Here is a 70,744-nt window from a genome sequence, read left to right as displayed (position 1 = left end):
TGCAAGGTGATTATTGGTCCCTGCTGCTCTTGCAGCATGGCCGGGACTTGTGGATCAGAGTGACCCCTAAAAAGGAGACCCAGACGACCATTCCGAGAGCGGAAGGACACAGAGACAGTAGGAAGGCCAAGCCCACACCTGTGACTGCTACCCTGCTTTTCCAGAAATGTCCCAGGGGAGGTCTAAGTACAGCGTTGAGCTGCGAAGCCCCACAGTGCCATCCACCAAGAGACCTGGGGTAAGTCCTTTCTGCCTCGGCAGAGCCTCGGTTTCTCCACCTGGAAAGCGAAGGAACAGGATGAGCTGACTTCTGAGACTCTCCCAGTTCCAAAGTCCTCCGCTATGTGTCGGAGAGGATCCAGGTCTCATTACTCCAGAAGCTGACAGAGCTGCCTTCCTTATTATTTTTTCACACCCAGTGACTTGGACGGTGACAGATTCTGCATTTATTCCCCTTTATGTGTTATTTTAAGGTGTGAGCTTATTTATCTCTGTCTTTGATCAAGGACACCTATTCCGAATTTATGGGACCTGAATTCAGCAATATAGCAAATGAATCCGAGAGCCAAACAGCTCCCCGACCCACCCCCAGCCTCGGCAGCATCCACCGCCCCTCGGCCCTGAGCGGGGTATATAAATCCTCCCCTTTGCAGGCTACCTTTTGTTTCTCCTCTGGAGGCTGTTCATGTGTATGAGCTAAAGGAGATGGAGCGTGAAGAAGCTGAAAGATCTAAGGGAGAGGAAAGGCCGGAAATTTACAGGGAAGATGGCTAATCCTTGCCAAGGGGGTGAAAAAGTCAGACATCTGGTTGCTGGTTGTGTTTCCTGCTGAAAATCAGGGCAAAAGGTCCCCTGCAAGTTTGGATCTGGGTGGGAGGAGAAGAAAAGGAGTAGGAGGGTAGATGGGAGACTGAAATCCTGTAGGCGGGGGAGGGGGAAGGGGCCCATCCTGTATTCTTTCAGGCTCCAATCTTCTAAGAGTGGGAAGGTTTGGCAAAAAATTCAAAGCAATCCAGCTTCTGGGGAGTGAGCAGTCAGTCTCTAAGAGACCCTGACAGGTTTGCCCTTGGCTCAACGACAGGTTTTCAGGAGGAGCCGCAGGGCTATGATCCAAAGTCCAGCCAGATAACAGAAGCCGGGAGGTAACCCGGAATTCTTCATTAACGGTGCAAATGAGCGAGAAGGAAAATAAACAGATACCCGGATGCTTTGTGTGTGCCCCTGACTGCAATAAGCCCTGGCTTTTAGACGGTACTTTGTACTTTGTATTTTTACAAAGGACAGTGCCCTACATCTGATTCCCATCATCCCACCTTGGTGAGCAATGAGGGGGTCAGGCCTGGGATACCAATCCCCATTTCACAGAAGAAGAAATCGATGAGAAAGGAAAACTAATTCGACCAACACCACAGAGCCTCAGGAGGCCTTGATGAGACCCCCCCCAGGCCCAGATATGTCCTTGTCCCCCAACACCCTGTGTCACCGGGAACTGTGAGGAAGGTGTCAGCCCTGTGTGTGGGGACCCACAGCTTTCTGTCCAAGGTGCTACTTCTGTAGAGCGGGTTCCTGACAACTGAAAACCCCCAGAGCACTTGGCAGTGAGTGCCAGTGAGTCTGATGCCTAGTGTGTTGTGTGTCGCAACCAAGCAACCCACCTTTAAATTCAGTTTTCCAGGAGCGCCTGGGTGGCTCAGTCAGTTAAGCATCTGCCCTCAGCTCAGGTCACGATCACTGGGGTCCTGGGATGGAGTCCCATGTCAGGCTCCCTGCTCAGTGGGAAGCCTGCTTCTCCCTCTGCCTCTGTTTCTGCCCCAGCTTGTGCTCCTCCTCCCCCTCCCCCTCTGGAGTAGAATAAGACCTTTAAAAAAAAATAAGTTCAGTTTTCCTTCACACGAACTTCAATCAGTAGCTCTTAATTTATGTTAACAATTGTTGAATTGTTAACATAATAACAATTCTTTCACCTTTGTCTCTGTTTTAACATTTTCGTGATAGAATATCAGGGCAAATAGTTTTAATTTTATGTTTGACCCTTCAAATAAAAGTGATGAGTTGGCCGGCCCGCCTTCCCTCCTTCATCATTCCACAAATACTTAATGAGCACCATGCCAGGGCTGAGAATGCAGCTGTGAACTGAGCAGGTATAGACTTTGACTTCATGGTGGGGAGGACTGCCAGTACACGAACTCACATGTTTGGAAATATGATATCTCTTCATATGTGCCTAGAAGAAAAGGAGGTGCTATGGTAGAGAAAAACGAACAGGAGGACCTGTATTTAAGGTGGGGAAGGAGGCAGAAGACCAGAAGGGAGAGCAGGATGGGCAAAGGGAGGGCAACAGCAAGGGGCCCCAGACAGGATGGAGCGTGAAGGGCCCAGGAGCTTGAGAAGAAACCCAGTATGGCCTGAGCCCCTGGGGGGCTCTGAAGGCAGCCACTCATCCAAGAAGTTCATTCAGCGACACATTGGGGAGGATATTTTCACTGGGAACCTCAGTTTTCTCATCTGTAAAGTATGGGGAGTGAGACAAGCCTCACTGGGTGTTTGAGACAGTGATGAAAATCCTAACGATGGAAATCCTAAACCGAGACATATAAATGTGTCTTTATCATATTACCAGATCTGCTTCATCATAACGTCTCATGAGTCTTCCTTGGTGGTGGTTGGAGCACTTTGCTTCGGCTTTCTCCTACCATTAGAGTATTAAATGATCTGTAAACACACACTTGAGAGTTTGGGACCACAAAAGGATGCTGCAGAGCTTGGTCCAGCACCCTTTCACCCTCCCATTGGTCATTCCAGTGCTAATGGCAGGGTCTAGCCTAAGTAATATACAAGGATGGCCTTTGCACATAGAAAAAAAAATCTTCCCATTCTTTTATCCCTGCCACATATTTGGGAGACTTTGCAAACTTAGGGGACAGATGGAAATAAACACAGATAACTGTTCTATTCACTGTAAAGCAGTGTTTCTTACCCTTTGGCCATCCAGATGTCCCCTTTGCTTGGAGGCACCCACCACATCTTTGAGAATCACAGAATCTTGGGTGGTTGGTATTAGAAATACATGGGTGCTTTCTTGTTTCCTAAGAATTATATTTTATATCATGTTTTAGAGTTTACAAAACCCTTTGATGAAACTTATTCGAAGGCCTGGCAACACTGGGAGACGGGTGACCTATCATGTTCAACCGTACCACCCTGCTTAACTGTCTTCGTAGCTCTTTCTGGTAACACTATTATCTGACTGAGGATATTAACTGGTGAATGCATTTTGTTTATCACCTCTTTTCCCACTTCTAGAATGTAAACTTGAGGATACCCGTCTTGTTCATGCTGTGTGCAGAGCATCTAGGAATATGCCTGTCCCACAGGAAGCCCTTGGTAACGAGGACTTTGGTGAATTAATTAATAGGTCTCATTTTACAGATGGAGCAACTGAGGCTTAGTTAGCAAGTAACTTTTCCAGGCTCACGCAGGTATTAAATGGTAAGGCCAGGACGAGAAATCATATCTTTGCATTTCCCATCTAGGACTCTTTCTGAGATACTACGTCTTTCTATGGTATAACCATAAGCTCAGAAATATATGAAAATTATTATCATGTATCTGAAATACCTGAGATCACAGTCCTAAAGAGCTCACTCTTGAAATCAACTTGGTGCTTTGTTTCCTCAACAAAGGAGATTAGAAACTCCAACTAACGTGGGAAGGAGCAGGAGGGAAGGCCACCGGCTGACATCAAGGGAGAGGCAGAAAGACTGAGGAGCAGGCCTGGAGCTCCAAGATGTTGGCCGGCTGGGGCCATTTAGTGTAAGGACAAAATGCACACGTTGTCATAGCTCTAGATGAGAGCATCCCAGCATCACAGCATTTAGTGAAACTTTCAGGGAAATTCCAAGTTGGGAAGGGCACACCATGAACTCTAAGAGTGGTTACCTGGAGAATTAGAGCACGCTGGGCAGATTTCTAGTTTTGACTTTATAGACCCCTGCACTGTTGATGTTTGTATAGTGACGCATATGAAGCATAACAAAATTCCCACAAAAGCAAAGGAATTCACTGCCTTTAGTATATCCTATTTAATAAGCCTGGAAAATACGCACTTCAATGTAGAACGTTGCCATAAAAAAATAATTGAAGTCTAAAGAAAAATAATTAAGATATAAAGGACGGGATCATTTTCACTGGCAGGCTGAGTTACCACTATGAAATACTAATGTTTAACAAATATTGAAAGCCTGAGACAGGACAGGCTCTGCTCTAAGCACTTTGCTTACTCATCCCATGTAGCTCTCATTACAACCCTTTTATTACCCCAAATTTGTGGGAGAGTTGGGCTCATAAGATTAAGAACCTTGCACAGAGGCAAGCTACAGAGCCCGGACTCAGATGCAGATCCTACTAACACCAAAGCTCAGGTTCTGAAACCAGTGCCCTGAGCTGCTTTGTTTTTTGTGCGAACCCTGTATTCAGGGGGTTGTGGCAGATTAGAGGTTCCTAGAAGTGTCTCCATTCTACAAAGCTGCATGCCTTCACCAATTCTTTCCCTGCTCCCTGCTGGTTACAGATGTGAATTAGCAAACCCTCTCTTCCAGCTGCTCACCGCCTACCCCCTTCCCCCAAACGTGAAGCCCCGAGCACCAGCTCACCCTGCCCGAGACCTCAGGGCTGTCTCCTTGCGAACAAAGGGCCGTCACCCCATGTTCATTGACTTAACTTAATAATTCCTATGTGTCCTATATCCTCGAAAAGGATTGTTTATCTTGCTATCTATTTGACATTTACGGAGGAGCATATGAAAGTGAAAAGGTATTTTCCTTTGGATCCAAAAAAGGATTTGGACACTTGAGCCATGAATTCCTCAAGGGCCCCAGTTTTGCTTTGTATCTTTATGATGGAAGGTGACATTTTGAAATATGGAGAGGTTTGTCATGGGTAAAAGTTGTACTTACTAAAACAAACAAACCAAAAAAAAAAAAAAAAAAAAAACAAAACCCGAAGGTGAATTTTTAGGATTTTCTAATAAAACCACTTGCTTTTTAGCTTTGAAATGTAACCTTGATCTGCTCCTGTCCAGCTCTGGTGCTGCCTGAGGCTCCCTGGAGGGAGGGGGAGAGAGAGAGGGAGCTTGGCTTCTGGATGATCCATCTGCATAAAAGAGAAGCCTGCAACTCTCAAAGGAGGGACAATAGCTAGCTAGGGGAGGCAGGTACCAGCCCCATCATGCAGGACCAGGTGTTAAACCTCTCTCAACTTCATCAGCCTCCTTCTCGATAAAACAAGCACAATTAGGGGTGCCTGGTGGCTCAGTGCGTTAAGGACCTTTGGGTCCTGGGATCCAGCCCGGCATGGGGCTCCCTGCTCAGTGGGGAGCCTACATCTCCCTCTCCCTCTGCCCCCACTCATGCTTCTCCCTCCCTCCCTCTCTCTCTCTCTCTCCCTCTCAAATAAATACATAAAATCTTAACACACACACACACACACACACAAAACAAAAAACAAGCACAATTAAAGAATCTATCTCATAAGGTTATTGGGAGGATGAAATGAAAAAAAACATGTAAAAGCACTTAAATATTTCATAGCACAAAGTAAATTCTCAATAGAAACTTCAGTTATCACTATAGTCTCAGTGAGGTGCCAAATACCGAATCAACAGATCGCACAAATTGTCACCCTATGGTTCAGATAAATGCCACAAAATAGAAGGTGTAATGGAAATGATAATGAGAGCCTGTAACCTAGCTTGGGGGTCAGAGAGAACTTCAAAGAAGTGGACATAAACGGAAACTCAAAGGGTAAGAAGAATCCTTCAAGTGGGAGAAAGCCAGTACTATTCCAACTAAGCTTTTCAAACCAACTACAGGGTATATGGTAACTTTCAAAGACTGCAAATGTGAAAAGCATTTATATGTTAGTACTGTTTATTTGCAGATCTTTGATTATTAATGAGATTGAATGTTTTCAAATATTTATTGGTCATTTGAGTCTTTTTTTAATGATCTTTGCCTAACTTTGTTATTGAAGGGGGACTGTTTTTTTCTTTTTGTCTTTAAAGGCTGTTTATATATATATATTTTTTTTTTTTTTTTAAAGATTTTATTTATTTATTTGAGAGAGAGAGAATGAGAGAGAGCATGAGAGGGAAGAGGGTCAGAGGGAGAAGCAGACTCCCCGCCCGCCGAGCAGGGAGCCCGATGCGGGACTCGATCCCGGGACTCCAGGATCATGACCCGAGCTGAAGGCAGTCGCTTAACCAACTGAGCCACCCAGGCGCCCTGGCTGTTTATATATTAAGTATATTAACTTCGTCATATTTATCATAGACAGTTTTCCAAATTTGTAATTTATCTCAATTTTGTGATGCTCTTCAAAGTATATATGCAAGTGCATTAATATTTTGAGAAATACGTTTGCTATTGTTGATGTGCTTTGTCTGTTAAGAGTTCTTGCCCCTCCTAACGTCAGATATGCACCTATATTTTCTTCATTTTTGATGGTTTTATTTTTTTTTTTAAGATTTTATTTATTTATTTGACAAAGAGAGAGAGTTAGTGAGAGCAGGAACACAAGCGGGGAGTGAGAGAGGGAGAAGCAGGCTTCCCGCCGAGCAGGGAGCCCGATGTGGGACTCGATCCCAGAACTCTGGGATCATGACCTGAGCCGAAGGCAGACGCTGAACGACTGAGCCACCCAGGCACTCCAGATGGTTTTATTTTTGATTTACACACTCATAAGATTTTTTAAATTCCCTACACTCACTTATTTTGATTCTTACTTGTTGGAATTAGTCTCTAATATTTATCCTCCATGTAGATCATCTCCTTTCTCATAATCTTCATTGCTTTTCCCATTTCCTCTGCGTTTTGTAAAGACTGATGAAGTTCAACCTCCATGTTAGTGACTTAATTTTCTGAACATTTAGTTATGAATAGCCTCCCATCCCGAAGATTTTGAACTTACCATTAATACATGAGTTTCCTTGCCTTCTTGAGATCCCTTTTCATCTTGTCTTGTGTTTTTTTTCTCATGATTTTCTACTTGTATTAATGGAGGCTGTATTAATCAATGAGGCCAAACAGATTTCAAAACTGTTCTTCTGGCTTTGCCATACATCATTTCCACAGTTACATTCTCCCTGTGAATTTGTGAGATGTTATTGGTACTCTGGCATTCTTCATGAGGGCTTTTGTTGTCCCTTGTCAGGTTCCTCTCTCTTGACTTGGTTCTGCACAGAGCGGGATCTAACTACAGGGCATGGGTGTATTGCCCAGCTCTACTTCTCGTTAATTCAGAAGTAGAACAGGTGGCCGTGACAGCTCATGACCCAATTCCCAACGTCCAATTGGAGTAACTATCATGGTTTTCAGCAGAAACTTTTTTCGGGAAAAAAATCTTACTTGGAACTCCAAGATAAACACCTCTAAAATCACAAAAAGCTTGATTGAAGCAAAGGATAAAGGCCCAGACTCTCACTCTGTCACATGCCTCTCTTGTCCTCAGATGGATTTTCTCCTCCTTCCCAGATCCTGGCTTTCTGACGCATTGAACTGACAGAATAAAGGAGAAAGGCAACCCCTCATCAGGTGCCATTATGAAGATTTCTTCTCTCTTCCTTATGGTCCAAGCATTGACCTTGGGTCCTCAGCTCTTTGAAAGGCTCCATACCTTCTCTTTCCCTCTTGCCCACCAAACTGCCTGCCCTCCTCCGTTCTGTGATTTGCAGTCTCTGGACGGATGTAGAACATGTGGGACCAGGGGCAGGTATGAAATTCTCTGGCACCTCTGGCCCAAGAGGTTGAAATGCCGCCCTCAGGCACTCCTTCATCCTTCCCTCTGGGCCCAGACCCCAGGAGACGGGGAGGAGGCCACCTGGGCAGCATGCCTTCTGCCCCAGATGCCCCCACCAGGCTCCTTCCTCACCCACGGCTCAGACGCAGGTGTGAAGGTCCCCTTTCTTTCCAGTTTGCTACAGCTATGACCTTGCTTTAGGATATTTCATTCTGTTCCAGAGCCCAACAAAGTCAGCATTTAGCTAATGAGCACCATATTACTGAGAATGTAAAAGACCCCATTGTTTCCCCTCCCCTTTATGGAGGGACGTGGCTTCCTGAGGTAAATTAATTTGCAGAAGGAGTCAGAATAGCCAAATGCTTTACAATGAGCAATGCTTTAAGCCACTCATGCACAGGGTGGGGCTCGAGGAAAATATTACACAGTGTATTTTTCCTCTATGAAAAAAGACTTCTTAAAGCTTTTATTAAGGTATTCAAGCTATGAATCTGAATGGCTCTAAAACACCCCCTTGCATTCTTCCTCATCTTCTTTGACTACCTTTAGAAGAGATCCAAGCGTTGGGTCACTGGAAAAAAAGGAACCAGCACAACGGGATGGTTGGATGTGGCTCCCTGCCCCAAAAGGGCAGGTAGTTCAGAGGGGGTCACAGAAGCACCTGGCGTGACAAGGGCCAACTCTTCCAAAGAATAGAAAGTCACTCAGGAGAGAGACTTGCCAGGGAGAACAACTGTGTGTGTGCATTGTGCACACGTATGTGTGTTTGAAATTTTTAATGAGCTAGTACTTTTTTATGTTCTAGAACTAATTCACCCTCAGGGTAGAAATTCAAACAGTGCCTAAGGGAATAGGTGATCCCGGTTTTATAACTGTCAGAAAACCAAGTATATGTATATATACACATGTTCATATGTAATGTTCATCTTTCAAGGAGTTCTTTTATGGAAAGAAATGGGGGAAAGCACTTCTGTAAGTTCTTCAAATTATTAACTCTAAGCAGTTTTCAAAGGCCACCCTGAATCCTACTTTTCTCATCTTCTTTGAGTGCTTTCGGAAGAGAAGTCATTTTTCAAGTAAAACACAACTGGGAAATACAACAGATGAAATTTTCAACAACAGGACAATGAAAAGCCCTACAGGCAGTAGACACTCACTAAATATTTATTGAAATAGCAGGTCATGAAATAAAACTGTAACACTCTTTTGCAATTTGATTTTTCCCCTCGATACATCTTGGGCGTCTTTCACGTGGGTCCGTGGAAGTGGGTAGCAGTATTGGTAAGTGCTGCTAAGTTTTGTGTTGTTGGGATGCACTCTCACTGGACCAAATGGACGTTGCAGTGGGATATGGGGTGGAATTTTAGCATAGAGCTTGAGTCCAACGACTCTTAGGTAAAAAGCAGGAAATGAGTCAGGACTCCTCAACCCCGTCCCTTCGTTCCAGATACACTTGGAGCGTTCTAGCCTTTATGGTTGAACCTAAAACCAATGACAAGAACGTGCCAGGCAGGAATATTGACATCCGTGTTCAATGTTAAGAAAGATGTGAAGAAGCAAAGTGAAGTTTAAATAGAGAAATATGAACAAAAGTTTCATTTGGGGCATTGCTGATTAGAGGAATAGAAGTTTACATTTCTTTGGAAAAAATTAAAAGTGAATACTATTGGAGTTAAATTCTTCTACCAAATGACTACCAGGGGGAAAAAAAAAAGCCTATAAAATATGTATATGTCTACGTTCATGTGTGTGGGTAACATTAACAGGTTACGCAGTAAAACGTTAACACTGCATCGATAGATTTATGAGTCACTTTTTTAATTTATAAAAATAATGCAACAATAAAATTCTGCATGTGGAGGCAGGACAAGTTTCATACCCCTCAGGTACTAGGGGTCCGTACTGGTCTGCGTGTAGCCCTCTGGGGAACAACCCGTCCCGAATTCCACACTCTCCTGTCTGATCCCCAGGCCAGCAGACGGTTTATCCTCCTGGCAATCAGCTCAGAAATGGCTGTATGATCCAAGGTGAGACTCAGACTTCAGATAACAGTCTAGCTCTTTTATCTGAGTCAGCTTTGCCTGTCCCAGAATGAAGCCAGATCAGAGTAAGTCAGTGAGAAGGAAAGAGAGAATAGAGAGAGCTGGAAAGATGGAGAGAGACAACAGATGACAAGTTTGAGCCTCTCCTCCCTGCCAGTTGACTCCTTATTGTTTGAATCAATACATTTCTCTTCCTCACCAAGCTAATTTGAGTTGGTTTCTGTCACTGATAACTACAAGAATCCTAAGGCAACATCTCAGTCGCTAAAAGTTCAGGACACGTTTACAGACATGGGCTGTTTGGGCCTACTTTAATCAAGAATGCTTTCCCTTGCTAGTATGATGTGATTTTAGCCCAGAATAAATTTTTCTATGAAGGCCATTGCCTCATGAATAAAGAGAGCTTTGGGGGCCTTCTCTTGCTATTATCAAGTGGTTTGTCTGCTCTGCCAAAGGGTATTGCTTTGGAGTATTTCCCCCACCCTCCCTATGCTCTAAATCCTCATCTGCACTAGCTAAATAGAGACCCTCATTCCTACAAAATTGGGCCCACCCCCAACATCCAGCCTCATCCCCTTTCAGCCTCCCCCCGTTCGCTAAACTCCAGACAAGATGTTTTTTCTTTCATGACCTCAAAAATGCCAGACTGTCACCCAGCCCCAGGCCCTTACCTATGCTGTCCCCTCCCGCCTGCAACTTTCTGCTGAGACCCTCTCCTTCCTTCACTTTGGCTGCCTCTTCCTGAGTCAGCTGGGATAGGACTTACTCCTTCTTCCTACTTCTTCGACAATCGAATCTAAGATCTGTTATCAGCTTCACTTTAGTCTTTGCTTTTCTTTCATGGCATTTATCACAAAACATAATTACACAGTTTGCTGTGTAATTTCTGTATTTGACACCTGGCTGTAATTTCTGCAGCCAGGTGTCAAATACGAAGGCAGTGTCTGGGTCCATTTTGTCCATGACTCCTTCCTCAGTATCTAGAAGAGTGCCTGACCCACGGTTGACCCTCCCTTGACAGTTGCTGAATGGGTGAGAGCAGGTTCACAACCAGCCTTGCATACCCTGGATGATTCCTTGAACACAGTCAGGAGGAGGCCTGCTTTTAGGAACAGGGCATCTATTTTTTTTTTAAGATTTTATTTATTTATTTGACACAGCGAGAGAGGGAACACCAGCAGGGGGAGTGGGAGAGGGAGAAGCAGGCTCCCCACCGAGCAGGGACCCCGATGCGGGACTTGATCCCAGGACCCTGGGATCATGACCTGAGCCGAAGGCAGACGCTTAATGACTGGGCCACCCAGGCGCCCCAGAACAGGGCATCTCTTAAGAGCCTTGCCCACGAGACACTGCACAGATTAATAGCCTTTGTATTGACTTTAGCAAAATTAAAAAAAAAAAAAAATCTGGAAGGAGAGTTTTCAGGAAGGCTCTGGAGTCTGGAGAGCAAATGGATGGCATGGAGCTCCATGTTTCTTTCCATTTGTCTCTTCCAGACATCAGTCAGGACTCACCTGAATCCTCTTTACAGGGTGTTTTGGGGCCACTGTTCAGTCAGATTAACTAGAGAACTCCTGGCACAATCAAATCTATTTCCACAGCATGAAAATGGTACCCATCAAATGCAAACACTTAAGCAACAAAGTTGAAGAAATTTGGCTGAGGAAGGTGTTGGACACTCAGACCAGAAGGGAGGAAAGTGCTTTTCATATTAGAATGTTTTTGAATTTTATGAGCATTTTTGTATTATTTTGTATTATTTCTCACAGTGTAGAGTAACGCCAGAGCAAAGGCTTTGGAGTCAGCAAGACCTGGGTTTTAATCGGGCTGTGTTACTTACTAGCTGTGTGACCCAAAGCAAGTTGCTTAACCTCTCTGGGCTTTGGAGGTTTTCCTTCTGAAAATGGAGGATAATAGCAGAACCTCCCACATAAGGTTATAGTGAGCGGGTGGGCACTGAAATAGCATAATCAGTGTAAAGCACTTAGCACCACGCCTGGTACCTCGAACTATTGTTAGCTGTTGTTGTGTGATCGATACTGTGATTGTTGTAGATGTAAGTAAAGCATCTGGAATAGGGGTGACTGGCACATAGCAAATACCAATGGACTATTTGCACATAGCAAATACCAATACTTATTCTTTTGGGTCCGGCATAGGTGATATTCAAACATTTGCCAACCTTGGCACGAGCCAATCAGAGAGAAGCAAGGCATTGACCTTTGGGTGGTTGGATTTCTGGCGAGGAGTGGAGACTATGGGACACAGGGATGAGTGAGAGATTGCAGGGACGGCTGTGATGGTGAAGAGTCATTTGGGGGGATCTAGGCAGTGACTCGTTACCAGCCAGTGTGGAAGTGGTTCCATCGTGAACCCTCAGCGTGGCCCCACCAGGGCAAACCAGCCCACGTCAGCCCTGGAACAGGTACTCAGTTGGAGCCCGTGGAGGATCTGAACCCAAGGGCACGGCTGATTCCCACCCAGCTAGAAAATCACCTCTCAGGGCTCTCACACACACCGCCAAGGCACTGTCAGGTCCCAGTCGCCTTTTCTGGACCCTTCTTCTTCAGCGACTTCCTGCACAGGAACCGTGAACTACGTCCACACCCAGAGACTTGCAGCCTCAACCTCCCCTGCGCTGCACTTTGCAAGGAGGGGTCTCAGCCCGGGTCCCCCTCCCTCCCCACCCCCACACCAGGCGGAGGTGGGAGCTGCCCCTCCCCCACCAGCAAGATAGCAGCCCTCTCACTGCCCTGTCACTCCCCATGCCAGCGCGAGAGCCTGAGGGGCCCTGAACTTTTGCCCCGTGTCCCACTTTCCAGCAGGGCTGCCAGACCCTCCAATGGGCTGAGGCTGAAGGGCTGGGTAGGCCTTCCCACCCCCAGCTGACTCCCACTCAGGAAATGGCCAGTCTCTATTTTGAGCCGAGGAACGTGTCACACCTCCCTGGGCCAGGACACCTCCTCCCTTGCCGAGAAACCACACTCCAACTGTGCTTAGCCAACGACATTTCAGTCCTGGTCTGCAAAGGCCTTTAGGACCTTTCAAGTTGCTTCAATCCTCCGAGCCTCCAAAAAGTAAATCTTATTTTCTCTTTCTTCCCCCCAAGTCGGCTATATATAGCTCCAGACACAACAGCTAACCTTGGAGGGCTGGACGCTTGGACAGGGCGGACCTATTGTTTCAACACCCACCCACGTGCAGCCAAAGGCCCCCACCCAACTGGGAGCTAGAGTGTGCAGGGAGGGGTGCACAGAGAGGGATCAAGTGCGGCCCCCTCAGGCCCAACACGTCCAGGCCCCGCCTCTTCTTCACTGTGTACTTCCGGGCAGCTGCCTTGACGTCTCTGAGACTCCTTTTTGAAAGTGTCAAAATACTATAAATTTCTTGGAAGGGTCAAAAGGATTAGTGTATGTATCTATGTCAAGAATCTGACTCAAGGAGGGGGTCAAGTTGGTTGGTAAATAAATATTTGCTGTTAATTATACCGTGTGGTGACTTTTGGAAAGCTCCAGGTATTCGGGCACTTGAGAAGGTGGTCTTCTCTTTTTGTGTCTCATCAGCCTCACATTCACATGTATATTCGGAAAGGTCTAGTTGCTTTTTCTGAATGTTTAACTCTTCCTAATGTCCCATCATGAAGCTTGTTGCTAACATTTGTGGAACAAAAGGCAGAAGAACAGGGAGACTGACATTCTGTGAGCCTACATACGAGACAGCTTTATCGAGGTGTAACCGACACACAAACTGTCCACCATAGATTGAACACACGTACACACACAAGCAGAAGTGAACACACGTAATGCTCCCCAAAGACCCCTCCCCCTGCATAATTCCACCCTGCCATACCTCCCACCCCACCTCTACCATCCCCAGGCAACCACTATTCTGCTTTCTGGCGAAAGGGATCAATCGGCCTGTTTTAGAGTTTTATGTAAATGGATCCACGTAGTATGTACTCCTGTCATTTGGCTTCTGCATCTTAGCATCCTTATTTTGAGACTCATCCATGCTGATGCAAATACCATTATTTCACTCTCCTTTATTGTTGGGTAGCATTCCACCGCATAGACGTAACAGAGACTGTTTATCCATTGACTGGTTTTTGACCATTTGTTTCCTATTTGGGGCTCTTATGAATAAAGGTGCTAGGAATATTCATGTACAAGATTTGGTATCTATATATGCTTTCTTTTTTTTTTATAATTTTATTTTATTTTATTTTTAAAGATTTTATTTATTTATTTGAGAGAGAGAGAATGAGAGACAGAGAGCATGAGAGGGAGGAGGGTCAGAGGGAGAAACAGACTCCCTGCCGAGCAGGGAGCCTGATGCGGGACTCGATCCTGGGACTCCAGGATCATGACCTGAGCTGAAGGTAGTCGCTTAACCAACTGAGCCACCCAGGCGCCCCCTATATATGCTTTCTTTTCTCCGGAGGAGACACCTGGTACTGGAGTAGCTGGATATGTTATGTGCATATTTACTTTTTAAGAAACTGTCCACCTTCTCTTTACACAGGGCCGTATCCTTTTCTACTCCCACCAGCAGTTCATGGGAGCGTTCCAACTCCTTCCCACCCTTGGGTGTGACTAACACTTGGAATGGTCTTTTCCACTCTAGCCATTCTGACAAATGTGTAGTGGAATCTTATTGTGATTTTAATTTGCATTTCCCTCAAGAATGACGCAGAGAGCTTTATATCATGTGCTTATTTGTCATCCATGTATCTGCTTTGCTGAAATGTCTGTTTAAACCTTTGGCCCTTTACTGAAAAATGAGCTGTCTGTTTTCTTGATACGGAGTTTTGAGAGTTTTTCTAGTCTGTATCAGTTGTGTGATTTGCAGAGATTTCTCTCTCAGTCCATGGCTTGTCTATTTATTCTCTTAACAGCATCTTTCAAAGAGCAGAGTTTTAAATTCCAATGAAATTCAAATCATTTTTTTTCTTTTATGAATCATGCTTTTTGATCTCGTATCTAAGAACCTTTTGCCTAGCTCAAAGTCATAAAGATTTTCTCCTAGAAGCTTTATGGGTTTTGGGTCTCACATTTAGGTCTATAATCTATTAGTTCTTTAAAAAAATTTTAAGATTCCATTTTATATATGGTGGGAAGTATGGTCTAACTTCTCTTTGCATATGGATTACCAACTGTTTCAGCCCTATTTGTGGAAAAGAGTACACCTTCTTCACCAAATTGCCTTTGCAAATTTGTCAAGAATCAGTGTCTATTTTTGGAATCTCCATTCTGTTCCACTGATCTATTTGTCTATCTCTAGGCCAATATCATCGTCTTGATGAGTGTAGTCTTCCAATCAGGTAGTATTAGCCTTCCTATTCTACTCTTCTTTTTCAAAGTTGTTTGGGCTAATACAGATCTATGACTTTTTATATGAATTTTAGCATGAGCTCATCAGTATTTCATTTAAAAGCAAGCCAGGGTGCCTGGGTGGCTCAGTTGGTTAAGCGACTGCCTTCGGCTCAGGTCATGATCCTGGAGTCCCAGGATCGAGTCCCACGTCGGGCTCCCTGCTCAGCAGGGAGTCTGCTTCTCTCTCTGACCCTCCCCCCTCTCATGCTCTCTATCTCATTCTCTCTCTCAAATAAATAAATAAAATTAAAAAAAAAATTTTAAAAATAAAAAAATAAAAGAAAGCCAGATGGGATTCTGATTTGGAGTATAATAAATCTATAGAACAATTCGGTGAGAACTGACAATACTGAGTCTTCTGACCCATGAACACACTATGTTTTCTCCATTTATTTAGGATTTTAAAATTTGTCTCAGCAAAGTATAGTTTTCAGTCTATGGATCCTGAACATCGTTTGTCGTGTTCATCCCTCAGTATTTTATCATTTCTGGTGCTATTGTAAACAGTATTTTTAAATTTCATTTTTGGTTGTTTATTGCTGTACATGGAAATACAATAGATTTTTGTATGCTGATCTTGTGTCCTGCAATCTTATTAGTTCGGGTAACTTTTCATAGATTCCATCAGATTTCCTGCATAAGTGATTAGGTCATTGGCTAGTAAGAACACTTTTACTTCTGATTTGGATAATTCATTTCTTTTTCTTGACTTATTGCACAGACTACAACCTTTAGTATAATGTTAAATCAAATTGCTAAGAACGGACACCACTGTTTACTACTTGATCCTATAGGGAAAAGTCTGTTATACTGAAGCATGGTGATAGATGTAGACCTCTTGTAGACACCCACTATCAGGTTGAGGAAGTTCTCCACTGTTCCTGGGTTGCTGAGAGTTGTTTTTCATCAGGAATGGATGTGGGGTTTTTAAATGTCTTTTCTGCATCTATGATGTGGTTTTTTTTGCTGAGTAACATAGTGAACTATGTTGATCTTCAAACGTTAGACCAACCTTCCATTTCTGTGATAAACCCTACTTGGTTATGATATATTGCCTTTTTATAGGTTGTTGGATTTCTCTATGCTAAAATTTTGTTTAGAATTTTTGCATCTATGTTTATGAGGGCTATTGGTTTGTTGTTTTCTTGCAATGAATTTTTCTGGTGTGGAATTAGAAAAATGCTAACCCCATCAAATGAGTTGGTGTCCCATTGGGTATGGTCTGTTCTTGGGAGGGTGCCCTGAGGAAAAGGCTCACATAGACCCCGGAAGACCCTCTGGGCCATTCTGGCAGGTGACCTGAGTGTTCCAGTTACCCGGAGTATGATCTAGAAGAGCTCTGCATATGGTTCCTCTGCCATTTCCTTACTGCACTGTGCAGGGCATTTTAAAGCATCAGACAGAGGGTGGGGCCCGATGCCCAGGACTACGGCCATACGGACTACTACCACCACCATAAAGCCTTCTGGAATCCTGACTAGCCAGCATCTGGAGTCTTTGCTCAGTATGAAGCTAACCTCTCTTGCTGTATGAACCATCCTGGTGAAAACTCTCTCTGGTGAGTTTTCAACTTCCCCTTGGCTACTACCACCTTCCCAATGGCATTTGGACAGGCTCAGGGCTCTCATCTTAAAACCAATAAAAACCAAAGCTGGTGAAGCAGGGTCTTCAGGACCCTCACCACCCTTGCCCCCTCTCTTCCACAGCCCAACTTCTAGGAAGAGCTGAACACCCTCACCCTGTGCCCACATCCCATGCTACAAACAGCAATCTGCCTCTCGCCCTCGCCACTCCTGCCAAGGTCACCAACCAGCTCCTTGTTGCCAGTCACTTGGGAGCCCTTCTCTGCTTCACGAGTCATACCCTCAGGCGCCGCTGGTTGCGTCTCTGCCTCGGTTATCTTGTGTTGACTTTTCTAACAGCCAGTCCTCCTCCTCTATCACTGGCTTTTATATGTCTCACACACACCAAACACACTCGTGCTCCCCTGATCTCTTTCTCCCATTCTTACTCCTTAGACGGATGCCCCAATACCAGGGGACGTACCCCACCCTCACCAGCAGCCACACACACGTTTGCTCAGACTGTGCACAGACTGACTACAGACAGCCGTGTTCCCACTGTGCTCGTTCCACGGGGCCAAGCCCAGATTTGAGGTAGGCACAACCTGACCACATGTGACTGCTCTGCTTCTACACACTCCAAACATACCACTTGACACCCTCCACAGCAACCGTCTCTAGGCTGTAAAGCTCTTAAATGCTGAGTTCACCCCTTCATCATCTTTGACAGGCGTGGTACACAGTAGATGATCTTGAAGGGTGTGCTGCGTGGCTAAGTCCGACCCCCAGGCATAGCCAGGGTAGATCTCTCCACTGAGAAAGGCCACCACCCCCTGAGGGCGGGCTTGTCTTTCTTTTGGACTGTGCGTTCTTCTGAACCAGAGGAAGGGATGGAGCCCGATGCTATCGCTGTGCCTTTTACTCTGCCTCTTTGCCCCCGAGTTCGCTCATCTAGCAAATAATACGGTCTGCCTTACAGACTGTGGGGAGGATTGCTGAGGCAAAGGCGTGGAAATGTCCTCTGCCTTCTGTCCCCCTCCCTGTTCTCTAGGGCGCTCGGACAATACCTCTGAGCAAAGGATACCTCGGCAAAACAATTTATCCCAGCGAAGGAAAAGAAGCCAAGACCTCAGAAGGCATGTCCTGCCTGACCCCTGCTAGCTCTCAAGGTCTGTTCTACTTCTGTCTGTAACAGTGCCATCGATGTATTCCTCCATCCATCCAGGTAACAGATGCTCAGGGCTCGCTGCTGCCATGGGCTGTGGCAGGCGCCGGGAAGCCAGGACCCCAGGTGAGACAGGTGCAGTCCCTGCCCTCAGGACACTGCACTCTGCCACACTTGGGAAATGTCTGAGTGGATCTAGGTATACACTTGCTAATGGAGGAAAAACACTGGCTTCTGGGACAAAGCAGCAGCAGGTGGAAAGTAGAGAGTATTCAAGGAAGGGCTCTCTAAAGAGATAAGTGTTCCAGAATGAGATGTCCCAGAATGGGAAGGCAACATGGCAGCCATCAAGCAAGGGAGGAAGAGAGGGGCCCCGGGTACCATCGGAAAGGTAGGGAAGCACCAGGTCATCCAGAGCACAGAACCCAAGCTGGATGCTGAGAACACGAGGCCTTCTCTCAGGGTTCTGAGCAGGAATGGATAGGATTTGCTTTAGGGTTTACAGGTCGGGGATTTCCTTACTGTCAAGGGCCATCTGCCCACCAGGGGGAGCACCTGGTACGAACCGGCTGAGTCCTCCCCTTTCTGCGGGCCAGTTCTTATTCCTACGCACAGACCCCACACCCCAGGCCCCAGAGCACCGGCTTCCTCAGACCAGGAGCTGGGAACGGACGCATAGGAGAGAAAAGACTGCTGGCAGTAAACCGAGTTCACTGCTTACGGAGTCCTACGCACCTGGCCTGAACGAGGCACATTCTTACATCACCCCCCGGCCTCTAGCACGCACGATACTATTAATAGCCCCATTTTGGGATGGCGATTTGGCAATTACAATTTTAAATGTGTATATTACTGCTGAGCAATTCCGCTGCTGGGAATTCATCCTCAAGAAATACTTGTCTCTTTCCATGAAGAGTCTCGTGCAAAGATATTCATTGGAGCATTATTTGTAAACTGGTTTAAAACAAAACAAAACAAAAAAACCCCCAGAACAACCCAGAAACAACTTCCATGTCCAGTCCTACCAGTGGAATGGCAAAATAAATCATGGTTCATGTACTCTTGGGGAGCTATTATAAATAATGAGAGATCTCCAGACGGTGTTATGGGGTCATTTCCCAGACGCAATGAGGTTTCCCACAAAGCTAGGGCACTGCAGTCTCATCTTAGCAAACAAAACACAGACATAAGCAAAATAAAGCTATTTTTATTTACCTTCATATGTAAATTTATAGAAAGACGACTAGGAAGGAGGCACAGCAACCTTGTTAAAAATAGCTGTTTTCCCTGGGGAAGGGTTGGGATGAGTAGCTCAAATTAGGTCAAGGGGTGGCTTTCATTACTTGTACTGGCTTTAATTGCTCGTGTGTTTTTTGTTTCATTCAAAATTTAAAAATCCAATTAAACATTTGAGCTTGAAGTTACAGAGCTACAAAGTGGGGGAGCTGGGATTCAAGCCAGGTTGGAGGGGCAGGCACAGTTTCCGGTACAGAGCGGTCCTACTCCTCCCGGGCATCCACTCACTCATGTTCACTGAGCATCTGCTGGGGAGCAGGTACCGTGCTGGGCACGGGGACGCCGCAAAGAACAAAACTGAAGATCTCTGTCTAGTGGACCTTACTACTGGTTTGAAACATTTTTTAAAGGTATTTTTTTTATTTATTTGTCAGAGAGAGAGTGAGCGAGCACAAGCAGGGGGAGCGGCAGGCAAAGGGAGAAGCAGGTTCCCCTCTGAGCAAGGAGCCCAAAGCAGGGCTGGATCCCAGGACCCCAGGATCATGACCTGAACCAAAGGCAGATGCTTAACGGACTGAGCCACCCAGGCGCCCCTGTTTGAAATATTTTAAAGCAAGACAGGCACACAGACTCTACAGGTAACTCTTCCCCCTTTCCCAAGAGTTCAAACTTTGGTTGGGCCACTGAATAATTGGGCCACTTTTTAAATTCTTACCGTTTCAGTTACTTAAACTCTGAGTCTCTGTATATTCATCTACAAAATGGGGCAACATTACCAATAAGGTTATACATGAGACAGAAGCTTAACCCAGGGCTTGGCAGAGTGGTGTATGCTCAGTCAGCCGGGACATTATTATCCTTGAGGTCCCAGTCCCTTTGTTAACAATTGTATAGGTCGGGTCTCTACCCAGCTCTTGAATCATCCAAGAGGGAAGAATTGTAAAGAAGGGGTGGGGTGGGGAAAGGGAAGGATAATTCATCCTACTTTATCCTTGAGAGGGATTTTCTTAGGAGCTATGAGGCTTTAAAGTTTTCAGCTTCCAAGCGCAATCCTGGGCTTTATCTTGCGGCCCAGTAGCGGGAGAACCCATCATTAATTCACCCATGCCCCATCCAAAAAGCATGCGCAGATCACAAACTCTGTCGCCAGGGCCAGCTCTTGGGGCGGCACAGAGATGAACCAAGCTGGTCTCAGCCCTAGGTAAGATCACAGGCTGTAGTGGGAGATTTTACGGAGACTTGGGCTGCCCGGGTCTGCTCAGGGACACCTTGAAAACTTTCTAGGCAAGGACTTCTGGAAACCGGGCTGCTCCTTCCGGCCCTCGATGGCTCACCCACCCCACTCCCTCCCTCCCTCCCTCCCTCCTTCCCTCCTGCCAGGGAGTGTCTTCCTTTTCCTCGGCTGGGCTCTGCGGGGAGGGGAGGGCCGGGAGACCGTGGACAAGCAAGATCCTGGAACACAGGGAGCAGGCAGGACCGAGTGAGGCAAGCGGCTCTGGGGGCGTGGAGAAAGCGAAGCCCGGCCCCTCTACGTCACTCCCCTACAGTTGAGAGGTTGAAATTGCACCCGAAGTTTCGGGTCGGCTTTAGCTCAAGCGGTTACTTCGTGCATTGTCTTCGGACTTACAATCCCTTCACGGGGGTTCGAGACCCGCGGGTGCTTTCTGACCCTTTTGTCCCCTCAATATATATAATTCCTTCTCTTTAAGAATTTTAAGTTTTGTCCTCTGTCACTCTTCATTTTGCCTCATTATTTATCTGATAATATATACTGGGGTAGCTTTATGGCATGGGGGAGAATATGAAGAGGGTTACTCCTGGGCCCACAGTCAGACTTATCCTGTATGACAGACAGGCTGACCAACCTTAGCACCTGCTTTGTCGAATACCTGGGGGGGTGGGGGGGAAGGAGGGGGAAGAGGGGAAACCCGCAACAGGAGAATTACTGTCAAGGTCAAGATTAGAACCCTGTGGTATGGATTATGGATTTCAAGTACAAGAGAGTCTCCTGAACTTTAACAATCCATGACATTTGTTATTTTACCATTACGGATTATTTTGTTTGCATATACCAAGTTCCACAAGGACCTGCTGGATCAACCACAGCTAGTGAGACCTTCCCCTCCTTGCTCGCCTCAGATTTTTTCTTTCGGCTTCTGGAACACCCCTCAAAGGTCTCCCTGACAGCCCCTGTGGCTTTACTATCTTACTCACGTGGACGGCTCCTACCCAAGCCTCCCTCCCAACCAAAAGGCAAGCTCTCCTTTTATCTCCGCCCCCCCCCCCTTACTGCTTTCCCTTATAGCACTGGCACAATTCCTAGACATTTTATGGGATTTTGTTTAATGTTGGGGCTCTCTTTGGAATGCACGAGGCCGCTGTACCCAGGGCATCTAGCCCTTTCTAGGTGAGATCGAGTTACTGCACACTTGAGGGCTTTATAGATGAGCAGCCCGAGTTCCGTCGGGAAAGGTCTCTTTGGGGTGAGGAGCGGGCCGTGGTCTGCAGGGGGACAAAATCCCTGCAAGCTCCGGGAGGCTGCGAGCGGAGGCGCGGGGATCCTGACGGTGCTCCGGGGCCCTGCTCAGAGCCCCGCAGCCCTTCGGGGACGGCCGACCGGCGGTCCCTGCTTGCCCCCTCCCCCCCGCCCCGGCTGTGACCCCATACAGGCCCCAGATCACACCACGGGGACGCAGGCTTCCGAGTCTGCTTCGCAGGGGCGCTCTTCCACCTCCTGGCCGCACAGCCTCAGTCCTGTGGCCTCTGCACCCGCGTCCCCCGGGCGCGATGCCCCTTCGGCCCACACCCCGGGCGGGGGCCCCGGGACCGGCCACCGCGCAGCCCCTCCGCTCCCCGCCGGACCCGCGTGGGATCCTGAAAGCATCCTGGGTGCTGCGAATAGCCCGCGAGCCAGCACCTCCGTGGGGGTGGGAAGAGCCCTGGACAGAAAGAAGAGCAGGGTGGACCCGGGATCCCAGCCCCTCGCCCCCTCCGGCATCACCAACCCTTCCCCCGCTACCGAGTTCCTCCTGGGGGCCTCCATACCTGCCTTAGCATGGTCCACCCCCTCCAAAAACAAAAGTAAAATAGACACCAACAAAAAAGCTCCCTTAACCCGGGTCCTCTCCTGACAACATTCCATTTTGTTTTTGCCCCTTCTTGGCAAAGCAACTTTGTCTCCATTTTCTTAGCCTTCCATTCTTCTTCAATGCACTCCCTAAGGGCTTTTCTCTCCTCCAGTCACTGACTTTTATCGAGGTGTCCTCTGGCCAAATTCAACCACCAATTCTCTTTCCCCACCGTCTCCCACCCCAGCAACTTCAGTGGCTCTCCTCCAAGCCGCCTGACACGAGGCTCCTCTGTGCCCCCTGCCTCACTGGCCTGTCTTTCCCAGGCTCCTTTGCGGGCTCCTGCTCTGTGGACCCCCAAGGGTTAGAGGCCCCATGGCTATACCATCTTTTCTGGGACTACCCTACTCCTCTTCTCTCCCTGTCACCGCTGGATTCAGTCCCCAGGCATCCAATTGCCAGTCTGTGGAGGACTTCCAAACACAGAGCTCTCATCAAGCCCAGGTCTTTTTTGACCTTCATATTTTAATATCCAATTGCTTCCCTGAGGTATCTCTGACATTTAGAACTTGATTAACCCAAACTCTCTCGAGCCCGTCCCTGCTACCCACCCAAACAGGTTCCTTCCTCCTTCCTATCAGGAAATGGCAGCACTATCCAATTGGTTGCTTCCATCAGAAATTTCGATGCTATCTTTGATTTTTCCTCATTCCCCCCAATTCAATCCATTAACAAGTTCTTGTGATTTTACTTCTAAAATAAATCCTTAATTCTATCACTTCTCATCATTGTTACGGCAAGAGTCCCGACTCCATCACTTTCCACCTAGACTCCTCCATAGTAGAGAGCTGGGCTCCCTGCTTTGTGTTAGCACCCTCCGCTTCATCCTCCACGTAGCACCCACTAATTTATTATGAAAAAAGGAAAGTGGTGCTCAAAGCTACTGGGGTGCTATTAGAAGGATACAGAAGCGAGCTGCTCCAGAGGGGCAGAGAGAGGTGACTTGAGTGCATTGGGATCCCTAAACCTCCATCTGGGAGGATGGCTGGAGATACTCTCCCATCCTTAATGCAACAGCTGGGGTGGGGTGCGGGGCGTACGGGGGTGGGGGTGAAAATCCATGCATTTGGAAAAGGGTCAAGAGCAGACGAGGTGCTCCTCTGTTCTGCCCTCCGTAGCTCGGTAGCTCTCAATGCTCGCTTTATTTCAGACCTGAAAGAGCATCACAGCAACACGGCTTGTCTTCTCTGTGAAGAGCTCTCACCCGTCAGCTCTCCAGAGACCTACAAATGGGGCCGCACTCTGCTCTACTGTTTGGCCCATCTTGTCAGTGTTCTGGTTTTTAAAAACTTCCATGCAGGGTCAGGCAGAGTAGGTGCATTTTGAAAGGGGAGCCTCCCGTGACTGTCCCAGCTCAGGGAGCAGGGAGCTGGAGGGCTGGGCTTGTTCTCCGGGACAGTGGGGCCACTTGGCCCCCAGTGGCCTGATACCCTTGTTCTCTCCTGCTCCTTCTGCCTCCAGCTGTACCTGAGCCCTCCTCTCTTCAGGGCCCAGGGCTCTAGCTCGGAGAGGCATACCTATACTAGACTCTCCCTTTGGAAAAAGGGGACCAGGGAGAATGCCCCAAAGACCCCTGTCTGGAAGCCAGAAGCTCCTGGGATGCAGGACTGTGTCCTTGTAAGGTTACCTTGTGTCCTGTAGGGAAGCAGATCCTGGCACCTGCCTCTGGGGCAGGCATGGGGCTGGTGGGACCGGGTCTACTCCACACAATAAATCGCCAGTTCTCCCCCACTTCCTAGCCAAGTGCTTGGTATACAACCGACATTCAATACATACCTACTGAAAGCAAGAATGCATGAATGTTCAGAATGGTAAGCGCACCCCCTCCTTTCAGGGCAGTGCTAACTTTCCCCACATCCTCAGGCTCGGGAAATCCCCTTGCTTTCCAGATAAGGGTGTTCCGACTCCAGAAACTGATGCATGGAGAAAAAAATTCAACTCAACAACCTGCATGGCATCCCCCGGCAGCTGTTGGTGAACCAATAAACATCTGGAGAGAGGGCTGAGCCAGATCTCACTAAAATCATCAAGGCAATGGCTTTCCTTCAAGAATGTGTATTTTTGCCTATCTGCATAATGATACCTCCCTGGCTGCCCCAGATCTTGTCAGGAACTAGGGAATTCTTGCTGGGTTCCAGGGTGGCCTCCAGGAGCCTAGATGGCTTCCTGCACACCTGACCCGGCCTCCTGGGGAAACAAAGCTTTGCCTTTAGAGCCCCAAGCAGAGACAAAAGCTGACACCCCTTCCCTGCCAGCCCGGAGCTGCTATCCCAGATGCCGCCAATTTCTCAAACAGGGGTGTTCCAACTGCACCCTGCATCAGAATCACCTGGAAGGCTTATTCAGAATGCTGGCTCCAGCCCCCTAATTTCTCACCCAGGAAGGTTGAGGTGGGGCTCCCTAATTTTCATTTCTGCTGAGTTCCCACATGATGCTACTGGTCCCCACATCACACTTCGGGCAACATTGGTCCGGGGCAGGTGCTCTGAGTCTGCTGGGACATTTCCCACTTCAGACATAGCCCCTGCACCAGGACCATTCGGGCCAGCTGGAAGCTTGTTTGAAATGCAGAATCTGAGGTTCCTTCTCGGGCTTATTGAATTGGAATCTTCATTTTACCAAGTTTAAATAGCATGGACCTGGGCTGTGTGTTAAATATGCTAATTCCTGGTCCTTACCCTGTCCCAACTGAAACTATCTCAAAGAGTAGATTCTGGAATCTGCATATATTACAAGGCAGAGGGGGGATTCTTTTGCATGACGGTGGTGGAGAACCTCTGTTCTGCACATTAAAATCCCCAGGAGAGGTTTCAAACTACTGAGGCGCATATTCCCTTAAAACCAATTAATGTCCAGGGCGCCTGGGTGGCTCAGTTGGTTAAGCGACTGCCTTCGGCTCAGGTCATGATCCTGGAGTCCCAGGATCAAGTCCCACATTGGGCTCCCTGCTTCTCCCTCTGACCCTCTTCCCTCTCGTGCTCTCTGTCTCTCATTCTCTCTCTCAAATAAATAAATAAAATCTTTAAAAAAATTAAAAAAAAACAAAAACAAAAAACCAATTAATGTCCAAATAGCTGTTGAGGTCCAGGCCTACAGATTTTAGAAAGTTGCTCAAGTTCTTAATTTGCAGGAGGATTAAGAACCACTGCTCTTGGGGTGCTGGGGTGTTTCAGTCTGTTGAGCCTCTGACTCTTGGTTTCAGCTCAGGTCGTGATCTCAGAGTCCTGGGATCAAGCCTCGTGTCAGGATCAGCCAAGAGTCTGTTGGGAGATTCTCTCCCTCTGCCCCTCCCCCCACTCACACACACTCTCTAAATAAATATATAAATAAAATCTTAAAAAAAAAAGATGATTACCATAAGAATAAAAAAAAAAAAGAAAAAAAAAAGAACACTGCTCTGTGGGTTGCTGCTAAATGCATACTTCCCCCTTGGCCACCCAAGGTAGTAGTTACAAGAGTCTAGAGTCAGAGTGAGTCAGAACCCTGACTTAATTTTTTTTTTTTAAAGATTTGAGAGAGAGGGAGAGCGAGAGAGCGAGGGAGAGAGAGCACAAGCAGGGGGGAGGAGTAGAGGGAGAGGGAGAAGCAGGCTCCTCGCTGAGCAGGGAGCCTGATGCAGGACTTGATTCCAGGTCCCTGGGATCATGACCTGAGCCAAAGGCAGATGCTTAACCTTCTGAGTCACCCAGGCGCCCCCCTGACTTAATCATTAATGATGCCTCCTTGAGTAAATTATACAACCTCTGAGCCTCAGTTTCTTCGTCTGTAAACTAAGACACTAAGATAATAAAAAGGAATGTGAGTATAACATACATAGAGTAAGGCTTTGTACAACTAGGCCTTCAGTAAGAGAGGTCTCTGATTATTATGATTGGCACCAGAGGGGTGGGATTGGTGGAGCTCCAGGGTCTTTGTGCCTCAATTTCTCTCCCACACGCCAGCCCTATGGCCACCCTTGGATGCTATAGGACAGAAACTTGCAGGCTTTTAAGTGCGTGAGAATGCAAAGGTAGGCATTTGTTTCCAGAAGGCCCTGTGAATGATCAGGGGCTAAGTTGATACGCATCATAATTTGTCAAATACAGTGGCACTGTGGATGTGGATGCCCTTGGGGCGAGCTAGCCCACCAGCGTTGTGCCTAGGAACACCTCCAGCTCAAGGCAGGTCTTTTGTGAGTCTGGGAGAGTTTTAAGGGCAGGGGAATCACCCTGCTTCCTGGAGTGGGCGCACAGAGGGGCCTCACAGCCTGGCCCTGAATCCCAGCCCCGGAGACCCCGTCTTGACACAGGCTTTCCTTGGAACTAGGGCAATTGAGAGGCCACTGCAGATGCTGAGTGGAAAAAAGAAAACTAAATTCACAAGATCATTCCCCAAAGTGATTTTGGTAATATTGAAAATCTAATTAGAAAGATGAAAAATGTGGTTTTCTTTTTAGTCGTTTACTAGTTTAAAGGCCTATATTAATACCTATGGCCGTGTAAGAAGTTACCACAAACTTAGTGGCTTAGAACAACATCGATTGCTTCCCAGTTCCATGAATATCCTGGGGGGGGTTGACTGGGTTCCCTGCTCAGGGTCTCCTAGGCTGACATTATGCTGTCGGTGGGCTCTTACCTGCAAACTCCTGAGAATAATCCATTTCCAACTCCTTTAGGTGGGTGGTAGAGTCTAGTTCTTTGGGGTTGTAGGTTCAGGGTCCCCATTTCCTTGCTGACTCTCAGCGGGGGATGCGCTCACTCCTAAAGGCTGCCTGCACTGCTTCCCACTTGACCGGCTCCAACTTCAAAGAACAACCCTGTGTCCAGCCCTTCTCAAACACCACCGTCTGCCTGACTTCCGCTTCTGCCACCAGCTGGAGAAAATTCTGCTTTTAAAAAGCTGTGTGATTAGATCGGTCCCACCTGGATCATCTCCTTTTTGCCAAAGAGGGAGCCAAGGTCACGGAGGCCCCCTCCAAAAGTCCATCTACCACAACACCTGTTTTGTTTTGAAACTTATTAATAATTTATTTTAGCAGAATAAAGGAAGTTTATGATACGTCACGTATGCTCACATTTGCCTGAAAATCAAAATCTGAAAGAACGTGCTCCAATCATTTGACAAATGTTGTCCCCGGTTGGTAGACTTATAGGCGATCTTTACTTTTTCTTTCTGCTTCTATTTTCTAAAACTTTTACAAGGAGAAAGTGTTAATTTTGCAAAAAGAAAAAAGTTGCCTTCAAAAGCAAAGAAATCTGAGATGTTAAAAGACATTAACACCAATTTAAGGGTGTGGTACAGGCGTGAGCACAGATATGTAGATCAAAGGAACAGAAAATGAGAAAATATGGCCCTGAGACACAAGCTGATAGGAATAAAAATCAAACGTATCTCGGAGAAGGCGAAACAATATAACGGGGGAGGAAGTAACAGTTGAATTCCTGGTGCTGAGATAAAAATTGGGAGGCAACGTTTTTCATGAAGACCCTGAATTCTTGTCTTAGAGTAACTCAAATTCAAATTGAATTTAAACATTAACAAGAAAATGATGGGTGCATTAGGAAATAAAACTAAATTCACAGGGGCGCCTGGGTGGCTCAGTTGGTTGGGCGACTGCCTTCGGCTCAGGTCATGATCCTGGAGTCCCGGGATCGAGTCCCGCATCGGGCCACCTGCTCAGCAGGGGGTCTGCTTCTCCCTCTGCCCTCTTCCCTCTCGTGCTCTCTGTCTCTCATTCTCTCTCAAATAAATAAATAAAAATCTTTTAAAATGAGTTTGGTTGGGCGCCTGGGTGGCTCAGTTGGTTAAGCGACTGCCTTCGGCTCAGGTCATGATCCTGGAGTCCCGGGATCGAGTCCCGCATCGGGCTCCCTGCTCGGCAGGGAGTCTGCTTCTCCCTCTGACCCTCCTCCCTCTCATGCTCTCTGTCTCTCATTCTCTCTCTCTCAAATAAATAAATAAAATCTTAAAAAAAAAAACAACTAAATTCACAAATAAGAGTTTTCTAAAGCTAAAAATGGGGCTAGAAAGATGACAAAAGGGCTTTTATCTTGAATCATTTACTGGTGTAAATTCTGTGATCTCCAAAAAAGGCATAGGCTATTGAGAAATACCTTCAAAGATTTACTTTCCCTATGGGGTGTTCCTCCTGGGTGAACTGTCACAACTGTGTATAAACCACAGTTGAAGGTGTTTCCGTGTCACTCGAGGGCCCCGGGGTTCCCATCAGTGCGGATTCTCTCATGCTGAAAACGTTCTGAGTTTGGAGCGGAGGTCTTCCCACGCTCCGGGCGGCCGCGGGGCTGCTCACCGGTCCGTCCGCACCTGTGTGGGCCGCCCCGGGAGCCCCTTGGAAGGCCCCTCCGCCTCGGCCCGGGGCGGTGTTCGCCCTCCTCTCCTGCTATCACGTGCAGGCTGTCACTGTGCCATTGAGGGACTGCCTCTGTGCACTGTTACAGGCTCAGAAACCGGGTTCCTGTGGACGGCCCACTCATGTCACATCTACCAACGTGTGTTTATCGACTGTGTCTAAGTGGGATGCTTTGGAGGCAGAGGACTTGCTGCGCCCAGGAAGCTCGCAGCGCTATAGAACTCGGGTCTGTATGAAATGTATGTAGAGCGGGGCTCAAGGGGGAGTGCTCCTCAGAACCGTGTGCTGTAGGGACCCGGTCCCGAGGACAGGGTCCCAGCCCAAATCCAGGCCGGAAGTTCACAGGATGTGACTGGTGGTGTTTCCTATCAGAGGAGGGCTGGGATGGGAGGCTGCATCTTGGCAGTTCGGAGACTGTTCTTGCTTTGCTCTTGGACATGTCCTGAGGAGCTGTGCCTGTATGTTGGAAGGACTGAGGATACGGTGTGTGTGTGTCTGTGTGTGTGTGTGTGTGTCTCTGGACACCCTAGCCCCATGTCGTTCCCCTCCCCGACCAAGGTGTGACCAGGCCACCCCCAGGGCTGTCTCCCTCACCCAGACTGAGAGCTGTCACCGGGGAAAGGTCCCCACATGCAGATGGCTTCCTTGAGCTCGAATTACTGATGGGCTGTTGCCAGGAAGCCATAGGGACTTACAGGCCTCACTGACAGGGGAGAGAGTGGTTTTTCCATCTGTTCACTCAAAAACTCATTTCCGCCCAAATGAGGATATTTAATCAAAAGTCTTTCCCCTCTGTCTCTGCTGCTCCCAAACCTCAGACCTCTTCCCTTCAATACAACTGGAGGACGGTGATCCTAGGAGTGGGGAAAACTACGTAAGCACGAAATTTCCTCCCCAGGGGAGCTAGAGGGCCAGACCACCTGCTCCGGATGAAGTCACCTGCTCTGTGGTGTGATTAACCAGCCTTTTGTCTGTTCTCCGGACCAGATGCTCTCCTTCTCCTGGGGCCTGCTGGCCCACAGGTGCCCCCTCTCAGTTAGGGGGGCGTCTTAGCCAAAGTGACTGAAGCAGAGCAGAGCTGGCTACCTTTTGCTTTCCCGGGACAGAGCTGAGGAGAGCACTGGAACCAGGCTTCCTCCAATCCTCATGCCTAACAGCCTTCCGGAAGGATGCCCCCAGTGTCTGGGAATTCTCCTCTTCCTTTTCAGAGAGCAACGGGGGCCCGAGGCCACCTTGTTGAATAAAGGGGCTATTGCCTGTCTGGAAACCAGGCTCTGGGGAAACTCCTTTTGAACACTTACTGTGGGCCAAGCCCTGTGCTAGATGCTCACACCTGCACAAGGGAGGCAAGAAAGGAAGTGGAAAATGACTCTAAATAAGTTATTAAGACTATGATAAAGGATGCACAAGGGATGGTGGAAGGGGCTTCTGAACCGGGTGTGAAGGATGAAACTGAACGAGTGGACAATTTCCAGGTTTTCTTTTACCTACAGGGTTCTCATTCTCTGCAAATGGCATCCATTCGCACACTCAAACCACAAAATGTATCCATCTCGTCCTTGTTTCCTCTTACTCCAGATGCAGCCCTCTTGTCTCCACTGACCATGCGCTTGCCGAGGCTACTGATGACTTTCAGGTGGCCAAATCCAGGGGGCATACCAATAACCTAATACGGCTGGCACTCCATCCCTCTTGGAAGGCTCTCCTCCTTTGACAACCAGGGCTCCACACACAAGTTCGCGGGTCTTTCTGCAGCTTTCTCTTCCTCTACCAGGCCTCTGGATGCTGGAGAAACCCAAGGCACTCTTCTTTATCTGTGCACTCTTGCTAGGTGATCTCACCCAGGCACTGTGTATGAATAATCCTTGTATGCAATGACTCCCAAACACCTCAACTCAGTCCTGACCTCTTCCCTGAGCTCTAGACTTTGATGTTGAAAAGCCTCTCTGACATCCCACTCGGATGTTTTTTTGTTTTTGTTTTTGTTTTTTTTTAAATATTTTATTTATTTATTTGATAGTGCACAAGCGGGCAGAACAGCAGATGGAGAGGGAGAGAGAGAAGCTGACTCCCTGCTGAGCAGGGAGCCCGATGCGGGGCTCGATCCCAGGACCCCGGGATCATGACCTGAGCTGAAGGTAGACGCTTCACCAACTGAGCCCCATCCCACTCGGATGTTTAACTGGCTTCCCCAACTTCAAATATTTTTAGTAGAGCCATTAATTTTCTCCTCCTGACATCTTCTCCCTCGCTCTTCTGCATTTTAGAAAAATGGGCACCATCTTTTAGCCCGCTGTTTGAGGTAGAAACGTTAGCATCTTTGAATTCTCCTTTTCTTCCACACCACTCCTCTAATGCAATTCCAAATCCTGTCTGTCCCACCTCCACGTTAGACCTTATCCCTCCACGTCCTTCTGTCTCTAGTGACCACCCTGGTCCTCCATCATCTCTTGCCTACATGGCTATACCAACCTCCTGACTAGTTTCCCAGCTTCCACTCCTTCCCTCCACCCTGAAGCCAAAGCAATCTTCTAAACACAAACTGGGAAATTAAGAAAGCAATGCTATTTACAATAGCATCAAAAAATTAAACACTCAGGAATTAATTTAACCAAGGTTCTATGAAGGACTTATACATGGAAAAGAGCAAACACTGTTGAAAGAAATTAAAGAAGACAAAAATAAACCGAAGGCATCCTGTGTTCGTGGGTTGGAAGACTTAATATCTCAAAGATGTCTTTACTATGCCACAAAGTGATCTACAGATTCCCTGAAACCTCTACCAAAATCTCAATGATGTCTTTTTGCAGAAATAGAAAAATCCATCCTAAAATTCATATGGAATCTCAAGGGACTCTGCATAGCCAAAAAAAAAAAAAAAAAAAAAAAAAAATCCTGAAAAAGAACAAAGTCAGACAACTCATAATTCTTGATTTCAAAACTCACTACAAAGCTACAGTAATCAAAACAGCGTGGTTTTGACATAAAAACTGACATATAGACCAATAGAAACAGAGTGCAGGCATAAAACCTTGCACATATGGCCAAATGATTTGCAACAATAAGGCAAGACCATTCAACGGGAAGGGGACAGTCTTTCCAACAAATGTTACTGAGAAAACTGGATGCCTGCATGAAATGAATGCAGATCCTTATACCACACACAAAAAACTAACTCAAAATGGGCCAAAGATCTAAATGTAAAAGTTAAAACTATAAAACTTTTAGAAGAAAACATAGGGGAAAATCTTTACGACACTGGATTTGGCAGTGATCTCTTGCATATGACACCAAAAGTATAGGGAACAAAAGAAAAACAGATAAACTGGACTTAATAAAAATTAAACATTTTTATTCATCAAAGGGAACTATCAACAAAGTAAAAAGGGAACCCACAGAAAGGCAGAAAATATTTGCCAGTCATATATTTCATGAGAGATTAATATCCAGAATATATAAAGAACTTCTCTAACATTTAAGAAGCCAACAGCCTGATTCAAAAATGGGCAAAGACTTGAATAGATATGTCTCCAAAGATGTACAAATGGCTGATAAGCACATGAAAAGAGGCACAACATCGCTCATCATGAGGGAATGAAATGAAATCAAAACCACATCCATTAGAATGGTTGTTATAAAAACAGAAAACAGCAAGGCGAGGAGGACATGGAGAAACTGGACCCGTGTGCACTGTTGGTGGGAACTAAAATAGCACAACCACTGTGGAAGTGGTGTAGAAGTCCCTCAAAACCTTAAGGATTTTATTTATTTGAGAGAGAGAGTGCGCGGGAGGAGGGGAGGCAGAGGGAGAGGGACAAGCAGACTCCCTGCTGAGCACAGAGACCAACGTGGGGGCTCCATCCCAGGACCCTGAGATCACGACCTGAGCCCAAATCAAGAGTCAGGTGCTCAACCGACTGAGCCACCCAGGCACCCCATTTCCTCAAAAAATTAAAGATAGGATTACCTTATGATCAAGCAATTCCATTTTTTTGTGTATACCCAAAACGGACTCAAGTATTTGTACACCCACGTTCATAGCAGCATTATTCACAATAGCCTGAAAGTGGGAGCAACCCATCCTCCATCGATGGAGAAATCCATAAACGAAATGTGGCATATGTGCAATGGAAGATTCCTCAGCCTGGAAAAAGAAGGACATTCTGACGCATGCTGTACGATTTCATTTATATGAGGTACCTGGAGTGTTCAAGTTCATAGGGACAGAAGGTCGAACAATGGTGACCAAGGCCCACTAGAGCAGGAGGAATGAGAATGCGGAGCTCGTGTTTAGTGGATTTCGGTTTTGCCCAACGAGATGAAAAGAATCCTGGAGACGATTGCACAACAATGTGAATGTACTTAATGTCACTGAACTCTACACTTTTAAAAATGGTTGAAAAGGGGCGCCTGGGTGGTTCAGTCACTCGAGGGCCCGGCTCTTGGTTTCGGCTCAGGTAGTGATCTCAGGGGTCATGGGATCGAGCCCTGCATGGGGCTCCCCACAGCGCAGAGTCTGCTTGAGATTCTCCCCTCTGCCCCTCCTCCACTCGTGTGCGCTTGCTCTCTCTCTCTCTCAAATAAATAATCTCTAAAAAATTATTACAAAGGTAAATTCCATGCTATGTGTGTTTTACTGCAATGAAAATCTGATCAGAGTACACCCCTCCTCACCCCTATCCCTCAGGTCAACCCTCCAGTGGCTGCTCGTCCTAAGCATAGCACCTCAACTTCTCACCACGGCCTCCAAGGCCAGGTGGGCTGGCTCCCTGACATCTCTCTCGCCAGAGGAATTTTCTCTGCTCTCCCACCGCAGGTACAGGCCTCTAGTACGTGCCTCAGAGACTTCATGCACACCATTCTTTCAGCCCAGAACCCTCTCCCCAGCCCCCCGCATTCTTCAGGTCTCGGGGTGCTCCCTCCACCGCCTCTCTCACCGATGATGAGCTCCAGGATGGCAGGGACAGCATAGTCACAGCCTCCCGCTCTGGATGGCCTGTGTGGCCTGCCTCCAAGAAGCCTGAGGCCACAGTCAGAAGGTTCCTAGGGAGCCACCGTGGCCCTACCTTCCTCCTCCAGGACCCAGAGTCCTCTCCCCACCAGAAGTTACCTATGCCTGAGGCTCTGTCTGGGGCCCTTTAGGCCTGCACAGGGGTGTGTGTGGGAGCAGGGGGTGTGAGTGTGAATGTGTGACTGTGTGAGAGTGTGTGCATGTGAGTGTGTGAGTCCTTGTGAGTGTGAGTGTGTGAGTCCTTGTGAGTGTACTTCCCCGAACCACCTCGGTCCAGGATTTGGCCATGGGATCCCACAGATGTGTTTCTTTCCTCGCCTAGCAGGCATGGCCAGAAGTGGCCTCATTTGACTTCTTGGGAGAGGGCACTGGGCCCATCCTTCATTCCATGGCCTTCTCTCCTGGCTTTGGAAAGATTTCTGAGCACAGTATTCTGGGCAGCTCTTCTCAGACCGTGACACTGAATTACGGTTTCAAGCACAGAGGCATTTCCCGCTGCTTGAGAAATCCCCTCCCTCTCTCTGCTCTCCTGACGTCCATGCAGCCGGGACATCCCAGGCTGGCTGTCGCTGATCCCCTCCTGGCCACCAGCAGCACGTAAACAAGTTATGGTCTAGGCAGTGCACACAGAGACCAGGCCTGCCGGGACTTCTCAGAAGCGGTGGGCGTCTCATGCCCTTTCTGGCCACCCTGGCGCCCAAGTAGCTTAGCTGGGACTGGCACGCAAGCCTCCTGGCACCCTGCTAGGGTTGGGGCAGGAGGAGTAGAACGCTTAAGAATGTGGGGTCTGGAGTCCCGTGGGCCAGGCTTCTGTGCCAACGTCGGCCTGTGTATTCTGTGGCCTGGCAAACTACCTCTTGAACCTTCCACAGCAGTGAAATGAAAACTATTCACACCTACCTATTAAACAGGACTGTAAGGAAAAGAAAAGATGGTGCATTTTGGAGCATAGCCCAAGGCAGCAGCCCCTCCTCTGGCCCCAGAACTGGGCTGGCCTGTGGGCTGGCCAATAAGGCCAGGTCCAGAAAGCCTCTGTTCCTGCTGGGAGAGGCCCAGCCCGGCCCCACAGGTGCCGGGGCCCCTGGGCTCAGGGTCTTCACGGTGCTCTCTACCTCGAAGGCCTGGCAGCCTAGTGGCAGCAGAGACGGAAGGGAACCAGCAGAACGCCTGGCCCTTCTCCCTCTGCTTCTTTGCCTTGCTGGAGCTCAGCGGGCGGGGGTGAGCCCGGGCCCGGACAACCTCCTGCCTTGGGCTGCCCTCTGGCCTTCTGTCGGAGGAGGACACAGGACAGGCACACACCTCCTTCCGGGAGCCACCCACCCCCCAAACATCCAGGCCCTGGACATCCATTCCCAGATAGGAGCCCCTAATGCTTAGCCCGGGGTCTCCAAGAAAAATACAGGCGGGGGTGAGGGGTAATCAGGACCCAAAGACAGAGCTCGATCCTTTTTGGCTGGGAAGGGAAGGCAGGGCCAGCCAGGCTGTCTGTGGTGCTCAGTCTACAAGAAGGACGGTCCAGCTGAAAGAGCAGAGCCGCCTTGTTGGGAAGGCTGGGATGGAGGCAGGGCAGGGACCGCAGGCACAGAGGGAGGGGGTTTGGCATTTTTAAGGAACTTGTGTTGGTTTTTATTTTAAATGAAGGGATCTCTAAAAGTGATACTAACCACTTCTTAGGGTTCCCACGTTTTCTTGGAAAGTCTGGGCTGTGCATTTCGGGTGCTTAAGTGAAGTATTGCTGCAGCGTATCCAGCAAGAACTAGCCGGCCGGGCAGCCGAAGGCTAAGTGTCACCTCTCAGGACACCCTCCCACGAGCCCTTCACCTCCAGGTGAGCTCCTGCACCTGCTCTCGTCTCCCTCCTCCCACTTCCGAGAGCTCCCTGCAGCCCTTCCTCCGCCCCTTCCTCAGATTGTTCCTCATCTGTCCCATGAACAGACTCGCAGTTCCCTTCCCCATGGGCGCGGAAGCTTCCCGAGACCACGGCCTCACCCAGGTATCTGTGGAGCGACCGATGAGTGCTGTGGAGCAGTGGATAGTGACTGTAGGTATGACAGGTAGTGTCTGTCTTCCCCAGACTGGGCGGGAGGGGCTCCCTCTGTGCCTCCAGGGCTCTATTCCCAGCAGTGGCGCTGAGCTCCGAGGGTCTCTGGGTCCTGTAGGTGGAATGAGCGCCACCTGCTGGAGGCGGCAGGTAAGGGGGCGCTGTCTCCAGGTAAGGGGGCGGCCTCTGGCCGAGGCACCGAAGAGGGCTCTCAGCTGCACTGATCCTGAGCAATCCCAGATAGCAGGAAAGGAATCAGGCTACCTAATGCCGGGCTAGGCATCTTATGAGGATCATCTCGTTTCTTCCGCAGGACGGACCTAGGACAGAGATGCTCTGGGCAGCCCCCTGGTACAGTTGAGGGAACAGGGCCTGAGAGCTCAAGGCCACACTGCCTGTGCCTGGGAGGAGTGATGCCCCAGCTGCATTAGCCTGTCAGTGCTGAGGACATTTCAAAATGGAAAAGACAGAAGGAGCCGGGGAAAGGGTTTGTGTGGGGGTCGGCACAGGGGCTATGGGCCTGGAAAACCCGGACTGGCTCCCATGCTGAATGGGGGTCCCTGGGAAGCAGGAGGCTTGCGTGCCAGTCCCGGCTAAGCTATTGCTGTGCTGCCAGGGGGCTCTCCCTCTCCTGAGCCTCAGTCTCCTCATCTGTATAATGGGACCGTGCAGGAACCTCTTCCCAGGGTAGTGCAGAGCATTCTAAAGTCCAAAAAAAGGCAGGGGGTCACGAGGCTGGAAGGGAGATGGGCACTTCTGGCCAATAAGAGGAGTTGAGGGAACACAGAAGACTCGAGCCCCCAGGGCCCATGGAGGCTGAAAGGAAAACGAGTTCAACAAAGATGGAGCATGTCCCACAGATGGTCCCCTCGGGGCTCCTTGCATGCTGCTCCTGGCTGCAGTCTCCGTAGGAAGGACCAGCACAGCCCCAAGAAACAGACAGACCCCCCCCCCCGCTCCCCGCGAATACCCAGGCCAGACCGTCACGCAGTTCCCATCCACACAGGCATACATTTCTTTGGTTTTATTATTACAAACACACGATGGCTCTGCCACACCTGGGAAATCCTGGGCTCGGCATGCTCTACCTACCCTCCCTTTTCTACCTGGACAGGGCCACCAAGAAGCGTCCAAGCCACGTGCAGGCACAGAGCAGTTCAACCCATAGCTTATAATGATGCCATTTCTCCAGTTGAAGAAGAGCTTTACAAGAACTGTGTCAGAACCCGCCCCCCACCCCCCCAATCATGCTACACTGCCTGATTCGTGTTTGGTGAGTGCCACAAAACTTCAGCCCCCTTTTCCAGAGCACTTGGCAAAGGTGGGAAATTTCACATTCGGGACAGGTCCTTTTTAGAAACGACTATCAGGCAATGACATCCAGGTCTCCGCATGCAGTGGGTTAACAGCCACGTTTTGGGGGGGGAACCAAATAAAAGGACATCTCTTTCCCTCCTCCCTCCACCCACGCAGGGCTCAGATCTCATTCCGGTGCAGCCCAGGTACACTGAAGTGTGATATTTGGTTTCAAAAACATTCAGTCTCTTTGGTAAACTCAGAGAAAGTGGCGGTGAGCTGCCGAAGTGCGTTCTTCCCACGTCCTCTGCGCTAATGCTTCATCCTCTCTAATAACCGCTGATACACAGGGGCTGGAAGAGAGAGGTTTCAAGATGAAAAGGATGCAGGCCACCCTGTATCTGTCTAGGACACCATCAGAGTCACGAGGGCAGGGCCAGCGGCCCCCTCCCACCACTCTCGCCTGCCCCCTACAGGTGCTTTTTGGTTTGGGAGACTTCCTGTCTCACTCTATGATGTAACAAAGATCATGACGTCTCACTCCATGATGTAACAGAAACTGGGATTTCCTCCATCCACCAGCTTCGAACCAAGCCACTATGGGCTTCTGCCAAGTCACCGTGCAATACTCCCAGGTTCCCAAAGCCCCAAACTCACAGCAACCTTAAACGGTTGGTACTCTTAGTATCTCCATCTTATAGAGAAGGGAATTGGGTATTCTGTGTCTGACCCCAAAGGCCACGCTTGTTTTATTGCGCCATGATGTTATGATCTATATACAGCAGATGGCAGGTTTGGGCCTGCTTGGGGGAAAGGCCCAAGCACGCATACAAAGGACTTTAAACCCAGGCCAGACTTACCTAGTTTCACAGAGGTCTGGGCGGCCTGAAAGAAAACAGCAAGTGTCAAGTTTCTAGTGAAAGTTGTACCTGCCCCTGCTCATGGCAGTGGCTTTGCCCACGGCCACCCCTATTCAGAAAAAATGCTGGGGGTGAGGAAGAAGAAGGGGGACGTGTAGCTGCTGGGTCCGAGGGAGCCCCTCAGTTGGTCACGGCAGCCCCAAGCAAAGTGTAAGCCCCAACCAAGTGGAGTCTGGGGTAGATATTCCTGGGAGACCCCAGAGTCAGGCTTCCACTGAGACCACAGCCTAGAGCTTGGGGAGCTGGGACGGCACAGCAGGCGACCCTCAAGAGTAGGAGCTCAAGGCCAAGAACCCTTCTCAAGGGGCACAAAGGAAATTCCTCTATCCAAAAGTAAAGGACATATTCCAGCTCCAAGACCCTGGGTAAGAACTACCTCCAGCAGCCTCTTCTCTTGAAACGCAAACTTTCTATAAGGTGCCCAGGTTCCCGAGGGGCTCCACCTCATGCGAAGCAGCAAAGGAGCCTGAGTGGGGCTTCTAGGCCCCGGGGCAAGCCGGGGAGCAGGAAGAGAAGTGCAGGAAGAATCAGAGAGGTTCTAAGGGGAAAGCAGAGTGGAGGCGAGGAAGGGAGAGACGCCCCCCGACACCTGCCCTGTATCCAGAACCCACACCACTGCCTTGAAGAGCCCCAGCATTCCCTAAGACGGGCCAGGTCATGAAAAACAGAGGGTGACTTAGAGGCCCAGGCTCAGGCCAGGCAAGGCCACAGTAAGGCAAATTCAGGATGGGCTGCCTTCCTTGGACAGATGGATTCCAGAGCTTTATCTGTCCTCACCAGCAGTGGCTTCCTCATGGAATGAGGCTCAGAGGCCTTAGTTTGAAGGCCTGGGTTTTTGCTCACAAAGGAAGTGGGGGCTGCCTGGGTTCTTTCCCCGGAACTCCACTCAGGCTGGCACTGAGGATGCCTGCATGGGAGTGGGGAAAGTTTCACGGGAGCCCCGGGAGAGCCGCCAAGGAAGACAGGGACCCGGGCAGTTCCCTGCAAGGGCCCAAGCAGAGGACCCAAGGCTGCTCAGGCCACGGGCAGACCTAGCAGCATCTTACCCTGGAATATGCGGACGCCTGTTTGAAGATTTCAAGTGCAGAGTCTGCAAGTTCATCCCCTCGCTCCTGAGGTCTGATGGCTGGAGACCAAAGAAAATGCAACATTGGTGAGAGCGAAATTCTTAGCATGGCATTCACAGCGAGCACGACCAAGGGGCACTGTTGTGCCTGCTGGCTCACATTCTCCCATGAATGTTTCCTTCGTAACTTTTCCTAACTCACGGTGGAATTTGGCCAATGGGGAAAGAACACAAAGGAAGGTGAAGGCACAGTACAGACGGTGGCTGGACTCAAGTTCAACCCTGCTGGAGGTAAAGAGAACTCCCACGAGGCGCGATGCTGTAAGACGTGTGCCTGGAGCCACGTTCACCGCATCCACGTGTGACAAGTAAGTGGGCTGTGTCTGAGTGGGGCTAAGACAGGCAATTCAGCAAAAAGAAATGTGTCCTCGAGTTCCTGGTGTAGCGCATTTGAAACCAACAGTTCCTAATTCACTTTTTTTTTTTTTTTTAAGATTTTATTTATTTGCGAGAGAGAGAATGAGAGACAGAGAGCATGAGAGGGAGGAGGGTCAGAGGGAGAAGCAGACTCCCTGCCCAGCAGGGAGCCCGATGCGGGACTCGATCCCGGGACTCCAGGATCATGACCTGAGCCGAAGGCAGTCACTTAACCGACTGAGCCACCCAGGCGCCCCCTAATTCACTTTTCAATCGGCCACAGCGACGCTGTCCATAGAGGCTCAGATGGCATGTTGCGTACTATTCTTATCTTTGCATAGAACAGTTTTCCTGTCGAATACCGACTGCCATGCGTGGAGCAGGGTCAGCTGCAGGCTGAGTGGGGCTGGGATACTTTTGGGCCTTACCTGGAGGCTGCAGGACACTGGAGATGGCATAGACCACACCATTGGTGGCCATGATGTCAGCTTCCGCAACCAGTTCCTTATTGACATTCACGACATGGTTTTTCTGGGAGAAAGAGACAACATAGACCATATGGATCTTACTCAGTAAGTGTTTACTGAGCACTTCCAGAGGCCAGATCCTGGGTTAGGCGTGAGGGATACGCTGGGGAATGGAACGGCCCCTGCCAGCCACACGCCTTTAGCCCAGTGGACGCCTTCTAACGCCGGCGTGTGGCTCAGCACAGTGTCATCTACGGAAGAGCCTCGCGCGCCTGTCACTTTGTCCTTACAGCAGTGTGTGCTGAAGAGTCACGTATCATTGCCCCACTTAGCAGAAGAGGAAGCCAAGACCCAGGACAGGCCCGGTGCCTCCTTTAGTAGGTGGGATGGCGGGGACCAGAAGCCAGGCCTCCAGCCCCGGGGGTAGGGCTCCTTCCACTTGTCCTCAGTGGCCTGCCTTTCTCACAGAAGTGCACCCAGGCGTCTACCTCAGTCCTTCCTGAACGGCTCATGGATCAGACCCAAGGGGGAAGGGGGGGACGGACGCCTGTGATGGGACCCCAACACCCAAAACTAGAAGTCAACAAGTCATCACATTCTGGCTCCCTCCATGCATCCTCAGGCTCCGGAGGGAAAGTGATAAGCAAAGGGATGGCTGAAGGTCAGGAGAGAGGAGCCCTGAGCAGAGGCTGAGCCAGCCACATTCTGGAAGAATGGTGGCTCCACAGGGGAGCTCAGGGAGCCTGGCCGGTGCAGCCAGGAGGCCACAGCAGCTTCACTGAGCTCAGCTGCCTATCTGTTCTCTCTCTTCAGTGACGGAATCCCCAGAGGCAGCTTCAAAGCGGAATGTGTGTCCTCAAGGTGTAGAGCAAGGGAAGGCTCGCAGGCCACGCCTCTGCAGAAAAAGCCTCTTGGGATGGTCTGGCTCATGGTGGAGCTCGGTGAGCCCCAGATTTGAAGGGATGGGGTGGGAAGGGGACTGGGGATCGATCCCTCAAGCTGCATGAGTAATTGCCTATCATCTCCTTAAGGGAAGGATGATCTAACGGCCTCTCCCCCATGCCAGTCGGATGCTTGATTCCCCAGCAAAACTGGAAGTTCTTATTCGGGTCTAATCACAATCTTGCCTCACTTCCCTGAAGACCCTTTCCTCTTTTCTGTCTTTGGACAGAATGCACTCAGAGATCCAAGGTGCATCTTCAAGACTGTGTGTGCGTGTCTAAGACGGGCCCGGGGCTGAGAGGTTCCCTGGAACCCCAGTGGCAGTACACGGCTGGCCTTTTAGTTCTTAGGCACACTCACTGAGCTGACTTCCAGCTTGTCCCCCTGGAGAGACTTCAGCCGCACCAGGGCCCCGATGCCCCCGCTGACCAGGATCTCATCACCAATGTGGTATTTCAGGATGTTGGCCAGCTCTTTGGCATTGCCTGTGGGTTTGTGGGAAAGAAAGGAGAGCAGAGTTCATTGCAAGGCTCGTAACCGTCATGGTCGAGAAGGGCCGAGACGGGGATGCAAGTGGTGACGCCCGAGATGGAGAACCCCCCGACCAGGTGAGGAACACACAGCGGGGGCACTCAGCCCTCTGACCCGCAGCCTGCAGGAGGCTCAGGGCATGGAGGCACGTGTCTGCCTCTAGAGTTGGGCGGCTGCTCTGTTAAGCAAGAGCTCTCTGTGCTGCCGAGAAGGAGTTAATCCACACTCCTCTGTGAGCATGACTCATTTTTCCATGAGCTAAATATTTGCTTGGAAAGCCAGGAACCTTTCCAGCACCGGCATCTGGGACATTTCATCAGCAGCGTGGCTCCTGATGGTTATAACACAGTAGTGACATATTTACACGTTCTGCCCTCAAATGCATATTCTCGGGCAGCCATTTCCTGCAGGGAGAACTTAAAAGAGTCAAGAGCTGCCGTCTGGGGGTGCTGGGCAGCCGATGAGGTCAGGGCTGAGGGGGGCATTCCCTCGGCAGCATCCCTCTCGTCACGTCTCGGCATTCCTTCCAGCCCACACCAGCTTCTCCACCGACTGGGGAGAGCATCCGATTGCTCATAAAGGTGCCCAGGCATTTTCCAAATGAAGCGTGGGAGGCAATTCTTAAAGCCACCAGCTGTGCTCTCATCTCCACCATGCCCCCCTCCCCCACTCACATTTCCCGGTCAAGCGGCTAGATTGCCCCAGGGCTTCTGGATGCCTATTTCCAGCATCTCGAAACGGAGAACGGAGGAGGTTTTAAAGCATTCTGGAGAGTTCACTTGGATGCTGACAAACCCACATTAGTACCACGGGACGGAGCCACCAGGTACCAAGTGGTTTCCAAACATCCACAACTTGGCGGATGGGAATTCCCATTCCACAGAAATCCTGCCTGGAAGTGCCGAACCACGCCAGCCCCCAGGGTGCCAGAGGGCTCCTTCTGCCAAGACATCTAATACCTGGATTGACCTCTTACACCTGGCCAGCCCCCCCATCTCCCAGGAGCACTGGGGGCTACTCCTGCCTGCAGGCCTGGCCGACGGCGCATTTGGGAAGCTTTGCCCAAGCCTCCTCCTGCCCCTGCACAACTGAAAATGAGAGGGAAACTGAGCAGGCTCAAGGCCATCTGGGGAATATTCCACTCCTGCTGGACAGGGTGGGGGATGGAAAGTTTATGTTCAGAATGAACATCCGTCAGCATCAAAGACACAGGCATTCGTTTGGCTATAAAGAATATTCAACAGGACACAAATTCAGCCCACAGCTGCCTGTAGCCTGAACCTTCTGAATAGAAAGTTCCTTCCTGCTCTGGAGCTGGAAGGAAGGTGTAGATGATGCAGGTCCCAAGGCATGGCCAAGGTCCTTCCTCCTCCTCCTCTCCTCTCTATTTCTTCCTCCTCCTCCTCAGGCTCACCTTTTTGTGAGCGTGGAAGTGTGTGTCACGGGCGAGCACCAGAGCTCAACGCTGCATCCCCGCCCCCACTCCCCATCATGGCAGCCAAAACTGGCGGAGGACGTGTGCCCAGCACTGTAGGCAACACCTCACTTACTCCACACAACACACAGCAAGGTACTCTCATTCTTCTAAGGGGAAAACTGAAGCTCAGAGAGGTCAGACAACTTGCTAGAGGTCACTTGGCCGGTGAATGCCAGAGCCAGGAACTGAAACTGCTTTTAGGTCATCCAGGAGTCCAAGCCCTTAACCACTGGGATTCTCTCTCAAACATCCTCAGCTAAATTTTTCAGGGCCAGGAATAGCTTCTCGGTAAAGCTTTTGCCCTGAGGGACATTTCACGCAGGTAAAATGGCTTCATTATCGCTGTCCTCACAGGTCCTCACGGGGAAGACAAAGCTCAGGGACGGGGCTGGCTGTTCCGCACTCCATGCCTCTCCACTCTTCTCTGCCTTGTGTAGTACCCAGGGAGGCTGACCGCTGTGAAGTGCATCATCCGGTCTCCCTTGTCCCCGTCTCATAGCTGACAGGGGGCCCACGCAATGGGCCTGTGGGAGGACAGCGAGGCTAAGGGAGGCCTGGCCCCCTTGCCTTGGTTCTGCCCGCAGGTGCCTGAGGCTCTGGCCCCTCCTCCGAGCTCCGGTTCTCCCTGTCCCCTCCTTGGCCCGGCCTCCCCATCCCCTGGCCTGTGGTGGGAAACACTTTTCCCCAGGTGCCATCATTCTTTGCTGGTCCCTTACTCCTGCCCACACTTCTACAAACAGTCTCTTCGTTAAGTTCCTTTCAGTCAAACCCTGGGTAACGTGCCCCCCTTTTCCTGCTGGTCCCCTGACCGCTCCAGTCACATTAGAAACCATGCAAAATATACTTCGCTTGGTCTTTACCCAAGAGTTTGTTCAGCTCTTCCGGTGGCATGGCTTGGAAGGCCTCATTCGTAGGAGCAAAGACTGTGTAGACCCCTTCCCTGTTGAGCATCTCCGTCAGCCCGGCAGACTGGATGGCGGCCACCAGCATGCTGGGGAAAGGCACAGAGAAAATGTCACCTGCCTGTGACGGGGAAAGGGCGCCCACCTTCCCAAATACCTCCCCACTGCGGGTAGGTGGAGCCCAGAGCTAGAATTCACACCCCTTGCTGGTTTTCACCCCCTGATCATGCACAGAGAGGGAAGATTCCAGTCTGCATCTTCTCTCCATAAATGCTCAGCTCTGTCAAATAGCCAGAGGTCAGAGGCCAGAGGGGGAAGGAGGAAGGAAGGGGCCAAGCCACCAGACCCTGGCGATGTGATTCAGGGGAGCGCAGAATGCGGGGGGTCTCCCAGGGATAAGCGAGAAGTCAGAAATGGAGAGAGAGGGGCAAGAGAACAAAGTGACACAGGGAGCCCGAGAAGGAGCAGCAAGGAGTCTCCAGGTGCCCTAAGGAGATATTGTGCAGACTGAGACTCATCCCACACTCAAAACCAGGTGCTCTCGGCTTACTTGGGACTTTAAGATGACAGCGTGGGATCTTTCTTGCACTTCATATGAAAATGCAGCCCCCTCCCTGTTCCCAAGGATGTGGGGATTACAGTCCCACAAATAACCCTTCTTCTCAACATAAGCTTCCAGCGTGACGTCCACCCCAGATCCCCAGCATGGAAGGTCACCAGGGCACCGCCAGTGTTAACTGGACCCCTGAGGAAGTGGGGAGCTTGACAGATAGCTGAAACCCAGCATCCTGACCCGGCGGGACCACTTGGCAGAAATCTTCCCTGGAATGAGGCTGGTTACCTGAAGCGATTGTCCCCCTTCAGGATGTCCATGACAGTCCCCATTGGGGGGGTGAGCATTCGGTCCATGGTAAAGAGCGTCCCATACCTCCCCCTCTTGTCATGGGCGGCAATGCAGCTATTCTCGATGCATAGGCTCTGTGCCAAAGAGGGGCAGACACAGGACAGGTCATCTACCCGTAGGCTGGCCTCCTGATGTGCTCAGGGCACATGCTGGTGTCTTCATCCACAAAGATCAGTGAATATACACTGGAGTAGGTCATTACGACTAGGATAAAATGTTGTGTTTTCTCCAGGAAAGGAAAAATAAAAATAGTGTTCCCTAAGGAGAAAGGGCCATTGGGCCCCACTAGAGTTACAGAGAGGCCCCATGATGAGACGTATCCCATTACACGTGAGGTTCATCAATAATGATCAAATCAACAGATCATCTCTACTGACTTATTTAACAGATGACAACCATCTTTAGTTAATAGTACTGGCTGGTCCCAAGGAATGGCTGTGTTCTATTGTGCTTTCTGGTTGATATTCCGGGGTAACTGCTGGGTTTGAAGACAGAAAAGAGACAGGAGAAGAGAGAAGAGAACCTTTTGGACCAGGGAGAGCTGTGCTTCAGTTCAGGGGACTTGTCTTTGCATAAGCTAAGGATTCAAAATCTCCATCCCTGCTCCGCTGTTCATCACGCTGAGCTCGAAGTGGACCGCTGCCTACCTACAGGCTCAAAAAGCTGTGTGGTTTATTCCCAAAGGTCTCTAGCAAAGGAGATTCTAATCCTTCTGCAGGATCCCATTTCAAATCAGATTTCCAGAAATGCCTTCCTTTCTTATTAGAAACCAGTTCTCAGGCAAGCTTCTGCTTATTAAAGATTTATATATAAGATATAAAGATATAAACATATACATAATAGCTATCTATCTATCTATCTATCTATCTATCTATCTATCTATCTATCTATAGATTTCACTAATACAGTTTCCAATTCTTAGAGCTGAGACAAAGAGCATGATTTAGGAGCCAGAACTTACATTGCGATAAACAAAAACTCTCAGTTTTTTGCCACCCAGAGTGTCCAGGGTCTGTCCATGATACAGATACTTGGAGGCCAGCTGGTCTTTAATCATGTGATTCAGAAGCAAATTCTTTGTATATGCATCAATGTTAGGGGTTCCATCTGCAAGAGAAGGTGTGGTCAGGTCCAGAGGCCCGCTCCAGAAAGGAAGAGAATGAGAGACAAATGCGTTTGGAAACGGGAGATTGAGAAATCCAGTGAGGCTGCCAATATTCCTTAACATCTGGCATCTTCTGCAAATCAGCCAAACAAAAGAAGGTCTAGATAATCGAGGGCGTCTGGAGTTTTGCCCGTAGAGGGAGGGAAAGGCACGGACGCCACTCGGCCCCCTCCTCCGCCTTCCCTGCGGCCAAGGCTCAGCTGTATCCTCACTCTGACCTCCTGTCCACCACATGAGCAGTTGATTCTGCAAATAAAAAGGCCAAGAGAGCACTCTGCTCTCCGACCAGAGGCAAACTCTTGAATTCTGAGGACCAGACCCCCAAATGCATTCTCTGCTCTGCCAAAGGATACAGCAGAGCCCCTGGGGTTTTGGTTGAGCCGGGTGGAAGCGCTGTCCATCAGGGAGGGTGCCGTGGAGGTGACCGGCTCCCGGGGGCTGCCTTCACCACGTTACCTTTGAATACAGAATTCAGGGGGGCCAGGAGGGTCAACCGCTCCTTTCCAGAGAGATGAGTGCCGAGGCCAGCCTGTCTGAAAAGGTCAACGGCTGTGGAAACATCAGACTCTGCAGCCAACTCAAACAGTGTCTTGGCTGCAAGGAAAGAGAATGCAGGTTCAAAAGTTACAAGTGCTGTTTCCATTTATCCTCCGGAGTCCACCCCACAGCATGACGCACAGCAGCAGGAATGTCATCTCGTGAGTCAACGGCCCTCTCAGCCCTGCTGGGGCACGGCAGGCTCATGTCATCAGGCCACCGGGCCCCCAGGCCTCCTGAGCAGGGGAGTGAAGTGAGGCTCCAGAGGTAGAGGCTGGCCTCTGTCCCCGCCCCTGGTCAGGGCGCCTTCTAAGGCCTGTGGCAAGGCAGCGCCGTCTGCGTGGCGGCTTGAGGAGCAGGTAATGCCAGCGACCACACCCACAGAAACTTGTCTTCCGGTTTGGTTTCCTCCTGTGAAAGTGCTTCACTCCTGGGCAACCGACCCCCCAGAATGGGGCCAGCCTGCTGAACGAAGCCCAAGCCAAAGCCTACTCAGTCACTTTTCCCAGGGTCCCTGCGATGCTTGGGGACCAGCGAGAAGGCAGATGCTCAGAGGTCAGCAAATGGCCCTCTGCGCCCAACCAGAGCAGGCAGATCTCTTGACCAGCTTCTGCGATCAAGTCGCTCCCTCCCCAGCCCCCCTCAACAGCTCTCACTGCCTCCAAAGTGATGCCTGGAATCCCAGGCCTGCAGCTCAAGACTCTTCACAGTCTGGCCGCAACCTGCCAGGGGCCCAGGCCCCCTCTCCTGAGAGGCTGTGAGCTGGGTGCAGGTAAGGAAATGGCCCCCAAGATCCCTGAATTCCCCAAGGGCCCCCACCATGGATGGCAGAGGGGCCAGCGGGCCTGGCAGGATCATGGCCCCAGAGGCCTGGCTCACCTGAGTCTGGGATGAGCAGCTCATCGATGAAGTGGATCACACCATTGGTGGCCAGGATGTCTTTATTGGAGATGATGGCCTTCCCGTTGATGGTGAGCATGTCCCCGCTGCAGCCCACCTCCAGCGTAGTGCCCTCCAGGGTCTCCATGGACATCCCTGCCACGATGGCTTCCGCACACATGGCCGACTTCAAGATGTGGTTGTTGAGCAGGTCTGGGGCCCAAGAGGACACAGGTCAAGGCTGATCTCAGAGGCCAGCTTGCAGCCTCTGGGGCCGTGAGGATTCTATTCTCTCTGACGCTGACCTTCAGATGAGGCTGGGGCACCGTGCAGCCCGGGGCCTCCTTTCCTCCTGCTGTTGCCCCCTGACACAGGCCACGCTCAGCAGGCAGACTGCCTGAGTCTGAATCCCAGCTCGGCCTCCTACGTGCTGTGGGACCCTGGGCAAGGCAGGGAGCCTCTGGGAGCCTCAGCTTCCTCCTCAGGCAGAGATAAGCCCAGCATTCATCTCCTGGGGATGGTGCAAGGAGGACATGAAGCCCAGAATGTTAAGCATCAAGCACAGTGCCCGACAACAGGGTAAATGCCCAACAAATATTAGTGACTAGCTTACTAGCACCTCAACTTGAGATTGAATTCTCTTACTAGTACCTGGACCTCAAAATGAGTTTACCCTGGGACTTTTTATCTACTAACCTTTAGAAAAGTGTAAAATATGGGAGGGAAAGACGGAAACTGTAGCAAATGAGAGTTCTAGATTATTTGCACATTTTATATGTTTTTGTTCATTTTACCCAAGGGTCCACTAGCTGCCAGGATCTTTCTTCGGGCTGGGGGATGGTAATCAATAAGACATGGTCTTTGCCACTCCCTTCACCCCACCCATAAATCATAAATAAAATCATTTATTTCCTTGTCCAAGTGGCCTTCAGGGACAGGGCAGAGGTTGGGGGTCCTGAAGAAGCTGCAAGGAGCCGGGGGGGGGGACGTGACCCCAGCCAGGCAGGGCAGGTTCCCGGACGGCCGCTCCCCAAGGTCACCAGGGCCCTTTGTCTTATAGTCTCACCGCAGGGGCGAGTTTCAATCTGTGTAGAGTATGGGAACCCAAACCGCACTGTCACGGACAGGAGGAAGCTTGGAGGGTCTGCAGAGGCATGGGGCTCCCACAGGGGTGTCAGGGGCCTTGAAAGCCATTCAACTGGCAGGAAGGGAAAGAACAGCCAGGCTGCCATGGGAATGAGGTCTCAGGGATTTAGCTTCTAAGGGAAGGAAAGTGAAGGCTGGGTGGGGAAAGGGTGACCTGCTAGGGCCATGGGGAGGGAGAGCAGGGCCAGGGCTGGAAAGGCACGCCAGCCCAAGGCTGCTGCTTGCCTGTCTGCCAACCCACTAGAAACGGCTGAGCCTCTCAGGCTGGCCTCCTGTCTCTCTGCCTTTGAGCCAGCCAGCTACAGCCCAGCACCGAGGGCCTGTGCTTCCAGCACATGGGCTACCAGGCAGGAAAAGGCCGATGTGCACAAGGAATAAATTAGGGCTGTCTTTTTCTTACACGAAGAGTTCTGATATCTTCAAAGATGAAAATGTGCTCTGTACAAAACTGGTTTTAGGGCGCCTGGGTGGCTCGGTTGGTTAAGCGACTGCCTTCGGCTCAGGTCATGATCCTGGAGTCCCAGGATCGAGTCCCACATCGGGCTCCCTGCTCGGTGGGAAGCCTGCTTCTCCCTCTGACCTTCCCCCCTCATGTGCTCTCTCTCTCACTCTCTCTCTCTCTAAAATAAATAAAGTCTAAAAAAAAAACAAAACTGGTTTTAGGGAGAATACAGCTCTAAACAGAAAGTTCAGTATGCTGACATGCGCCCAAGTCTCAGCTCCTTCAGGAAGCCTCGGGACCCCTCTGGCTGCACGTGCCCCAGCCCCACCCCCATGCCCACCACCGTGGGGGCATCTGTGTCATTGTGCTCACCACTTCAGATCCCATGACCTGTTTTTAATCCCAACCAGGCTTAAGCTTCCTTGAAGACAAGTCTGACCATGTTCCCTTTTGGAGCCTTGGTTCCTGCCACAGGCTAGGCACAGAGGCGCCGTGACATCTGGACACAAGAGATCCCCATCTGTGCTTTCAGAAATGTGCCCTTGGCCAGCCATGCGTGGCTGCAGGGAGAACATTTTACATTTATCGGGCATCTGAAATGCAGTAGGTATTCCAGATCGTACATTATGAAGGTGGGTTTAATAGCCTCAAAAAAACGAAGTCATCCCTGGATTATATTTAGGAGGAATAAGTGTGTTTGGGGTCCACAGGGGACAGGGGGCTACTCCTCTCTGCAGGAGACTCAGGGGTCAGTGGCCAAGCCCGGCCTTCGCTCCCCTCCCTTCTCACATATGCTGGGTCCTTCCCTCTCCTCCAGCAATAATCAATGCATGCCTAACCAAGCAGCTCACTGAGGAGGCATGGAAGAGGAGCTATGAAGAGTCAAGAGTCGACTGTAACTGGTTATTCACTGTAATTTTGGATTACCCATGAGGTCCCTGGCCAGAAGGGAAGAGTTCAAGGGTCAGCATGCTGGCCCCATTCCAGGGACGCCAGGCCCTGCCATCTCCTCCCCACTCCTCCAAGCTGCTGCCTCCTTGGCAGCCTTGCTCTGGGGCTTGGGGAGCATCTTTAGCTCCTCCTGTGTCTGGCTGGCGCCTGCTCTGGACCTCCAGCCCTGCCTTGCTCCTCAGCACAGCTGCTGCTAGACAAAGGCTGCTGGGTTCTCTCCTTGCCCCTCTGACCAGGGCTCTGCTCTGGCCTCTGCAGGGACAGGGCCAGGTGGGAACAATGGGACAGGACAGCAGGTGGCGTGTATGTCTCGTACAAGAGCAGGCCTCGGGCTCGGTCTGGCCGCTCCAGTGAGGCGGCAACAGGAGCTGAGGGGTGCTCACCTCTCAGGGCTTCTGGGTCACCCAGGATCCTGTTCAAGGTTTCAGCGGGGATCTTCTCGAAGGCCTCATTGGTAGGGGCCAAGAGCGTGAACTGGCCATCACCTTCAAGCACGGTGTTTAGCCCGGATGCAGCCACGGCAGCCTGCAGGGCGGGGAGAGGATGAAGGGTTCCCTGGAGGCTCTGGAATGCTCTGCAGACGGCCTCACCGGGCCTCCCCCAAAGGCTCCAGACTCTTGTAGAACCCAGGATGAAAGGGCAAGAAACCAAGGCTCACCTCCCACCTTGGTCTCCAGGGACCTTGCCAGGCCTGAACCCCCACCACTCTGGTCATCTCTCAATTACTTCCCGTGCCTTTGGCCTTCCCGCCCCCAGGCTGCGCCATTCCCTCTGCCCTTCCTCCTTCCTTTGCTTCTCTGACTCCTGTCCCTTCACTGGGACTTGACTACAGTGTTGCTTCTCTAGGTAGCCAACGTGGCGTTGCCCCCATCACCACCCCTTCCCCCTGCCACTGCCCACTGGACGAAAATGAGTCTGTTGCACGTATTTTCACAGCTTGCGTCCTCCTTGCATTATACTTAAATAGCTCCTGCCAACGCCACTTGTGTGAGCTCCAGGAGCGGAAGGATCGCATCACCCGTTTCTATAGAGCAGCCCCCGAGGGTCTTCTAAAAGAAGAAAGGGACTCCTGCTGCCCCAGGGATGGGGATACACCCCTCTGCCCAGTCTGCAGCCCCGCAGGGTCTGGCCCCTGCCGCCCGGCCGCTCCCACCTCACGCTCTAGTGTGCAGGTGTCTTCATTCTGGTCCTGCCCACCTCCTTCTTACTGTTCTTGCCCCTGAGCCTTTGCTCTTGCTCTCCCCTCAGCCTGCTGTGCTCTGACGCCTGCATTTCATGTAACTGGTCATTTTCATCCTCAGTCCTCAGATCCAAAGTCACCTCTTCCAGAGAGACCTTCCCCGACCACCCAGTGCCAACTGGCCCCCTCGGCTCGCCACTCCCTGACTTCACGATGCACAGCCCTGTCCACGGCTACCTCGTGTGCATCTGGTCTGTCTTCCCAGGACGAACAAAAGTGCCACCGAGGACAGAAATTTGTCTGTCTCGTTCACCTATATACCCCCGGCACGTAGAACAATACCTGGTAAGGAGCAGGTGTTAGTATGTGTTAGCAGAAGGAAAGATGGGTGTTAGGGAGGCCCAAAGGGGAGGAAGAGAAGAGGGAACATTTGTCAAGCCTAAACAGCAAGAGCAGGTTGCTCAGTGGGGATCAACTACCGTTAATCAAGAGGTGCCACCAACTTTGTGGGGACATCATTCCTTCGCAGACCCCGGACCTCGAAGTGACCCAGAAGGAAAGCAGGGGAAAAGCTTAGAGAGCAGGGTCCCCTGCAGAGCCACTTCCTGAGGCCAACTCCGTGCCAGTCCAGCCTGAGAGTGTTTGTCTCTCTGTGTTGGAGATCTCCAGGGGAGGAACCACCCCACTCCCCTTTGGTATCCTTTGTGGTCAGGAAGTTCTCCTTGAATCAGGGCAAAAACCCTGACGGCGCAGCCTATGTCCACTTCCTCTGAGCAGCCCCTGCCAAGAGCAATGCCTGCTTGCTGCTCCAGTTCAAAGATAAACGCCTGCTGGGCAGGGCCGAAGGAATGGTATTCTGTGGCCATGCAGCAGGCAGAAGCCTGGGCAGAAGTCAAACCCGGACTCCCATGGCCTCTCTGCCGGCCTTGGCTCCAAGGAAACGTGCAGATGGCTAGAGCAGGGGGCCCCTGGTGGAGACATGCGGTCCAGGAGATCGTGAAGCCTGACATTATTCTAGTCCCGAATATGGGAAGTGGCCCCTGGGAGGAAGGGCCCTCTCACGTTTGGGGCCTGCGGTGCAGGCCCAGGCAGCCTAGGGCTCCAAGGGACCCCCCATGCTGCAGCTGCAGACTACTGAACTTGCGAGGGGAGTCACAAAAGGACAGCTTTACAAAGGAGAGGACAGGCAGAGGGAATTTCCCAGCAGAGAATTAGGATGTTTCAATGTGGTCAAGCTCAGTGTCTGATGAGTGGACCCTCCATGTTTATGGGTTCTTAGAAGAACTTGCTCTACATCTGCTAAATGCCCATGAAGAGATATCCTCTGCTTCTGCCGCAGAAGGCCCTTTTGAGAAGGGATGTGTCCCCAGGCCAGCCCCCACTCCCACAGCAGTCCCTCACCCGAAGGGTCTCGAAGGTGTCTTCAATCTCGATGATCTGCTGGATGTTGTTGGTGACGGTGGAGATGACCTTGTCAATGAGGTGCACCACACCGTTGGTGGCGTGGTGGTCGGCTTTCAGCAGCCGAGCGCAGTTCACGGTCACGATCTGTCCAGAGAACAAAGGAGGATGAGCAGTTCACCGACCAGAGGTGCAGGCTCGAAGCCCCAGCAAAGGAAAACACGGTGCAGCACGTGGGTTCCACAGCTGTGGAACCAGAGGGTCTAGGGAGAAGCAGTGCCAGAGGCGGGGATGACCTCCAGCATACCTGACCTGCAGAATGAAACCCCATAGACCAGCCCCATGTGCAGCCTGGGCGTGGGCTCAGGGTGGACACAGGGCAGTGCTGTGTCATTGGGGACTCCCTACCCCGTTGGGATAGTGGTGGATTTGGATGCCCGAATTCTGGTACATGGAGGTGAGGGCCGTGCCGTGTTTCAGCTCATCCGTCAGGACCCGTCTGTTGACCATGTGGTAGCGAAGGGCATTGAGCAGCTCGATGTTGACATTGCTCACCAGGGAGTCCAGCACTTCCTAGAAAGAAGGCCAGAGCAGCAGTTAGGGGGCTGCAGACCACAAGGGCAAGAGGTGGCTTCTTGCTACCCTGGGGAAGGTGCTTTGGAAACCAAGGACCCCTCCTCCATGACCACCAACGTCTGTCTGCTCAGTTGGACAGGGTGGGGCCCGCCACGGAAGCCGTCTAGTGAGGTATATTTTAATTCAAGCTCCCCGACTTCATCTGAGGGCTCAAGGAAAAAGTTTCCTGCGACAGTGGGAAGTCACCACAGGTTGCCCACCAGCCACCCCTCAGGGAAGTAAGGTCATCTCACGGCTGGCAAGGAAGCCCAGGCCTCGTTGCTTGGAGCGAAGATGGTGAAGCTGCCGGGCCCTTCCATCTCAGGTCTCAGCTTCTCCGTGCGGTCCGTGTACAGCTGAGTCGTGGTGGACCCAACGACGCCCAGGGTCTCGTAAAGGTTCGAGAGAGGTAGGGCTGCAGGGGCAGAGGACAGAGGAGGGACGGACCTGTGGGGCCCACCGCAACCAGACCGCACCTCCCCTGGTCTGCAGAGAGCGTGTGGTACCTCCGTAGGACGGGGTGTGGGAAAGCACAGGGACGGCCACCACGAGCCAGCCTCAAGCCTACTCCTTTTTTTTTTTTTTTTAAATATTTTATTTATTTATTTGACAGGGAGAGACCAAGCACAAGCAGGGGGAGCAGCAGAGAGGGAGAAGCAGGCTCCCCGCCGAGCAGGGAGCCCGATGCGGGACTGGATCCCAGGACCACGAGACGGTGACCTGAGCCGAAGGCAGATGCCCAACCAAATGCGCCACCCAGGCGCCCTTGTCACATACTCCTTAAAGCAGCTCTGGAGGTCCAACACCTCCTTGCTCAGATTCTACTAATTGATCATTTTTCATCATTTTAGCCACAGGAAAATGAAGCTTCTGTTCACAGACACTTAAAGATTTATTTATCTGAGGAAGAGAGAAAGAGAGTGCGAGCAGGGGGAGGGGCAGAGAGGATCCCAAGCTGACTCCCCTGCGCACTCAACGCTCGCTCTCATGGTCCTGAGATCATGACCTGAGCTGAAAACAAGAGTCAGATGCTTAACCGACTGAGCCACCCAGGCGCCCCTGTTCAGAGACATTTACATAATAGCAGCAGGAATATATACCCAAAATAGATATCCTAGTTACAAACTGGGCTTTCAGATTTATCTAGTTGTTGAAACTGGTTTCCTAATGGCCTCTACTGGAATGAAAGAACATTACAAATCTTCCAGGTTCTTTGTCTATTTACAAGCAATAAAATGTTATTTCCTAAAAGCCCAAAGCGGCCTGAAGCTTAGGAGGCCTTCCCCTCCCAAAGGGCTTGAGCTGCCCTGCTAAGGCCATTCTCCTCTCCCCACTGCCTAATTCCCACTTGCCCTTCCACCTAAGCCCCCCGCCCCCATGCCAACCACACCCCCCCTTGTGACCTTGGCACCAAACTGCCCCTTCCTTTTAAGTCCATCCCACATTCTCAAGGAATAAATGGCAAATATTTCAAAGTTAACCCCCCCCCCCCCCCCCCCCCCCCCCCGGGGGGAATGCTTGAAGGAAGGTCTCTGATAAAATTCTCAGGTGCCACGGTCTTTGGCCCCTGTGGCCAGGTGTGGTTCCCTGTGCTGGTTCTAGGTGAGCCTGCCTGGTCTGCCACCCTCCTCCCAATGGACTCCAAGGGACCAAGTTCCAGCAGAGGGAGGAGGAGGTGGCTTGGTGCTCCAGCCTGGCTCTCCAGCTGAGCCGATCAGAAATGCTGGGTGTGGTTAGAATCCCTCCCAGCCAGAGATAACAAGGCCAGCGGCCCAGGCCTGGGAGGCAAGCACAAGCAAGTTGGAGTTGGAGTCTGTTGCACCAGCCTGGTAAGGAGATCAGCTTGCAAAGGAAGGAGCAGGTCAGGAAGCTCCCTGCTCCCAGCTTCCACGCTCTGGCCCCCGCCTGGAGCCAGAGAGCATGCAGGGAGGATGTCCATGCAGCCCTGTCGCTCAGGAACCACCCCCCCACCCCCACCCCGCCGTGTGCTTGGATTCTGCTGCCTGTTACGTGAGGGCTCCTCCCTCCTGGTCTCCCTCTCCATCCCAGCACCGACGCGCCAGGTTACCCACCTGCAGGACACCCCTTCTCGCCCGGCACCTTTTCGTATCCAGGACAGCACTCATAGCTGATGACCCTGCAGTGAGACAGACACATACGTGAGGCAATGCGGGGCTTCCCTCCTCCTGGCTGTTGTGGGCAAGAGGGGCCTCCACAGACAGAGGAAAGGAAGGGACGGTAAAACATCCCGCTCTCGGAGGAGACCGTTCGCTCAAACGTAATAGTGTATCAGTGCGTTTTGGAGCAAGGAGCTTGTCACTCTTCCTCAGCTTTGGAGAATGTTCCCAATGGTTGCCATCCCTACAGCAATCCCGCTGGGACCGCGGCAGCACGTTCCATAGGGGGATTCGAAAACACACCCACCAGGAATTTGTCTCTAGCGTCACTCGCGGCGAACCCCATGGTTAGCATTCTAGAGAGGCAGCGGGGTAGGAAGGGGGGTGCCCTGGACCTGTTCCGGCTGACTCTGCCGCTAACCGCCTGGGACCTCCGCTGCCAGTCCTGTCTCCTCCCTGAGTCTCTGTTCCCCCCTCTACAAAACCTATGTGTGTATCCTGCAATGGTCATTGGACTAAATCTCTCATGCTCATCTAGCTCTGATTTAATAACTAAGAAGCATAGCGTAGAGATGATCATCAAGTTTTTCTGTCTTTACAATCAAACTTTAAAACTTTTAAAATTAAAACAAAGCTCCTTTGGTTTCTTTTTATTATTATTATTTGTTTAAATTGAAACCCAAATCTTAGTAACAACATGGATATGGTTTCAAATCGAAAATGTACAAAGGATTATGTAGCAAAGTGTGCCCCATCTAACCTCGTCCCTCAACCACCCCATCGTCCTTCCAGGAGACAACAGCACCTCCCTCTTTGCTCTGCTCCCTCCCTGCTCCCACCCCCTCATCCTCCTTCTCTCCAGCCTTCCCCCTATCCTGCTCCTTTCTAACGTTTCAGCCCCATACCCTTAAGGGCTCTACTTACATGAGCTAAACAGACTCAGGACTTGCCTTGACTGACCCACAATTTTATTTTCGGAAACGAAAGTCATCTTCCGCAATGAAATAAGACTTGACTGATATGCAACCTTTCAAAGGCAGCGTGGTGTTATAGAAACAGTACAAGAATTAAGGGACCTGGCTTGTGACCCATCGGTAACTAGCAGGGTGACCTGGAAGGTCCACTTTTCTCTCAGGGCCTCAGTTGCCTCATCTGTGAAATGAGGTGAGGTTAAACTAGATGGTCTCCAAGGTTTGTTCCAATTTCACACTCATGGTTCTAGTCACTGGGATTACTTCTAGGGGGCAGAGAAGCTGTCTTTCAAAAGGAGAGTGTCTGCCAGCTTCTCCCAGCTAAATCTAGGGAGAGCTCCAGGCCGTAGGCCCATAGATCCAGGGGACACCCATGCATGCACCAGATCCCAGGGCTTCTCTGATATACGCCAGGGCTCTGTGGGTAGGGTTGAAGAGGTGGAATTAAGGTCAAGCCCGCCAAAGCTTAGCTTCTTTCTAAAAGTGCTTGGGTGACACTCCGTGGAACTGGAGAAGCACAGCTGGAGGATGGGTCTTCTCCTCAAAGCTCTCCTCACCCCAGGGGTCTCCCGTGCATATGGGTGCTACACACTCCATGCCTGGGGACCTCCAGCTGTGCTGGCCAACAGTTCTTCTTCCAGGGTGTCGGCTGGACAAGAGAGAGCTGCACAGCTCGTGCGGCCTCACCAGAATTTCACTGAGGACAGAGAAAGCCAACTCGCCAAGTGTGAACTTCTGTAGCTGCATGTATGTGTATGTGTAGCGGGGGTGGGAGGGTGGTGGGGTTGGTGGGTTGTGTGGGGAGAAAAGAGGCTGAGGAGTTGGGAGGAGGAACAGACCTAAGCAGACAAGTCTCACCATAGAGAAGGATATCTGGGATGAAATTAGAAAGCTGCAAGGGCTCTCAGGGGCAGAAGGGTTTCTTAAGATCACAGCTGGGTGGGGGCAGATCTAGGACCCCCCTGGGATTTCATCAAGTCTCATCCCTTTTCCATTGCTCTTGGCAACGTACAGACTGGCGGCAAGCAGACTGATCTGACACTGAGAGGACGCAGGTGCTCTCTTCAATGTGGACAGAGCCCCCACCTCGTCAGCACCCACCTCATCAGCCCCCTTTCCATGTGGGCTCTGCACCCGCGTCCCACAGTGGCTGGATGTGGGGGGCACAGTGCCGCCAGCAGAGGTCAGTCCGCCAGCCGAGGGCTTTTTCCTGGTCAACCAAGTGTGGCTCTGCCAGGAGGCTTTCTCCTTGTCCTCTCGCCCTGCTGGCCTCTCCCTCTTCTGCCTTCCTGCTGCCACAGTCTGGCATCCTTGGCACTCCCTAGGTACGCAGGTGTGAGCCATGCCTCTCACTCCCAGCCTGGCTGAGATGCTTCCTCAGCTGGCAGTTTCCCTATTCCCAACTCTCCCCACAATACCAGCTCCGCTCAGAACTGGTCTGCGTGGCCCCAGAGAAGCAGATGCAGCTGGAAATGGCAGACTGAGAAAACAGCCCAATGAGACAATCTTGACCAAACTTTCTAGACTAGCGGTGCCTGTTCTCAGCCCAGCATGCCACTGCCCTCGGGCTTTGGCCCTGAGGAGATGGGGCTGGGGGCCATCAGAGGGTTGTGGGTCTGATACCTTCTCTCTAGGATGAAGGCAGGAAGGATGGAAACCACAGGAGCTTCCATCTGTGTCTCCCCAGTTCCTTGGCCTCCCTGTGCAGAGAGGATCAATCTACTGGTCTCTGAATCACATCTCATCAGGGAAAGCTGCTCTAATAAGAGGCTCCTGGCTTCTCCTTGACCTAACACAGTCCAATAAGTAAAAACCTCAGTCAGAAAAAGAGTATCTCTAGGATGATGAGACACGAGTATTCTTGTTCCAGTTTCCTTGGTCAGAAGAACCATTTGAGGAAGAAGGTGAGGGAAGGTGCCCAATCAAGAAGGGCATTTAAAGAAGGTGAGCAGAGACAGCGTCTATCCAAGGTCTAAGGATAGAGGTGGTTGGGAGGCTCTCCACCATTCCCCTGCAGGGTGTTACTCATGATCAGATACAGACAGAAGCATTGCTAGTTCTTTCCCCAAAATGATTTTCCAAGAAGTTAATATAATAAGTTAAAACAGGGGCACCTGGGTGGCTCAGTTGGTTAAGCGACTGCCTTCAGCTCAGGTCATGATCTCAGGGTCCTGGGATCGAGGCCCACATCGGGCTCCTTGCTCAGTGGGGAGCCTGCTTCTCCCTCTCCCTCTCCCCCTGCTTGTGTTCCCTCTCTCGCTGTCTCTCTCTGTCAAACAAATAAATAAAATCTTAAAAAAAAAAAAAAAAGTTAAAACAATCACTCTCTCCAAGTGCACTTCACAGTTCTGGCTGGTTGTCATGGCTATAAATGGCTAGGGACTAACCAGCAACTGGAAGTAGGTGGGGCGAGGAATGCAGTGCGAGCGCCAATTTCCCGCGACACTCGGTGTGTCATGATTTCCAAGCAGAATCACAGAGCAAACACAGCCCGATATCATCTAGACATGAAGCCATCCCCCACGGACTGCCAGCCTGGAGCGGTTCCTTTTCTGCTCTCCTGGCCTGGGAAACCCAGCTGAGCTTTCCTGAGCCTCCAGCAGAAAGTCAAAATCTTGAGCTCCCTGATGAAAAAGGGCTTGCTTTGACCTAATGGCACGGCCAAAGACCCCATCACTAACCAGGGTCCGGCTTGGTTCGTGAGGAGAACAGAGCCTTTAAAAAAATGTACGTATGTGTTTGGTGACAATCTGTGTGTGTGCAGTGGGTGAGGAGTGTGGGGGCTCCTGGACACCGACTGTGTCTCTTCAGTTCCCACACCCTTCATCTGACCAGGGAGTCCCCTTACAGCAGGGGAGCAAAATAATCACCAGTCCGGGGGTGAGCAACCAGAAGACAGCTGGTGACTCTGGGCCAAAGAGCCTCTGCTGCCCCTCAGGCCTGGTCTCTGGGACCTTCAGGCAGAGATTTAGGGCTGTAGAGAGCAATGTGGGGCAGGTCACTCAGGCCCTACAGGGCTGCCCACTTGTGGATCTCCCCACATGACTAACATTAGCTGCTGGGTTTAACTCTCCCTAGAGGCAGCACAGCAGAGTAGCTAGACCTGCCCCCCCTTTCCCATCGGCCGACTTTGAGCACACTGATTAGGCTTTCTGAGCCTCAGTCTCCCCATCTGTAAATGGGCTAATAATCATACCGCTCTCATAGGGTGACTATGGGAATTCTATGGGCTCACATATGAAAAGAACTTCACAAATGTTTGATATTTACTAAGTGCTCAGTTGTTTTGTTTTGTTTTGTTAAACTTCAGGTATAAAGTTGAAAATTGCAGTTAGGTTAACAACTTCATTGAACGCAACATCCTGCATGAGGCTACTGATCAGGTCAGTGTGATAAACGAATCCCCCATAAAATGCAACCTACCGAACGCAACAGACAGGGCCTGCATCGGTTTCCCATTGCTGCAGTAACAAATAATCCCAGAGTTAGTGGCTTAGAACAACACAAAGTTATCACCTTAAAACTCTGGATGTCAGAGCCAGAAAGCAGCCTTATAAGGCTAAAATGAAAGGCTGCGTTCCTTTTAGAGACTCTAGGGGAGACTCTAGGGATAGCTTGTCTCTTCCAGCTTCTGGAGGCCTGTGTGCACTTCTTGGCCTGTGGTCACATCACTCCAACTTCATCTCCTTCTCTGACTCTGACCTTCCTGCCTCCCTCTTATAAGGACCCTTAGGATGACACAGAGCTCACCAGATAACCCAGGATAATCTTCCCCTCCCAAGATCCTTAACCTAATCGTATCAGCAAAGGCTCGTTTTCCTTTAGTTACAGGTTCAGGGATTAGGATGTGGACATCTTTAGGGAGCTGTTATTCTGCTCACCACAGGGCAGGACCCTAGATGCTACAGGGATCCATGGAAATACTCACCAGAACAAAATCCCCTGTCAGCTAAGCTACCTCCTCGAAGTTATAGAGCGGGACAGACCCTTCAGGAAATCCTGTACCACAAAGGTGTTGGGCGAACCCCCGGTGATCAGTGTATGTCAAATCTCAGGTATTTTGAAATACATTATCCATGGGGCCCCAGGTGGCTGCACAGGAATATGAAACAGGGAAGGAAGTGCTGCTCTGGGTGTGGGGAGAGCCTGGCATCCCTGGCTGGCTTCTCACCCTCCTTGTGGGACCAAGGTTGTGGGAGAGGGCACAGCTTCACAGCAGATGTCCCTGGGTGCCCTGCCGGCATGAGACGCTGGAAAGGGCTGTGCCGGCTGAGGGACAGGCTCAGCCATACCCCAGCTGCCTTTGCTAGAATTGAATCTCCAAGCTCTAACGCAGGGCTGAAGGAGTATTAATATCTCAGCCCTTGGGCAGACCAAGGCTGGCTCCTAGAGAAAGGGCTGTGCGCTACCAGCTCATCCTGGCTTTGCAGAATGGCTACGGAGCTCATGCTTGTGTTTCTGCTCATGAAATGACCCCAAGACTTCCGGAATGGACAGCTACCACCCCTACCTGCTCGCTCCCCTGCCACGTTATGATGTCTGAGCTCCAGCTATGACTACTACCTCCCCGTGATGTCAACTCCGACCCGACTTGGCTGTGAAGCAGGCCTCGCTCTTGTGGGGCTCACACAAAGGAGGCCTGTCGGGAGGCAGCAAGGCTTCCTGACCACAATTTCCTGCCCCGTCGCGCAAGCTGCTGCACATAAAGTTTTTATGGTGACGGATCAGACTGGGGCCTGGAATCACAGAGCGGGATGCTGTCTCCCGCCAGGCCCTCTTTGCTTGATTAGCTCTTGTATCACTCTGGTGCTCTTTAGGATCTGGAATAAAAGCCAGTGTGTATTTCCAAGTAATAAAATTCACTCAAGTCGCTAAAGAGGGGCCCACTGGTAACCACTTCCTGTAATAAAATCTATATGGCAGGCTTGACAAGTAGCACCAAAGACTCTGGTTCTTCTCTTTGGAACTGCAGAAAAGCCACTATCTACGGACAACGCAGTGTCCTCTGACCAAAGTGCAGAGTGTGGCCAGTCCCCTCCCTTCCTCCATGGAGTTGGGAATCCAGGGCCTCACAGAAGCAGACAAATGGGTCCAGGCCCCTGGATCTCTGTGGGACTGGACACTGCAAAGTCTTCCCCCTGTGGCCCTGGGCTTGGTGCCCCTTGTCTGCTTTCAAATTTAAATTCTTCTTCCAGACCTGGGCCCTTAGGGGACCTGTGCTGTCTCCTGCCCTGTGACACTTCGCTTCCTTGCACCCCAACACACACCTCTGCTCCAGCCTCTTCCCTAGAGTCTTGTTGAGAAAGTTCTCACTGCCCAGTTGACCCCATGCGGAGACGGTCCTGTTTGCTTCAACCGCAACTATGCTCCCCATTTCCCAGTCTGGTCTTCACCCCAATAAATGCACCCCAGGACCCATTTTCATGAGGGTGATGTCAACTCCAGCCAACACAGCCCCCCCACACACACACTCCCTTCCTGACCACCTATGGCACTGAATTTCTGGGGGACAGATCGCAGCTCTCTCATGGGCCCTGGGCCCTGTCCAGGAGTGAAGTGCAAGGCTGCTCCATCTCAGTTCAACAATGAGGATGGGTTCCCCTTTCCCTCCCTGAGTCCTCTGGACCCCTTCCAAGTCAGCTCCACCTTCCCAATATTGCATGTGATGTTCCAGGAAGGGACCCTCTTGTCCTGGATCATGAAGTTTTCTATCAACTCATGCTTTCCTAGCCTCATTTCCTCTTTTTTTGAAGTTGCCCAAAGCAATGGCCACATGGAAGAGTTGAACGTGCACACCATGCCCTTGTGGCTTTCTCAGACCAGCTCAGAGGCTGCGACTCTCTGACCCCACACTACCCCTCTTCCCCACCTACTGCCCACCCACCTACTCACTTCTCTCCCGGGCTCCCCCTTTGCTCACTGGTGTGAGGCTGCCCCCCCACCCCCACATCAGCACTGTCTCAAAGCCAAGCCTGCCTACAGGGAAGAATGGGTCGTCAAGAACATTTGCCAACACACAGCTCTGCGGCCTGCGCCCTGTCCTGGCACACAGATGGAGAAGTGTATAGGTACCGAGAGCCGGGAAGCCAAGATGACTCATCACTGACAGCGCTCTCAGCCGGGGAACTGCCGAGGAATGTTAGCAAGCTACTGTTAACCGGTGAGGCAAATGCTTCCACACAAGGCCACCCAAAATGCCATAGCCAATGCCACCCCAACGTCACAAGCAGGTCTCATTTTTAGGGAAACCAGGACTAACAAAAATGTGCAACTCTTGAAACCCAGCACTCTGAGATGGAGAAGAGCTGTTTGCTTGGCACAGGTCTTTGGTCACCTTCCGAGAAGCAATTAGGTGCGGCCTATGTTTAATTAAGTAATTAATTAACTGTTTGACTGAGTAGATAATATACACACAGGGGAAAAATCCAACAGTACTAGAAACTGTTTTTTTGTTTGTTTAACTGGGGGCACCAAGGAAGAACTATGGTATAGAACTCGCATAATCTCTTTTTGTCCACAGCCGCAAGAATTACTGCTGGGTGTTGATGCACTGAACCCAGAAGGTGTGTCCTCTTAGCTCACTCAGCCCTCACCTTTGAGGTTGGGCATGGTCAAGCGGGAGCCAGCAGTCACGGATCTGCCCTACACAAGCTCCCAGGGGGCCGCTTGATTCCATGATCCCCAATTTCTCTTGATTCGTGCCAGGATCCCTAATTGCCTAAGACAATCAGGGTCACAGGTTGGGCTATTTATTTTCTATATCCATTTTCAGGAAAGAGCATTTTCCCTTCCTTCGGCAGGTCATGGAGTGGGAAGAGAGGTCTACTCAAAAGCCATGTCCCAGGCAATACATTTAAAAATCCCTAACGTGGGAAAGAGTTGGAGACAGTGGCTTAGAGACTATTAATCCCCCTATTCTGCACCCAAGGGGAAGGTCAGGCCCTCCCAAGTGGCTTGGGAGGTTTCTCATAGCACTTCTTCCTGTCTACAGCAGAGAGCCATTGGTTGACTCTTGGTGCCAAAACAGAACTAGGTTGCCCAGGAATTCTGTGAGAACACGCATGCCACCCTGTTTCCACCGGGCAGCAGGGCCGCTGGGGCGAATGCCACCTCCCCGGATGTAGCCAGAGGCACCAGCGAAGCCTGCGGGAGGCACCCGGGGCCCCACGCCGTTGGCGCTCTCACTTCTGTCTGCATGGCCCAGATCTGCAAGAACAGCACGGAGCACCTACTAAGCACTTACTACGTGCAGGGCACCTCATCCGGCCTCGTGTCTGCGTCACTGCATTCAGTCCTTGTGATGATCCCAGATCCCGAAAGGAAGTCCTTTATCATCCCCATCTGGCAGATGAGGCAGGGAGGGCTGCAGTTGTGAAGCAACCTGCCCAGCTAAGGGCAGAGCCAGCCTTGGAATCAGGAGGCTGAGCCAATGCTTTGCTGCCTCCTAACGTGCTCATTTCTAGGCACTCCATCTTTTGGGGGTGTTTGCCCTCTGATGGCAGAGCAGAGTGGTGTGTAAGGTCACCAACGGGCTTTCTTTCTTAGAGATACAGGCCGGGGGCACCTCCACTTACTTGGTACCACTTAGTGAGGATGGAGAAGCGCGTGCGCGCGCACACACCCACACCCACACATTTCATGCTTCTTATAATCCCACATCAGCCCTGAGAAATGCATCCAAGTCTTGTCAGGAGTCTTGAAAATACAAACCCACACTGGCCGGCTTACTGAAAACGCCACTCCTGAGCACACAGCTCCCCGACACATCTGCACAAGCACCTCCATGACTCCTGCCGAGGCCTGACCTTTCAGAAGGCCGGCCCAGGCCCAGGGGCCCCACAGCTCCCCTAAACGCAGGGCGGCCTCGCAGTCTCGAGTGGCCACAGACACTCACGTGGATTTGCCACAGATTTTCCTCTGGTACCACTGCTTGCAGTTGGTGAAGTACTTCTTGTTGGTGCCGATGAGCTTCTGCACAGCACACACGTTGGGCCTGAGATGAAAGCAGCCGTGTTAGAAAGATGGGCAGCATGGCTACCCCACCACCATGCCCTTCCCCCCACGTGGGCCCTCCCAGGTCATGAGAATGTTCTAGATGTGGAGAAGTTATACAGTCACTTCAGTGATGGTTTCAGGGGGGTACTTCAGGGGTGGAAACTGTCTCTAGCAATTTCTATCCCCCTGCAAGTTTCCTACCACATCTAATATTGTCAAAGTGTATCTCTTTTTTTTTTAAGATTTTATTTATTTATTTGACAGAGAGAGAGACACAGCGAGAGAGGGAACACAAGCAGGGGGAGTGGGAGAGAGAGAAGCAGGCTTCCCGCGGAGCAGGGAGCCCGATGCGGGGCTCGATCCCAGGACCTGGAATCATGACCTGAGCCGAAGGCAGACGCTTAACGACTGAGCCACCCAGGTGCCCCATCAAAGTGTATCTCACATGCTGACATTGTTTCACGTAAGGACCCTTCTTTGACACAGGTATTTGGTACGCGTAGATAAAAGTGTCTCAAAATGTTTAGATCACATGCTACGGATTGAGACAATGAGCCAAGGAGTATGTTTGCTAAGCAAGGCAGATTTGAGAGAAGCTCCCAGCCTTTCTCTGTACCCCCAGCCCCCACTGAGCCAAAATGTCCACAGGTCCACAGGCTCTAACCCAGCCTCCCGGGGCACAGAGCCAGCCCCACTGTCATGAGGGGAGGCCAAGGTCTGGACCTGGCACCTCCCAGGCAGGTCCACACAGACATACTCTGCGTCCCCAGGCCAGGAACTTGGCTCTGAACACAGCCATGCTGACTGTGGTCAGGACCTCGTTAGGAGATGCTCTCCCACTGGACTCTCCATCATTCACTATTTAGACCCCAGCCTGAGTCCACTGTCCCCAGAAAGCCTTCCTCCAGGGCCCCAGGTGACACTCTTCCGTGCACCTCTGACCTGGAATATGGCCCTTGTTTGATGCTTGGTACCAAACAGAATCTAACACTGATCAGAGGACGTATCTCTCTTCTCTCCGATGACCCTCCAAGGAACAAGGTTCCCCACCTTGTTCTTTCTTTTACGTCCCAGATGGGGCCTAGCACTGGGTCGGGCTGAAGAAAGAGTTTGGAATGGCCTTGCTGAAAATACTGCTCCCAGGACCACCCACTCAGAGGAGTCCTCGGGAACTCTGGAAAAGCCGAATGCAATGCCCACGATTCTGCTGAGAAGCCTTCCTTCCCACAGCTACGGGGGTTGGTTTCTGTGTTTTTTAATCAATGTACCAAGTCATGATCCAGACCACGCTCAGGCCATGTGGTGGCAGGATCGCCCTTAGGAGCCCGTGGGGAAAGGACCTAGCTGTGGCTGCGTGGTGACATCTGGAAGGGGGTCTTCCTGACCTGAGGCAGGAAGTTCATTGGCCGAAACACAGTCAGAGGAAAGCAAAGCAAAGAGCCTGAGGCTTCCACAAAACCTCTCTGTCCTGAGAAATTCAGGTGTCACTCTTACATCTCAGCTCCTCTACTACTTTAAAAATGCACTCTGTAGCCATCACTTGCTGCCAGGAAGACAGGGCTACTTCAGCAAGAGCCGTGCCCACCATCCCCCCGGCCTGCTAGCTGTGGGAACGTGGGCAGTTCTCAGATACTGAGTCAGGTTATTGGGTAGGAGGGCGCACTGACACTTCACTTCTCTGCCCTCTCTTCTCCCGCATGGATGTCACCTGTTGCCCAGTTTGTGGCTCAGGAGGCACAGATGAGTGGCCCAAGGAGGCACACTACGTATCAGTGAGTCGGTGTAGGAAGCGGAGGGCAAGGGAAGTTAGGGGTAAGCCCCGTGTCCCCTTAGCCCTAACTGGGTCTGACCAGATGCCCAGAGGATGCTAACGGAAGCTCCTTTGCTCCTCTGTTGGCTGCCTGGGATTCAGAGCTTACAGCCGTCCCCAGATAACCCCGGTGAGTCCCCACTGGCCATGCTCCAGCCTTAGGTACTGTTTGTTGCTGTACAACCTCAGAAGCTCTTCTAGGAGACCGAGCAGGAAACAATTACTGTCAGTGAATTCCCTGCAACTTTCCGTAGGCGGTTGGCGAATCTTCAGTGAGTCTCTTGTGGATGTGGCTCCAGCATTCCTCTGTGGAGTGTTTCCACTGCTTCAGCCCTTTGAGACAGGAGCGGAGGTTGGGGGCAGGGGTGGGGCGGGGGGGGCTCGCTCTCACAGCAGGGGGGGGGGGGGCGGGCTGTAGGCACAGGAAATCTAGGCTGAAGTTTAATCGAGATGACCTAGCCATTTCTGGGCCTTCTGCCTCCAGCACAACAGCTCTGCTGTTCAACTTGGATTTGAGAATCAAGTGCTTCCGGAAATCCAGTCCAGTTTGGGAGGCGGATAGATAGTCAGAAGTGCAAATGCATTTTTATTTCTCTGTCGGTATTTTTTTCCCCTCTCTATAGCAACATGGGTGCAGCCGGGAGTCAGGAGAGCACGTCGCAGTCTCTACTCTCCCAACAGCTCTCTGCACTGGAACTAAGTCACGCCATCCCACTAAGCTGCCATTTCTCCATCTGTAAAATGGGAACATGAACAGCGGATCTCCCGGGGGGTGGCGAAGACGCAAGCAGCAGGGTGTGGGGTGCTGGAGCGCCGTGCGCACGTGCACGGTCCAGGTACGCTTGCTGGCTCTGCCTCAGGTCTTGGAACACATTGCATGGCCTTAAAACAGCAGAGATTTTTCTTCCCTTTTCACCACTTCTCACTGTGAATGGAGGGTTGGAGCTTGAGCAAGGTCGTGCCTTTTGCACAGGGCACCACACCCATGTGCAAGGCCGGGCAGACCCGTGGTACCTTCGGGGACACTGAGGTCACAGTAAAACGCAACCGTGCCTACAACCATTTTGCCACAGTTCATCTGCCCGCGCACCCACACTTTACTGGGGAGGGGGTGCAGGCGTGACTTCTCAGACCATTCTGCCCATCACAGATCTCTACAGGCCTTTCCTATGGCACCCTAAGAAGGGCCACAACAGAATCAGCCTGCAGAGGATGGGGAGTAGGGGTACAGAGGAAGTTGACCTAATATCTGAAATTCGTAATAAAGAACACTTGCTTTGCAAAAAAAATTAAATTAAATTAAAAAACCAGTATTTTCCAGGTGGTCAGTGTCTCTTCGGGGCTCCCAAGGGAAGGAGGTTTTCTGTAGAGATGATTCTTGGTGGAAGCCCAGCAACCCCTTTGGGGAAGCTTCACTGTGGTGTGCACAGAGACACCATTCTGGGTGACAGTGCTGCAGGGCACGCTATCCGGATCTTCTCCTGACTTAGTGGCTAAGGTACGGAGGGAACAGAAACCTCCCAGGCAGACTGTGGCACCTGAGCAGAACACGCTTCTTTGGCAAGAAAGGCAGGAGGACAAAGGTGAGCTGGGCACAGACAATGAGAAAACCAGTGGCACACATTTGGACTTTTATGCCTCATAGGCCCCTCACCTTCCTGAGCTGGCCCCTCATCCTTCTGCACACACAGCCTAAGTCCAAGGTGATTCTGCCCCTGCCCTAAAGACCCCTGGGCATGCCCTAGTGCTCTACTCTTTCCAGGAGGGCACTGAGGCTGCGGCTCACCCTGCCTTCATTCCACTCAGGAGGGGTGCACCTGATGGGCCAAGTAAGCCCATATATAAGGCCACAGGCAGAGGGCACAAGGACGACTACTCCCGATGCGGGGCAGCCTGCACCCACACCCAGGGTCCTCCTCAGGGTGGGGAGCCAAGGCTTTTTAAGGCCTCTGAAGTCAACTCTAGTCACCCCCAACAGTGAGTCTGACTTGAGTACACATTGGTCCGTCATGTGGCAGTCCAGGCACTACTGGGTTCCAATGCCAGACCCAATGGCATCTGAGCTCCTGCTAAGGCCCAGGGGCATGTGGGCTACCACGCGACGTTATCCACATACAGTTTTACCTCCTTGTGAAAAAAGAGTTGATGCAACCAGGTCGGCTGGAAGCTATGGCCAAGCCTGGTTAAGTGTGAGGCACGATGGCTTAGTTCGGGATGTAGAAGTGCTAGCCATCCCTGTCTGGATCTGGGCCGGGGTCTTTACCAGGTCAGACCCTCTGCCTGGGTTTACCACCTAAAGCCAACACATGGTCAGTGTCTCAGAGGAATATCCACAATGATAATGTTCCACATTTATCATCCCAGCTACTGTTTTAAGGCAGATTCCAATCTTGGCTGTAGGACTGTAGGAAAGTGATGTGTCCTCTCCAGACTTGGTTTCTCAGTCTGTACCGTGGGGGGGGGGGGCGGGGCATGGAATTCTGCTCTTCATCTGACAGGCGAGATGAGGTGCCTGGTGGTGGGTGCAGAGCCTGGCCAGGTGAACAGGAGCCTATGGGCTTTGGTCGCTGCCAGCTTGTGTGGCCCAGTGCCACCTGTGCAGACGCTCTCCGGACAAGCCCTGGCCCCACTGGAATATGTGTCCTGCTGGTGGGCTTCCTCTCTGCCCTGGCTACCTTTCCACAGTTATTCTGGGCAGAGCCGCCAACTCCCCCTTCCTCCTCCTGGGAGAGGAAGCTGAAAGCCCTGGCCGTCCAGCGCTCTTGGCCCGATGGGGAGTGTTGCTGGTCAGCTCTCCCATCCCTTCCTCTACAAAGCCTCCCCGGCGGACGTGCCCTCCGGGTCCCCCCACCGCCCCGGGTCCACCCCGTGCGGGGCCAGTCCCTCCCGGCGCCCGTGCCGCCTGCTTTGCGTTTGCGCTTTGCCCCGCGCGCGGCCCCGGCCCGGCCCGCGGCCACCCCCCAGCGCGGCGGCCGGCTTACCCGTGCTGGCGGCCCCGGAGCCTGCTGTGCTGCAGCACCAGCTGGTAGGGCGACTTGGCGGGGCCCGCCAGGGTGGCGGCGGGGCCCAGGGCCAGCGCCAGGGCGAGGGGCAGCAGCCACGCGAGGAGCGCCATGGAGCAAGAGGCCGCGGACCTCGGGAAGTGAGAGCGCCGCCGCCGCGGGCCAGGTTAAGTAGGCGGCGAGCGGGAGGGAGCGGCCGCGAGGGGCGGGGAAGCCGGGCGCCCGCCGCCCCCGCCTCCGGCCCCGCCAGGGCCCCCCCCCCCGCCCCCGCTGCGCGGCATCCACAGCTCCCGGCCCGCGCTCCCCCCGCGGCGACCTCCCCGGGGGCCACGGGCCCTCCGGTGGGAAGGGGGGTGCTGGCAGCGGGGGGTGGGGGGCGGCGGGGCCGGGCTCCTCACACCTCTCTCTCCTCCAGGCCTGCAGCGCCCCAGCCCAGAGATCCCTCCCTGGCCTCCTCCGGCCACAAAACTCTGGGAGAGTGGGGCACTGGGGATGCCCACCGCACTCCCTTCACACTTGCCTCTGCGTTTGGGGAACAGCCCTCACCCCTGGCCTGCTAACTGAAAGTTAGGTAAGGAGTAAACCGTAGGACTGACGGAAGCCAAAAATATCTGCGGCAGGTTTTGTTGGACGCTAAGCTACCCTCGGAACCCCCGGAGACGGGTGGGGTCCCTCACCTTGGTGCGCACTCATTCTCTTTCCATAAACCTCTCTGCAATACTCTGTGCCTGACAGATGCTGCAAAGAGATGGAAGGGGCAAGATTTCTGCCCTGGAGGAGCTCTGAGCACCTCTGCAAATCCTCACATGCGAGGAGCCGTCAGTATTCGCCCAAGCACCTATTAATCACCTACCAGGTCCCTGGCGCTGCTCGTGATGGAAAAGCAGGCAAATGACATGATCAGTGTCAGGAACAGGCTAAGAGATGCTCAGATAAAGCAGGGCCAGACTGGAGGCAAGGTCAGGTGACTAGGAGGGCGGCCACATGAGAGCTGGACCATCAGTGGTGGAGGTGGGCATGCAGAGAGGTGGGCAAACTCGAGGGGTGTGTAGGAGGTAACAGACTCAGCAGAACTTGGAGGCTGTAAGAAGGAGGGGAGAAGGAGAAGGCACAATGACTAAGGTGCTCTTGGCATGGGCATCTTGGTGGGTGGCCATAGCATTTTTACAATAAGGGACACGGACGGGGTTGCAGGTTTGCCAGGAGAGAGTAAGTAGTTTTGGGCACACTGAGTTTGACGTGCTTGTGATTCATCCAGGTGGAGTGTCCCACAGACAGCTGGCCGTAGGATGTGGCTCTCCAGGAGGGAGGGGGTGGAGATTCACATGTGGGAGTCACCCTGGGCACACGTGAAGCCAAAGCTGTGGGAGCGCATGAACTCTTGGGGAGGGCAGACAGAGCAGGAGATGGGTGATGGCCATGATGGTGAGGACGCAGGGCACAGAGCAGCCACAAAGCAGGTGATGGAGCTGACGGGAGCGGAAGGAGATGGGGAGTGGGCTGCTGTCACTGGGGAGGGGGGCCCACAAGGAGGGGCTGTTCGCAGTTATGTTGCCCACATGACAGACCCAAAGAGCCTGCTGTGTTGCAAACAGAGAGCCCCCGGGGACTTGGCTGTGGGCAGCAGGATGGCTGAAGCCAGACTGTGGTGGTTTGACAGAGGGCAGGTGGGGTGGAGACGCAAGTACTGAGTATAGACGATTCTTTCAAGAATCTTGTCTGGAAAGGGAAGGGGAAGGGGAAAGTCAGGGCAAGACAAAATCAAAAGAGGCTTGGACATGTTAGAATGCTGATGGAAAGGAAGAAAAAGAGGGATAATCAGAGTAGGGGGTACAGGGAGAGTCATGGAGCAGAGCAGTTGAGGGGATGGGGGCAGGGGCACCTCCTATTTATAGGGCAGTAAAAGCTATTG

At 51.2% G+C, this 70,744-nt stretch overlaps 1 protein-coding gene across 1 annotated transcript; it reads right to left on the bottom strand.

Moving 5' to 3' along the window:
• Positions 1–36,716: 36,716 nt before the first annotated feature.
• On the bottom strand, positions 36,717–68,984 carry TGFBI (transforming growth factor beta induced). The gene is made up of 17 exons (XM_035014177.1): positions 68,812–68,984; positions 63,920–64,018; positions 55,010–55,074; positions 53,192–53,352; positions 52,731–52,895; positions 52,323–52,469; positions 50,125–50,266; positions 47,203–47,415; positions 46,243–46,380; positions 45,583–45,728; positions 44,559–44,695; positions 43,676–43,806; positions 41,168–41,292; positions 39,827–39,929; positions 38,962–39,041; positions 37,856–37,880; positions 36,717–37,348 (listed from the first exon to the last, which is right to left on the bottom strand). The coding sequence occupies exons 1-17, from the start codon at positions 68,943–68,945 to the stop codon at positions 37,308–37,310; spliced, it is 2,052 nt and encodes a 683-aa protein (XP_034870068.1). The 5' UTR covers positions 68,946–68,984; the 3' UTR covers positions 36,717–37,307.
• Positions 68,985–70,744: the final 1,760 nt, after the last annotated feature.

The sequence above is a fragment of the Mirounga leonina genome, unplaced genomic scaffold (genome assembly GCF_011800145.1).
Source record: "Mirounga leonina isolate KUSES-001 unplaced genomic scaffold, KU_Mleo_1.0 Mir_168, whole genome shotgun sequence".
NCBI lineage: Eukaryota > Metazoa > Chordata > Mammalia > Carnivora > Phocidae > Mirounga > Mirounga leonina.
This window is presented reverse-complemented; position numbering and strand designations above follow the sequence as displayed.

Coding starts and splice junctions, on each gene's coding strand:
- TGFBI (XM_035014177.1), bottom strand. CDS start 68,945: ATGGCGCTCCTCGCGTGGCTGCTGCCCCTCGCCCTGGCGCTGGCCCTG. Junction 50,267..52,322: donor ACACCTTCGAGACCCTTCGG/GTGAGGGACTGC, acceptor CCCGCCCTGCAG/GCTGCCGTGGCTGCATCCGG. Junction 44,696..45,582: donor GAGTTTTTGTTTATCGCAAT/GTAAGTTCTGGC, acceptor TCTTTGGCACAG/AGCCTATGCATCGAGAATAG.